The 69,312-nt window shown below is 53.8% G+C and overlaps 3 protein-coding genes across 4 annotated transcripts; 1 reads left to right on the forward strand and 2 right to left on the reverse strand.

The window, feature by feature from the left end:
- Nucleotides 1–5,036: 5,036 nt before the first annotated feature.
- Nucleotides 5,037–9,651, reverse strand: OPTC (opticin). Its single transcript, XM_058819557.1, has 6 exons — nt 9,430–9,651; nt 8,999–9,137; nt 7,333–7,491; nt 6,901–7,103; nt 5,795–5,890; nt 5,037–5,207 (listed from the first exon to the last, which is right to left on the reverse strand). The coding sequence occupies exons 1-6, from the start codon at nt 9,649–9,651 to the stop codon at nt 5,037–5,039; spliced, it is 990 nt and encodes a 329-aa protein (XP_058675540.1).
- Nucleotides 9,652–16,250: 6,599 nt separating this feature from the next.
- PRELP (proline and arginine rich end leucine rich repeat protein) lies at nt 16,251–27,564 on the reverse strand. Its single transcript, XM_058819310.1, has 3 exons — nt 27,499–27,564; nt 19,535–20,480; nt 16,251–17,959 (listed from the first exon to the last, which is right to left on the reverse strand). The coding sequence occupies exons 2-3, from the start codon at nt 20,463–20,465 to the stop codon at nt 17,781–17,783; spliced, it is 1,110 nt and encodes a 369-aa protein (XP_058675293.1). The 5' UTR covers nt 20,466–20,480; nt 27,499–27,564; the 3' UTR covers nt 16,251–17,780.
- A 25,035-nt stretch (nt 27,565–52,599) lies between these two features.
- Nucleotides 52,600–62,875, forward strand: FMOD (fibromodulin). Of its 2 annotated transcripts, XR_009275655.1 has the most exons (4): nt 52,600–52,815; nt 56,659–57,669; nt 60,209–61,248; nt 61,335–62,875. XR_009275655.1 is itself a non-coding variant. In XM_058819438.1 (3 exons), the coding sequence occupies exons 2-3, from the start codon at nt 56,673–56,675 to the stop codon at nt 60,358–60,360; spliced, it is 1,149 nt and encodes a 382-aa protein (XP_058675421.1). In that variant the 5' UTR covers nt 52,600–52,815; nt 56,659–56,672; the 3' UTR covers nt 60,361–62,875. The 2 variants fall into 2 exon arrangements, 1 of the variants encoding a protein (XP_058675421.1); XM_058819438.1 differs by having other exon boundaries at nt 60,209–62,875.
- Nucleotides 62,876–69,312: the final 6,437 nt, after the last annotated feature.

The following is a 69,312-nucleotide window of genomic DNA, read 5'->3' on the forward strand; positions in this document are numbered from 1 at the left end:
AACGCGTGGCTGCCAAAAATAGCGGCGTGGCAATGGCAGATCGCACCCCGAGGCGCTCGGGGCAGGGATCCCGGTGCCACAGAAAGGCAGGAAAACCCCGGGATGCTGCAGGAACCCCCAATCCCTCGGGAATGCGGCAGGGAGGGGGCTGAGCCCGAGAAATCGGAATTTTTTACGGATTATTTTTATACAATTCGAGGGGGAGGGGGATGTGGAAAAAAAGACAAGGGATGTGTTTGCTGCGTTTTGCTGCGGGTTTTTTTCTCCTTTATTTTTGTTTTGTTGGGTTTTTTTGGGGTTTTTTTTCTGTTGTTTTTCCAGTGGTGGAGGGGGAAATGGGGAGATGAAAAGCTCAGGCTGTTCCCCCCATCCTGTTCTCATTCCCATTGTTGAGTTTCCCTGGAGGGACCCCAGAGCTGTCCACACCTCAGGGATAATTCATGGGTGTCCCTTTCATCCCCTGCTGCCACCTAATCAATCCCAGCTCTGGGATTTTCTGGGAAAAGAAAAGGGGGAAAAGTCCAGAATTGGAGCAGCCCCGTTAATAATCAGAATAATTTGTTAATTCCGAGGGGAATTAATGACTCCAACAATGACCCCATTGGGATTGGGGCAGGAAAATGAGGTTTTGGTCATTCTGAGGGATCTTCCCAGCTTTTCCAGGGCCCAAAAGGCTGAAAAGTCCCATGGTCCTTCCCTGATTGTGGTGTCACATCCCTGAGCTGCAAAGGGACACCAGGGGACGGCTCTGTCCCCATGTGGTGGCCAAAGGACACGGGGCTGCTCCCGGTGGGGGAAAGGAGAGGAAATTTGGGTGAGGGGAAGGGAGAGGGGTTGGGAATGGGGAGCTGGGGGTGGAAAAGGGAACTCCTGGACACAGCCAGGGTCCCCAGAGGTGTCACACAGAGTCCCCCAAGGGTGTCACACACTGTGGCCCAGGGGTGTCACACAGAGGCCCCGTGTCCCCAGAGGTGTCACACAGAGCCCCCAAGGATGTCACTCGCAGTCCCCTAGGGATGTCACCCGCTGTCCCCCAGGGATGTCACACTGAGCCCCCCAAGGATGCCACACACTGTGCCCCAGGGATGTCACACAGAGTCCCCAGGGGTGTCACACCCAGTCCCTGTGTCCCCAGGGATGTCACACATTGTCTCCCAGGGGTGTCACACTCCGTCCTTCGGGGATGTCACACACTGTGCCCCAGGGATGTCACACAGATGTCACACAGAGTCCCCCGGGGGTGTCACACTGAGTCCCCCAAGGATGTCACAAGCTGCGGCCCAGGGGTGTCACACAAAGTCCCCCAAGGATGTCACATGCAGTCCCCTGGCGGTGTCACATGCAGTCCCTGCGTCCCCAGGGATGTCACACTGAGCCCCCCAAGGGTGTCACACGCAGTCCCCAGAGATGTCACACTGAGCCCACCAGAGATGTCACACGCAGTCCCTGTGTCCCCAGGGATGTCACACAGTCCCCCAGGGACGTCACCCGCTGTCCCATCTCCCCCCACCTCCCTCAGGGGCAGCGAGGAGCGGGTCCCTCTCTGCGGGGACATTTGGAGAATCCCCCAAATTCTGTCTCTGTTTGGGGGCTGGGAGCGGAGCGGGGAGGCCCGCACTGAGGAGGAGGAGGAGGAGGAGGAGGAGGAGGAGGAGGAGGAGAGCAGGGGCGGGGGCCATCTGGAGCAGCCGCAGGATGCTGAGCTGGCGGGGGCTCTGCGAGCCGGCGCTGCCAGAGCCGAGCGATCGATGTGTGACAGCGCAGCCCCGCCGAGGGAAGGTGACCTTGAGCGGCACAGCGACAAGGCAGGAGGGAGGCAGAGCCACGAATCCGCTCGGAAACGCTCCCCGGGCGGGGCAGCGGCGATGGAGGCGAGGACAGGGATGCGGAGCCCCGATGGCAGCGCCGGGAAGGGCTCTGTGCCCTCCTGGATGCTCCAGAACAGCATCCCGGTGCTCCAGCAGCGCCTGGGGACAGTCCCGAGTGGCAGGAGGGGGGGGCGGTTCGCAGCGAGGACACGAGGGCGTGATCAATAACTGCCCCAATAATCAATAATTGAGCTCCAAAACAGCCGCAGCTCGGTCTTTCCAGGGTCCCTCCTCTCTGGGGGTGACAGGGACACAAAAGCCACCCAAGACACCCGCCCTGAACCTCAGCTCTGCCCCAGCAGAGCCCCCCAGAGCCCCTCACTGCTCTCGGAAATTTGGGATTTCTGTAAATCCAGGCTCCATCCCCTCACCCTCCTGGGCATCCCAGCCCTTGCAGCTCCCCCGAGCCCTTCCCCGGATCATTCCCGGGCTGTCCCCGATCCCGGTGGGCATTCCCGGGATCCCCGAAGGCTCCAGGAGGGAGAGAGCTTCGTTCCAAGGGAAGGTCCGACATTCCCGGCGCTGCCTTTGCCCTCTAGCGGGACCAGCGTGAAGGGACCGGCAGGGAAAATGCAGTGAATTCCATCCTGCTGGAGCCCGAATGGCAGAAATCCCAACTTTTCCTAAAGAAATGAGCAGCTCTGAGAGGGATTTTCCACAGGAGAGTTGGGATTTAGGGGCGTTGGGTGGTTTTGGGGTCCCCTCAGCCGTGGGGACAGGATGGGACAGGAGGGGACAGGGGGAGGTTCCACATTTTCCAGAGCTCTGCAGGGGCAGAAATGGGGCTGGATTTGGGGAGGGAAGTGCTGGGGGCTCCATCCCATGGGATCAGCAGGATAAAGGCTGGTGGGAAGGTGTTGGAAGGGTGGGTGGGATGGATGAGGATGAGGAGGCAGCAGATCTGTAGGCTGTTGACACAACGACAGCGGCAACAAATCCTGCAATTCTGGATAAAACAACACCAAATCCCATTTTCCCAAGGATTTTGGGTCAGCAATCCATGCCTGGGCTGGGTTTTGCATGGAAAAGGGGCAAGAGGAGGTGCCCACACCGTCCCCATGGATGAGGAGCTGGATCCTCTTCCCAGGTTTTCTCCAGCCGCCTTCGGATGCCTCCACGGGCTCTGAGGATGTGGGCTGAGCTCCGTGGTTTCGGTTCAGGGCTCTGGATTCTCCAGGGATGTGTCATCCCCCTCATGGCGTTTCTTACACGTGGATAAAAATATAAGGGATGAATCCATCAGAGATGGAAAATATCCCACAGCGCTGGGCAGCTCCCGCTGGCTGCGGAAAAATGGGATGGGCTTGGGGGTTCCAGCTCCAGCCCAGGGAGATCCTGGTGGGGCTGGTGGGCTCGGGGAGCTCCAGGGCTCTCTGCAGTTCATGGATACTGTCCCAAATCTGTGGATGCCCTCCCAAATCAATGGATACCATCCCAAATCCATGGATAACATCCCAAATCCATTTATACCATTCCAAATCCAGGGATTCCCCTCCCAAATCCATGGATACTGTCCCAAATCCATGGATACCATCCCAAATACATTTATATCATTCCAAATCCATGAATACCATCCCAAATCCATGGATACCATCCCAAACCCAGGGGTACCTTCCCAAATCCATGGATACCCTCTTAAATCCATGGACACCTTCCTAAATCCATGGATACCATCCCAAATCCATTTACACCATCCCAAATCTGTTTATACCATCCCAAATCCAGGGATTCCCTCCCAAATCCATGTATACTGTCCCAAATCCATGGACGCCATCCCAAATCCATGGATACTTTCCCAAATCCATTTATATTATCCCAAACCCATGAATACCATCCCAAACTCATGGATATCATCCCAAATCCAGGGGTACCTTCCCAAATCCATGGAAACCCTCCCAAATCCAGAGATACCTTCCCAAATCCATGGACACCCTCTTAAATCCATGGATACTGTCCCAAATCCATGGATACACTCTGAAATCCATGGATGCCATCCTAAATCCATTTACATCATCCCAAATCCATGGGCACCATCCCAAATCCATGGATACTTTCCCAAATCCATTTATATTATCCCAAACCCATGAATACCATCCCAAACTCATGGATATCATCCCAAATCCAGGGGTACCTTCCCAAATCCATGGAAACCCTCCCAAATCCAGAGATACCTTCCCAAATCCATGGACACCCTCTTAAATCCATGGATACTGTCCCAAATCCATGGATACACTCTGAAATCCATGGATGCCATCCTAAATCCATTTACATCATCCCAAATCCATGGGCACCATCCCAAATCCATGGATACTTTCCCAAATCCATTTATATTATCCCAAACCCATGAATACCATCCCAAACTCATGGATATCATCCCAAATCCAGGGGTACCTTCCCAAATCCATGGAAACCCTCCCAAATCCAGAGATACCTTCCCAAATCCATGGACACCCTCTTAAATCCATGGATACTGTCCCAAATCCATGGATATACTCTGAAATCCATGGATGCCATCCTAAATCCATTTACATCATCCCAAATCTCTGGACACCATCCCAAATCGAGGGATTCCCTCCCAAATCCAGGGGTTCCCTCCTAAATCCATGGATACCATGCCAAATCCTTTTATACTATCCAAAATCCATGAACACCATCCCAAATCCATGGATACCATCCCAAATCCATCACACCTGGATGTGCCACACCCCCCTGGAGCTGCACAGGCACAGCCCAGGGGACAGGTCACACCTGAGGTGGCCAAAGTGTCACCTCTCTGGGGCAATGCAGCTCCTGGTCCCTGACCAGGACACCCTGACCAGGATCTCAGGATCTCAGGATCTCAGAACCTCAGGATCTCAGGATCTCCCTGAGCCTCTGGGAAGGAATGGAGGAAGAAACAGGACACAGTGAAATCCCATCTTTGCAAATCCAAGCAAAACTGCTGGGCTGGATGAGGGCTTTCCTCTACTCTCACTGTCAAGAACAAGCTTTGAATGCATTTCCAAATCTTTATTTCATTTTGTTTTTATTTTATATGTTTGCCCCAGCACCAAGTTCACCCTGGGGGGGAACATCTCCACTTAAATCACATTTTCCATGGAGCAGTGGGGTCTGAGTGCTCTGGGATGGGATCTGGGATCACTTTCCTGCATTTCCAGCTCTGGGGGCTCAGGAGAAGCGGCCGGTGGGCAGGCGGGGCAGGCAGGAGAAGGCGTTGGGGAAGAGGCTGAGGTTGATGGGGTTCCCGTCCAGGCGGATGTCCTCGAGCGCCCGGCGGATCTGGCCCTGCTCCTGGCTGTCACAGAACGTGTCCTCGTGCATCGTCTGGATGTTGTTGTTCTGCGGGGACAGGACACGGGCACGGCCAGGTCACAGGGAGAGGGAGAGGAGGAGGGGGACCAGGGCCAGGACCAGGACCAGGACCAGGACCAGGACCAGGACCAGGACCAGGACCAGGACCAGTAAAAAGACCAGGACCAGGATCAGGGCCAGGGCCAGGGCCATGACCAGGACCAGGACCAGAGTCAGAGCCAGGAGCAGGAGCAGGAGCAGGAGCAGGAGCAGGAGCAGGAGCAGGAGCAGGACTAGGACCAGGACCAGGAAAAGGAAAAGGACCAGGGTCAGAGCCAGGACGAGGACCAGGACCAGGATAAGGACCAGGACCAGGATAAGGACCAGGAAAAGAACTAGGAATAGGACCAGGACCAGGACAGCAAGGATGAGGAGGAGGAACAGAACCAGTCCAGGACCAGGACCAGGACTAGGAATAGGACCAGGACCAGGATCAGGACAATGAGGATAAGGAGGAAGACCAGGACAAGAACAAGGACCAGGATCAGGACAATGAATAAGAGGAGGAGGAGGAGGAGGAGGAGAACGAGGAGGAAGAGGTGGGATCTGCTGAACTCAGGCAAAGCCCATCCCACCTGGAGGTGCAGGGAGCGCAAGCTCTCGGGAAGGGGCACGGGGATAAAATCCAGCTGGTTATCGGAGAGATGGAGGAACTGCAGCTGCTTCAGGTCCTGCAGGGAGAGGACAGAGGTGAACCCCTAGAGGTGAACCCCCAAAAGATGAACCAATGAACCCCCTAGACAGGAACCCCTAGAGATGAACCCCTTAAGATGAACCCCCAAGAGATGAACCAATGAACCCTCTAGAGGTGAACCCCCTAAAGATGAACCCCCAAGAGATGAACCCAAATAGAGATGAACCAATGAACACCCAAGAGATGAACCCCAGTAAAGATGAACCCCAGAAGAGATGAACCCCTAAAGATGACCCCCCAATAGATGAACCCCTTAAGATGAACCCCTGAGAGATGAACCAATGAACCCCCAAGAGATGAACCCCAATAGACATGAGCCCCCAAGAGATGAACCAATGAACCCCCTGGAGATGAACCCCCAAGAGATGAACCCCTAGAGAGGAACCCCTACAGATGAACCACCTAAAGATGAACCCCCTAGAGATGAACCACCAATAGAGGAACCAATGAGCCACCTAGAGACGAACCCCTTAAGATGAATCCCCGAGAGATGAATCAATCAGTCACCTAGAGACGAACCCCAATAGACATGAACCCCCAAGAGATGAATCAATGAACCTCCTAAAGATGAACCCCCAAGAGATGAACCAATGAGCCACCTAGAGACGTACCCCAATAGAGATGAACCCCAATAGGGATAAAATCCCAATAGAGATGAACCCCAATAGAGATTAATCGATGAACCTCGTAAAGATGAAACCCATAAAGATGAACCTCCTAGAGATGAACCAATGAACCCCCAAGAGATGAATTCCCTAAAGATGAACCCCAGTAGAGATGAACCCCAACAGAGATGAGCCCCCAAGAGATAAACCAATGAACCGCCAAGAGATGAACCCCCTTAAGATGAACCTCTGAGAGATTCATCGATGAACCCCCATAGAGCTGACCCCTCTGGATCTGATCCCCCTGGATCTGACCTCCTTCTCCCCTCCCTCCACCCCCGTCCCCCTGTGTCTGGCAGAGCCCCCCATGTGTGGGGCGCACCCGGAAGGCCTCGGGGCGCAGCCCAGCGCTGGGGATGCGGTTGAGGCGCACGTCCAGGCGCACGAGGCCGCGGGGCAGCTCGGGCAGCGCCGTCAGGAGGTTCTCGGGCAGCAGCAGCTCCTGCAGGCTGGGCAGCCCCCGGAAGGCGTCCGCGTCCGCCCACGAGATGGAATTGCTGCTCAGGTCGATGCGCTTCAGCTTCTCTGAGGGCAGGAGGAGGACAGGGACAAAGCCAGGGTGGTTTATTCCCTGCTGCCCTGATTTTTTAAGATTTTCTAATGTTTACATTCTTGTAACCAACTTTCTCACGCCGTTTCTGTAAATAACTTATTGTTTTGCATTCTTTTATGGAGGAAAAGAAATTTGATGGACCGTTAGTTTGCCCAGTGCCATTGGAGAGGCGGGATGTTCCTGGTGGTGACCCCGACGTACCGAGGCCGCGGAAGTCGCCGGCGCGCACGGCCCCGATGCGGTTGAAGCGGGCGTACAGGTACGCGGTGTCCGGGGGCAGCGCCGGGATCTGCTCCAGCCCCGCGTCGTCGCAGTACACCGAGCTGCCCAGGCACAGGCACAGCACGCAGCTGGGCAGCCCTGGAAACAAGCAGTGACCCCATGAAATACCCCAGAGCAGCGGGAGGAGCTCATCCCGCCGTGGGGACATGGGTCTGTGACACACAGAGCCCCCTGACCCCATAAAATACCCCAGAACAGCAGGAGGAGCTCATCCCGCCATGGTGACATGGAATTGGTGACACCCAGAGCTGTCACAGCTCCCTGACCCCATGAAATACCCCAGAGCAGCGGGAGGAGCTCATCCAGCCATGGGGACATGGATCTGGGGCACATGGAGCTGTCACAGATCCCTGACGCCATAAAATACCCCAGAACAGCGGGAGGATGTGGGGACATGGACTTTGTGACACCCAGAGCTGTCACAGCCCTCTGTGACCCCATAAAATACCCCAGAACAACGCAGGGACATGCTCACACTCTGGGGACACAGAATCCACGATGCCAGAGCTATCACAGCTCCCTGACCCTATAAAATACCCCAGAATGGCGGGATCTGCCCACCTGGCTGTGGGGATATGGATCTGTGACACCCAGAGCTGTCACAGCTCCCTGACGCCATAAAATACCCCAGAACAGAGGGAGGATGTACCTGCTCTGTGGGGACACAAAGTCCATGACACCAAAACTGTCACAGCCCCCTGACCCCATAAAATACCCCTGAATAGTGGGATCTGCCCACCCTGCCCTGGGGACATGGGTCTGTGACACACAGAGCCCCCTGACACCATAAAATACCCCAGAACAGCAGGAGGAGCCCATCCAGCTGTGGGGACATGGATCTGTGGCATCCAGAGCTGTCACAGCCCCCTGACCCCATAAAATACCCCAGAACAGTGGGATCTGCCCACCCTGCCATAAGGACACAGAGCTGGTGACACCCAGAGCTGTCACAGCCCCGCATCCTCCAGGGAAGGGACAGAAACTCCAAGCAAAAAAACCCCATAAATGTATGAAGTGCCCAGGATCAAACCCCTCCTGCAGGAGGAGGGGAAATTAAAGCCCCCAAATTCAGATTTTTACACCCAAAGCTCTCCTGGTCCTTTTAAGTCTCCCACTGGAGGAAGAAGAACTCAAGAAAATTCTTTTGAATCAAGAAAAATTCTTGATCCCACCTGTCCCCAAGGGGTAAAACCAAGCCCACACCTGATCCCCCTCCTCTCCCCAAGGTTCCCAAACCCCTTCTAGGGATGGTTCAGAGCAGCTCAGCACCAATTTCCTTTCTCCTCCCACTTAATTTTTCCCAGCCTGGAGTGACAGCAAAGGAATAAAGATATTTATCCTCGCCGCAGGATTTTAATTGTCACTAATCTAATTGCCACTGTCGCGAAGCCTCTGCTCATTAAAGCCTCGCTGCTTTGCTGGAGTTCATTTTTTCCCAGCAATTTCTCTCTCTGCAGCCCTCCTGTGAGCAGACTCAACCCCAAAACCCTGTGAAGAGCTGCTGGCAGCACCTAAATTCCCTTTTTTTCCCCCCAAAACTTCACCTGTGTGACATGGGGGTGAATCCCAAGGGAGCACAACTCACCTTGTCTGGGGATGGGCGCTGAGGGCACGGGGCCAGCACTGCTTGGGGGCTGCAGATTTGGGGTTCCAGATGTGGTTTCAGCCAGCTCTGGGAGGGTTTTGGGGTCCTTGGGGCGGGGAGCCAAGGTGCCAACCTCGATCTGCAAGCAGAGAGTGCGAGTGTGGGGGATTTGTGCCCTCTGGGGAGGGTGGCATCAATCAGAGTCACTGGGTTGGGGTCGTTGATTCCCTCTTGGAAAGCTCTCCAAGCTCTCTTGGCCCAGAGGGATGAAGGAATCCTCACATCCAAGAGCTGGCAGGGGTTTGGTTTGAGTAAAAACCTTCCCCAATCCTGGGAGAGCTGCCAGGGCTCCTCCTGCAGTGCCACATCCATCCCTGGCATCAAATCCCCGTCCAAAGATGGAACCAGGGGCTGTCCTGTGTCCCCCTCACCTTGGGGACAAGGTCCCCGTAGTCATAGAGCTCCTCGTAGTTGCTCAGGTCCAGGATGTCCCCGTAGCTCTCCAAGGTCACGTCGTAGTTGTCCAAGTCCAGGTTCTCAAAGAGGCTCAGCTCAGCCTTGGGTTTCTCCTCCTTCCTCCTGTCCTTGGCTGGCCCCGCCCAAAGTGTCCCCAAGCACAGGGCGGCCACCCCCAGCCAGCCCAGGGGACACATCCTGCACCTGGCCGGGGTCACGGCACCGGGAATGTCACCAAGGGCTGGGTGGGGGGGACAGGTGGTCCCAAATCCTGGGGGGACAGACAACCCCAAACCTGGGAGGCACAGACCACCCCGGGAGGGGACAGACAGCCCAAATCCCGGGGGGACAGACAGCCGCAAATCTCGGGGTGGAGGGGACAGACAGCCCCAAATCCTGGGGGGACAGACAGCCGCAAATCTCGGGGTGGAGGGGACAGACAGCCCCAAATCCTGGGGGGACAGACAGCCCAAATTCCGGGGGGAGGGGACAGCCCCAAACCCAGAGGGGACAGACAGCCGCAAATCTCGGGGTGGAGGGGACAGACAGACCCAAAACCTGGGGGGGGACAGACAGCCCCGGGAGGGGACAGACAGCCCCAAAACCCGAGGGGACAGACAGCCCCAGCTCCATGGGGGACAGACAGCCGCAAACCTCGGGGTGGAGGGGACAGACAGCCCCAGGAGGGGACAGACAGAGGGGACATTCCGTGACCCTTTTCAGCGCATTTCACGCTCGGCTGTGCAGGAGAGGCCCCGCGGGGCTGCCGGGGCTGCCCGGCTTTCCCAGCCCCGGGAGGAAGATGGGGGGCTCGGGGGGCGATGAGGGGGCTCGGGGGGTGGTGAGGGGGTCGTGGCCCTCGTGGGGATGGGTGGAACCAGCCCCCGGCCCAACACGCCCAGCAGAGGAGGAGAACCAGCCCCAGGAGCCCCAAAACTGCTGCTCCCCCCTTCTGCTCCCACATCCAGCTCTAAATCTGCTTTTCCAACATCCTGGCGGGCCAGAGGCCACGGGGTCCGTGTGACAGCACGGGGACATCCCCCGGTGCTGGCAGCTCCACATCCAAACCCTCCAGGGCCCATTCCCAATGGAGAATTCCCTCCCGTGGGACACCCACGGCAGAGCAAGGCGAGGGTCCCGACCCCCTTCAAATCCCAAACCCCAAACCCCAAATCCCCAATCCCCAAATCCCAAATCCCCAATCCCCAATCCCCAATCCCCAAATCCCAAATCCACCACCCAGGCCGGAGTTTTTTTCACTCCATCCCGAGGACGCTGCTCCCAAATTCCTCCTGTTTTCCCCCAGATCTGCCCTTTCCCAGCGCTCTGAGATCCCTGAACCCCCCAAACCCTCCCATCCTCCAGCTGGGGGGGCTCTGGAGGTGCCAAACGAGGCCGGGATGGACGTACCCCCTGTCTGTCCTTCCTCCTCCTCCTCCTCCTCGTCTGCAGGGGCTGGGGAAGGGCTTGGGAAGGGTTTTTAAGGCACGGAGAGGAGGAGGAGGAGGAGGAGGAAGAAGGGGCAACTCGGGGGTCTGGCCGAGGTGACAAACAGGACGCGGCCAATCAAACCCGCCGTCCCCTGCTGGCTCCTTACATTGTCCCCAAGGCCACCAGCCCGGAGGTGGCTCCGCTCCAGCAGCCCGAGAGGGGCTGAGAGGGGCGGGAGTGGAGCGGTGACATCCCCAGGGTGTCCCCAGGGTGGTGGGGACAGAGCCAGGGCAGGAGCGGTGACATCCCCCGGGTGTCCCCAGGGACGGTGGGGACAGAGCCAGGGCAGGAGCGGTGACATCCCCCGGGTGTCCCCAGGGACGGTGGGGACAGAGCCAGTGCCACCCCAGGAGGTGCCACCAGAGGGGGACTCCCGGCTGTGTCCGGCCCCAAAGCACCCGGGGGACCCCAGTGATCAGCCCAGGGTTTGGGGGGGCTGCAGAGACCCCCCGGGCAGGGATGGATGGGGACACTGAGCTCACCCAGCCCTGCGCCCCTCCCGGGAGGAGAAGAACCCCAAATCTTCACTCTCTGGGGTGGTTTGGGGTTTTTGTGAGGGGGGAAGCTGGTGTGGGTACAGGGGGTCTCAGCACACCCAACATGCAGCCTCTGGGGTGGTTTTGGGGTTTTTGGGGACAAGGAGCCGCTGTGAATGCAGGGGGAGCTCAGCACCCCAAATCTTCACGCACTGAGAGGTTGTGGGGTTTTTGGGGAGGAGGAGCCAGTGTGTGTGCGGGCGGGGGCTCAGCACCTCCAATCTTCATTCTCTGGGGTGTTTTGGGGTTTTTGGGAAGGGGGAGCCAGTATGGGTGCGGGGGGGAGGGCTCAGCACCCCCAACCTTCGCTCTCTGAGGTGGTTTTGGGGTTTTTTTGGGGAGGGGGAGCCTCACTGGGGCAGGGTAGGAATTCCCTATGCCCCTCTGTGTCCCCATCCCGGGGACAGAGCTCATCTCAGGGGGCCACCACCCCCCTCCTTGGGGACGTCACCGCGGGGCTGGCGCACCCCAGGAGGGGCAGGACGAGCGCGGCAGCCCCTCCTGGGCAGCCTCGTGCCCACCCACCCACCCACGGCCGCGAAAATGTTCCCGGTGCCAGCGGCGCATCGCCCCCCACGCACCCACCCACCCTCCCGCAGCGCCCATCTGCTCGGGGGGGGGGGTGGGGGGGCGGCCGGGACACCCCCACAGCCCCCCGGGGACACCCGGAGACCCCCAGACCCCGCTGTGTCACCCCCCGGCCCCGCTCATTAGCGGCCGCTAATCTTCATTAAGCCCCTCATTAAGCGGCTCGGTGGGCACCGGGACGGGCCCGATGTGACAGATGGGGACCCAGCGCTGGGAACCGCGGCTGGGGAGCCCCAACCCCTCCAACCCCACTAATGAGGGGGTGCCAGCCCTCGCCGTGACCCCACAGGAGCTGCCAGCCCCAATCCCAATCCCCATTCCCAATCCCAATCCCAATCCCTCGGGTTTTAGGGAGCAGCTTTGGGGTGCTCAGCCCCCCCAAAACCTTCAATCCCTGGGGTGGTTTTGGGGTTTTTTGGGGAGGGGGAACTGGTGTGGGTGCGGGGGGGGCTCAGCACCCCAAACCTTCACACACGGAGAGGTTTGGGGTTTTTTGGGGAGGGAAAGCCGCTATGGGTGCAAGGGGGAGTTCAGCAACCCAAACCTTCATTTTCTGGGGTGGTTTTGGAGTTTTTTGGGGAGGGGGAACTGGTGTGGGTGCAGAGGGGGCTCAGCACCCCAAACCTTCACACACGGAGAGGTTTTGGGGTTTTCTGCGGAGGGGGAGCCAGTGTGGGTGCAGCGGGAGCACAGCACCCCAAAACTTCACTCTCTGGGGTGGTTTTGGGATTTTTTGTGGACAAGGAGCTGCTGTGAATGCAGGGGGGACTCAGCACCCCAAACCTTCAATCCCTGTCACAGTTTTGGGGTTTTTCTGCAGAGGGGGAACCGGTGTGTGTGCAGGGGGGCTCAGCACCCCAAAACTTCACTCTCTGGGATGGTTTGGGGTTTTTTAGGGAGGGGGAGCCGCTGTGGGTGCAGGGGGAGCACAGCATCCCAAGCCTTCAATCCCTGTGGCAGTTGGGGGTTTTTTTTGGGAAGGGGGAACTGGTGTGGGTGCAGAGGGGGCTCAGCACCCCAAACCTTCAATCCCTGGGACGGTTTTGGGTTTTTTAGGGGAGGGGAAGCCGCTGTGGGGCAGGGGGAGTTCAGCATCCCAAACCTTCACACACGGAGAGATTTTGGGGTTTTTTGGGGAGGGGAAGCCGCTGTGGGTGCAAGGGGGGGGGCTCAGCACTGCTCCCCTCATTGAGAAACCCTATCCCAACGCGGGGAGATGGCTCCGACATCCCCGGGGAGGGAAAACCCCGCTGGCAGAGGGGGATTCAGAGCGCGGTTATAAAACAGTGGGGTTGCAGGGAGGGGGGCGGCTGTGAGCGTGCTCTGCACAGCACAAACGCTCCCAAACCCGCTCGGCCCCCCCGGCCCTTCCCACATCCTCACACCTTCCCCCGCTGCCGCCCTCCCGCTCCCATCGGGAATCGCAGGGGAGGAGGAGGAGGAGGAGCCGCTGCTGCAGCCAACCCAGCCCAGCCCGACCCCGCTGCTGAGAGAGGGGCTGGGACCCCATGGATGGGTTCCTGCATCCCAGATTTTACAGGGAAAGGTGCGGGATGCTGGGATGGGGATCTGATCCCATAGATGTGTTCCTGCATCCCAGATTTTACAGGGAAAGGTGCGGGATGCTGGGATGGGGATCTGATCCCATAGATGTGTTCCTGCATCCTCAGATTTTACAGGGAAAGGTTCGGGATGCTGGGATGGGGATCTGATCCCATAGATGTGTTCCTGCATCCTCAGATTTTACAGGGAAAGGTTCGGGATGCTGGGATGGGGATCTGATCCCATAGATGTGTTCCTGCATCCTCAGATTTTACAGGGAAAGGTTCGGGATGCTGGGATGGGGATCTGGTCCCATAGATGTGTTCCTGCATCCCAGATTTTACAGGGAAAGGTGCAGGATGTTGGGATGGGGCTGTGGCTCCATGGATGTGGCCCAGAATCCTCAGATTTTAGAGGGAAGGATTCAGGATGCTGGGATAGGGATGTGACCCCGTGGATATGGATGTAGGATTTTGGAATGGGGATGTCACCCCATGGATGTGTCCCTGAATCCTCAGATTTTACAGGGAAGGATTCAGGATTTTGGGATGGGGATGTCACCCCACAGATGTGTTCCTGCATCCTCAGATTTTACAGGGAAAGGTGCAAGGTGTTGGGATGGGGCTGCGACCCCATGGATGTGGTCCCTGCATCCCAGATTTTACAGGGAAGGATTCAGGATGCTGGGATAGGGCTGTGACCCCATGGATGTGGCTCTTAATCCCAGATTTCACAGGGAAAGGTGCAGGATTTTGGGATGGGGCTGCGACCCCATGGATGTGTCACTGAATCCTCAGAATTTACAGGGAAAGGCACAGGATCTTGGGATGAGGCTGTGATCCCATGGATATGGATATAGGATTTTGGGATGGGGCTGTGGCCCCGTGGATGTGGCCCTGAATCCCCAAATTTTACAGGGAAGCATTCAGGATGCTGGGATCAGGCTGTGACCCCATGGATGTGGATGTAGGATTTTGGGATGGGTTTTGTAACCCAACAGATACGCCTCTTAATCCCAGATTTTACAGGGAAGGATTCAGGATTTTGGGATGGGTTTTGTAACCCCACGGACATGTTCCTGCATCCTCAGATTTTACAAGGAAAGGTGCAGGGTGTCAGGATGGGATGGTGACCCCATGCTTGGGGCCCCAAATCCCAGATTTTACAGGGAATGGTGCAGGATGCTGGGATGGGGTTGTGACCCCACAAATGTGTCCCTGAATCCTCAGATTTTACAGGGAAAGGTGCAGGATTTTGAGATGGGGTTGTGGCCCCATGGATGTATCCCTGAATCCTGAAATTTTACAGGGAATTTGGGACGGGGCTGCGGCCCCATGGATGTGGTCCCTAATCCCAGATTTTACAGGGAAGGATTCAGGGTGCTGGGATGGCGGTGTGACCCCACAGATATGTCTCTGCATCCTCAGATTTTAAAGGGAAGGATGCAGGATGTTGGGATGGGGCTGTGACCCCATGGATGTGGTCCCTAATCCCAGATTTTACAGGGAAGGATTCGGGGCGCTGGGATCAGGCTGTGACCCCATGGATGTGGATGCAGGATGCTGGGATGGCGCTGTTATCCCACAGATGTGTTCCTGCATCCCAGATTTTACAGGGAAGGATGCAGGATGCTGGGATGGGGATGTGACCCCATGGATGTGGATGTAGGATTTTGGGGTGCGGCTGTGACTCCATAGATGTATCCCTGAATCCTCAGATTTTACAGGGAAAAGTGCAGGATGCTGGGATGGGGCTGTAACCCCATGGATGTGTCCCTGCATCCTCAGATTTTAAAGGGAAAGATTTGGGGTTTGGAATCCAGGGGCATCCAGGGATTCTCTGGGAATTCCATCCCAGCCAAGAACTCCTTCCCAAATTCAGCATCACCCCAGCCAAAACCCCAAAAACCCCAAAAACCCCAAAACCATTGGGAGAGTCATCCCCAAGCAAGGAAATTTTGGATGGAGCAGCACCCGAGGAAGGCGAGGATGGATCAGGGAGAGGCTCAGGGTCCCTTGTGAATGATTTTATTTCCACTGCTGCAGGGAGTGGGAGTGCAAACCCCATAAAGTCACCGGGTTGGGAGGTGCGGGTGCCGTTGGGAGTATCTGTACATTCTACCAGTCTATATACACATCAGATATAAATATACATAAATCCAGGGGGGCTCCGTCCGGGTTTAGGGCTCAAACCTGTCCCCACCCAACTGCAGGGAGAGCTGCAAAGGAGATTTTACCCTCCTTAATTAGCAGGAGGTTTTAATTAATGGGAAAAGGGGAGCACCCCTGTGCCAGCTGCAGGGAGGAGGACACGGTGCCCGTCCGTGGCCGTCCTGGGAAGGGTCAGTTCTGCAGGCTGGGCACAAAAGGAGCTTTCTTTGGTTTATTTAATGCTCATTGCAGTTGGGTTTTGATTTTTTTTTTTTCCCTCTCTCTAATGCTCGGCCTTTAAATCCAAATCCTGAGACTCAGGAAGAAAAGAAGAGAATAATCCCCCCTAAACCCGGAGACCCAATAAATGCAGGTACAGCTATAGGGGGGGAAGAGATACATGTGGGGATGGGGAAGAGCAGGGATAAAAATAGCCCTTCCAAAGGATGATTCTTCCCTTTTCTTCTCCCTTCCTTTTATTTCTCATTAAAAAAAAAAAAAAATAAAAAAAATAAAAAACAAGGCAAAGCCCAGCCATGTGTGATTGGCTCTGGAGAGAAACTGAGCTGTGGATGTGGCCCTGGAGCCTCAGATCTCAGAGGGAAGGGGGCAGGATTTTGGGATGGGGATGTGACCCCACAGATCTGATTTTACAGGGAATGATGCAGGATTTGGGATGGGGCTGTGACCCCATGGATGTGGATGCAGGATTTTGGGATGGGGCTGTGACCCCTTTTATGTGGCCCTGTATCCCTCCAGTTAAGAGGGAAGGATTCAGGATTTTGGGATGGGCTGTGAAGAATTCAGGATTTTGGGAAGGAGCTGTGATCCCATGGATGTGGTCCTTGATCCCAGATTTTAGAGGGAAGGATTCAGGAGGCTGGGGTGGGGCTGTGGCCCCATGGATGTGGTTCTACATCCAAAGATTTTAGAGGGAAGGATTCAGGATTTTGGGATGGGGCTGTGATCCCACAGATGTGTCCTGGCATCCTCAGATTTTGCAGGGAATGATGCAGGATGCTGGGATGGGGCTGTTGGTCCCACAGATGTGGCCCTTGATCCGAGATTTTACAGGGAAGGATTCAGGATTTTGGGATGGGGCTGTGACCCCATTTATGTGGTCCTGTATCCCTCCAGCTTAGATAGAAGGATTCAGGATTTTAAGATGGGACTGTGATCCCATGGATGCGGTCCTTGATCCCAGATTTTAGAGGGAAGGATGCGGGACACTGGAATGGGGCTACGGCCCCAGGGGTGTGGTTCTACATCCAAAGATTTTACAGGGAAAGATGCAGGATTTTGAGATGGGGCTGTGAAGAATTCAGGATCTTGGGATGGGGCTGTGATCTCATGGATGTGGTCCTTGGTCCCAGATTTTACAGGGAAGAAATCAGGATTTTGGGATGGAGCTGTGTCCCCATGGGTCGGTTCTAGGATGGGGATTTGAAGCCGGGCAGGGTCTGCTCCTGCCCAGGGGGTGTGGGAAGGTGTTCCCCCCACACAGGGGCAGGATCCCCTCCCTGCTCCATCCCTGCACATGCACAGCTCCAGACGGGATTTAGATCCTCCTCCTCTGGAGAAACGTGGAGCCAAAGCTCTCCAGAAGGGCGACAGGAGTGTCCCCATCCCCTGCGATGGCCTGATTGTCCATCCTCCCTGACTTCTACACATCCCACCACCCTCAGCTCCTGTTCATCCCATCCCAGCTCCAAAACCCACCGGGAATGTTTCTTGGTGCTGGACACACCCCGAGCCCAGCGCTCCATCCGGACCGACCCCAAAACCTGCGGGGCACCAAGGGAGAGACGGAACCGGGGACAAGGGCCGGGGGACAAAGGACAGCGAGCTGTGACACGGCAGAGCGCGGTCCCCAAGGAGCCACCGCTGTCCCCGCAGGGCAGGAAGAGGGGAAAACGAGGAGAGGGATGGAGGCGAGGAGAGAGCAGGGGGAGAGAGGGAGGAGAGAGGGTCCCACGTGTCTGAAATGTCCGAGCAAAGCCTGGGAGAGGCGGGGCGGGGCTAAAACACCACGGACTGCAGCAGGCGGAAACACAGCATCAGGTCCAGAGGGATGGGCGGCTTCAGCAGGTTCCCGTCCAGCCGCAGGTAGCGCAGCCGGGGCACGCTGTCCAGGTCCGAGGGAGAGAAATCCTGGATGGACACCAGCGAGGTGGGGCAGATCTGGGTGCCGTTGATTTCTGCGGGGACAGGGGACACACAGGGGTGAGGGACGGGGAAAAGGGAATGTGGAGAGGAGAAGTAGGGTTCAGGTCAGGGAAAGGAGAATGTGGAGAAGAGGAAGAGAGGGATGAGGGTTAGGAAAGGGGGAATGTGGAGAGGAGGAGCAGTAGGTTAGGGAAAGGGGAATGTGAACAGGAGAACGAGCAGGACATGGGTTGGGGAAAAGGGAATGTGGACCGGAGGAACAGAGGGATCCAGATTAGGGAAAAGGGAACGTGGAGAGGAGGAGCAGTGGAATGACGGTTTGGGAAACGGGAATGTGGAGAGGAGGAGCAGGAATATGGAGAGGAGGAACAGAGAGATGCGAGTTAGGAAAAGAGGAATATGGACAGGAGGAAGAGCAGGATGAGGGTTAGGGAAAGGGGAATGTGGGCAGGGGGAGCAGCAGGATGTGAGTTAGGGAAAAGAGAATGTGGAGAAGTGGAAGAGTGGGATACAGGTTTGGGAAAAGGGAATGTGGATAGGAAGAAGAGCGGGATGAAGGTTAGGGAAAAGGGAATGTGGACAGGGGGAGCAGTAGGATGCACGTTAGGAAAAAGGGAATGTGGAGAGGAGGAGCAGTGGGATGTGAGTTAGGGAAAAGGGAATGTGGAGAAGAGGAAGAGCAGGATGTGGGTTTGGGGAAAAGGAACGTGGAGACGATGAGTAGTGGGATGTGGGTTTGGGAAAAGGGAAATGTGGAGAGGAGGAACAGAGAAAAGGGAATGCGGACAGGAGGAAGAGTGAAATGTGGGTTAGGGAAAAGGAAATGTGGACAGGAGGAGCAGGAATGTGGAGAGGAGGAAGAGCATGATTCAGGTTAGGGAAAAAGGATTGTGGTGAAGAAGAAGAGCAAGATGCAGGTTTGGGAAAAGGGAATATGGAGAAGAGGAGGAGCAGGATGAGAGTTAGGGAAAAGGGGAATGTGGAGAGGAGGAAGAGCGGGATATGGGTTTGGGAAAAAGGAATGTGGGCGGGGATTTTTGAACCCCCCTGCTGTTGAACCTCAAATTTGGGTTGTTTTGCCACCAAAAAGGACAATCCCAGGCTGCTCAAAGCCCCAGCGAGAGGGAAAATCTGCCTTTTGATGAGGAGCGAAGTAGGTCACGTTCCTCGGGAGCGCAGCTCGGGATGCGGCGGCATTCCGGAGAAAAAAGGGATCACCCCGCCCCCGGAACCTCTGCCGTGGAATTGCAGCTGGATTTCCCTGGGATGGTGTGGGGCAGCCCTGGCTGCTCTGCCTCCATGGGATGTTCCCTCACCATCCCAAGCCGTGTGTTTGGCATCTCTCCCTAAAACATCTGCCCAAGCATTCCTTGTTAAATATCCCGATTTTTTTTCCAGGAAAAGAGCCTTTCCAAGGGCAGGTGGCTCCAAAGAAGACGGCTGGAAAAAGTCCTGCAGCACCACAGGGGATTCACTCTGCTCCTCCCCTTCCACCCAGATCCTCCCTCCACCCCACCTCATCCCACCCCTTTGAAGGCATCACATCCCACCAGGTGAGAAATGACCTTTCCAAGGTTTTTCTTCCCAAAAAACCCCGTGAGACTCACTCTCGATGGAGTTGTTGTTCAGGTAGAGGTGCTCCAGCTTGGGGCTGATGAAGGGCACGTTGGTGAGCTTGTTGTGGGCCAGGTGCAGCACCAGCAGGTTGGTGAGGTTGAAGGAATTTTTGGGCAGCCCCTTGTCCGAGATCTGGTTGTAGTTGAGCCGGATGAAAGCCAGGTTGGGAAACTCCTTGAAATAATCGCTGGGGATGTCCTCGATGTTGTTCCTGTCCAGGAAGAGCTGGTGGATGGCGCTGGGCACGCCAGGGGGCATCTTCCTCAGGATGTTGTGGGCCAGGTTGAGCTGCATGAGGTTCTTGAGCCCCTTGAAGGTGTTCTTGTTGAAGACGCCGTCGCTCAGCTTGTTGTGGTGCAGGTCCAGCAGCACCAGGTTCTCCAGCTTGTTGAAGGCCCCAGGAGGGATCTTGGAGATCTGATTCCTGCTGAGCCTCAGCTGCTCCAGGTTGGGCGGCAGGAAGGCGGGCACCTCCTTCAGCTGGTTCCTCTCCATGTAGAGGAAGACGAGGTTCTCCAGCTTCTCCAGCACCTTCCTGTCCACCTTGCGGATGCGGTTGTTGTCCAGGTTGACCCACTTGAGGCCGGTGGCGTTGCGGAAGGACTCCTCGGGCAGGTCGGCGATGAAGTTGTTCTGCAGGTACAGGTAGTGGATGCGCGCGGGGATGACGGGCACCGTGCGCAGGTTGCGGCTGTCGCAGTACAGCGCCGACGGGAAGTCGGGCGGGCAGTAGCACTCCCGCGGGCAGTCGGGGAACACGGACGGGGGGCCCGGAGGGAGGGGAGGGGGCAGCTCTGTGGGCTCCACGGGCTCCTCGAAGGGCAAGGGAGGCCGGGTGGGCCGGCGGGGCGGTTTGCGGCGCTGCCCGCTCGCCACCAGCGCCAGCGCCAGCGGGAGGAGGAACGCAAGGGTCGCCCTCATGGTCCGGGTGTTTTCCTGCAGGGACACGAGGAGGAGGGTTGGGTGTCGGGGAAGATGAAAGAGGAAAGCCCTATAAATATGATTGTCTGGCAAAAGATTTTGAGAATACAGAAACTATAAGTGAGATTGAAATGAAAGCAAACTTTGAGATCCCTCAGTTACTGAACAACTGGAAAACAATGGTGTGGCCACTGCAGGTGATCCCCTTTTGATGGGACAACACCCTCTGCTTGCAGACAGGCCCAAGGGTCAGAGCAGACCCTGCAGCTTGGCAGAAGGGCCCAAAGAGGAGTTTTTAGGGTTTAAAATGTAACACAGTGTGGTAATGTAGTGATTCTTATAGGCTGTATGTAAATGATGTAGGATTTGTATCTTGGACTAGATTGGTTAGTGAGAATCAGAATATTCAACACAGAAGATGATTGATTGTATTGTAATGGGAAATTTGCTGTCTTGTCTCTTAGCTCTTATCTCAAAGCTCTTGCCTTTTACACCTTACCCCTTTTACTCTCTTACCCTCTCATCCTCTGTACCCCTCTCTTCTCTCGGGCCTGCTCCAGCTGCGTTTGGCAGCTCCCAGCAGGGCCCTGCACTTGGCCCTTTGCAATAAACCCCAAGTGCCACGACCTGGCTGCAGAGATCTCTCCTCTCCATCCATCCCAACCGTCCTACCCCCGTCAATCCTACAGCTGGGTGTTGCAGACATCTTTTATGAAAATCCTTTCCATTATCCATGGAATTCCTCTCCCTGCCTCACCGTTATCCATGGGGAATGTTGCTGTTGTTGTTTAGTTTTGTTTTTAATTCGGGTTTTTATTTCATGTTCTCATCCCGCTCCGCCCGGGCCCCTCCCCAGAGGTCACTTCCATCCTCTCTTCCCAAAGGACGGATCAGCCCTTCAGACTCCTTCATGGATTTGGCTTCATTTGGCACTCAGGACAGCAAATCCATGATTCCAGAGGAAATTGGCTCTGGAAAAGCACCGGAAAGGAAAAGGAAAAGGAAAAGGAAAAGGAAAAGGAAAAGGAAAAGGAAAAGGAAAAGGAAAAGGAAAGGAAAAAGGAAGGGAAAAAGAAAAGGAAAAGGGAAAGGGAAAGGGAAAGGAAAAGGAAAAGGAAAAGGAAAAGGAAAAAGGAAAAGGAAAAGGAAAAGGAAAAGGAAAAGGAAAAGGAAAAGGAAAAGGAAAAGGAAAAGGAAAAGAAAGGAAAAGGAAAAGGAAAGGAAAAAGGAAGGGAAAAAGAAAAGGAAAAGGAAAAGGGAAAGGGAAAGGGAAAGGAAAAGGAAAAGGAAAAGGAAAAGGAAAAGGAAAAGGAAAAGGAAAAGGAAAAGGAAAAGGAAAAGGAAAAGGAAAAGGAAAAGGAAAAGGAAAAGGAAAAGAGGAAGGCCTTTGGAGGTGCTGGAGGTGCTGGTGCCAATTCTGGGGGGAAATCCAGCACTTCCAGCACAGCTGAGTGGGGTTCCCAGCCTATCGTCCCTTTCCAGCCCATTTCCAGCTCTCCTCACACCTGGAACCCACAATTTCCATCACCTCTGAAGGGAGAAAATCCCCCACCCAACCTGGGAACCGCAGGGACCCCCTGGCCCACCCCCTTCCAGAGCCGCCCCTGCCAGCCCCAGCTCCCTTTGCAGCCACCCCACGCCTTCCTGGGGCTCCAAGGAATTGACTTTCTCCAGGAAAAGTTCCTGTTTTGGCCCCTCCTGCCGGCCCAGCCTGTTCCTGCCCATCTGGCTCCGGTTAACCCCGCACGCCTCCCGGGCCGGCTGCTTTCCATCAGGGCTCTGGCATCTCACTGGGAAAGGAAGGGAGGAGCAGGGAAGGAGCCAGCAGAGCCCAGAGCTGCCGGGTCCTGAGCCCAGCAGAGCTGCAGCAGGTCCTGCTCGGGGATGGACGTGATCCTGTCCCTGCATTCTGGGTTCGGCGACAGGAAAATGGGAAAATCCACGACAGGGAAAGGCTGTTTGTGCAGTGACCTTCCCATTCTGGCAGAATCCTGCTCCTTCCCCAGACACAACCACAATGGATGGCGCTCACAAAGCTTTCCATGGCATTCCAGAGCTTTCCATGGGCTCCCAGAGCTTTCCATGGGCTTCTAAAGCTTTCCATGGGGTCCCAGAGCTTTCCATGGGCTCCCAGAGCTTTCCATGGGCTCCCAGAGCTTTCCACGGGGTTTTTCCTCTGCTCCAGAACCTGGATTTTAAACCCCACAAACACCCGAGGGAGAGCTGAGGTCAGAGCTTGGCCCAGTGCAGAGGGGAGGGAGCAGCTGGGAGGTGACATTCCAGCTGGGAGGTGACCATTCCAGCTGGGAGCTGACCATTCCAGCTGGGAGGTGACATTCCAGCTGGGAGCTGACCATTCCAGCTGGGAGGTGACCATTCCAGCTGGGAGGTGACAATCTTCCATCCAGGACACGCTATTCCAAGCTGTGATCCAGGTGGTGGATCCACTCAGGCCACCCAGCAATGTCCCAGCAGGGTTGGGGGGACAGGGCAGCGCTGTCACCCCACTGACCCTGCCCTGTCCCCTCACACACGAGGGTTTGACATCCCAGATGTTCGTGGACTCGGCACAGAGCAGGAACAGCCACCCCAGCCAGGAGTTCTGGCTGGAGAGTGACAAAATCCTGCGGAATTCTGTCGGCACAGACGGGCAGTGGTGGGAGGGTGACGCCACCCCTTTTATCCACCCTGAGGGGACTGTCCCAGCCCTGTGGCACTGCCACCACCCTTTCCCTGGCGTGCCTGTCCCCATCCTGCCTGGGGAAAGCAAGACCCACATTTTTTTTTCTAACAAACTGCAGGAAAGCAGCGACATTCCCAAAAAAAACCAGGGATGCAACGAGCCCGAGGCTACCAACACGTCACAATTGCTGCAAGATTCCAAGCCAGCTCTCCCAGGAAAAGCTGGAAGCGTGTTCTCCACCCTGTTGGGTTTACTGGCATGAATTCCAGGAGCAGAATTCCCAAATCCCACCCCCTGATCCCGCCAGAGCCCCAGCACAGCCTGTGGGACAGCTCCATTCCAGCTGCCCACAAGGAATCCGCGCCACTGGAACAAAGTTAAGTCATGGAGCAACGCAGGAATTCAGGAAACCGACGGCCTGGCGTGGAAAAAAGGCTCAATTCATGGACAAAACCAGCCCTGACACCTCCTCGCTCCGCACGGCCAAGGCACCCAACAGATCCCGGGGTTTTTCCCAGAAGGAGGCAGCTGCTTCCTCAGCCGTTCTGCTTACAATGGACAAAAAAAAAAAATTTTAAAAAATCCTTGCAACAGCTGGAAATTCCAGCCCCGAATGCCACTGGGGTTTGCTCTGCGCATATTTTCTCTTCCCTGCATCCCAGTAACCCCCAGCTCCAGCGGCGCTGGCTGCCAGCCCCGGCATGGGATGGGATGGACGCCAAGGGCAGGGAGAAGCCGCCAGCCCGGGGCGAGAGGGAGCCGTGCAAGGGTCACCGAGGGGGATTTGTCACGGCAAAGTCCCCTCGATGTCCCTCGGGTACCTCAGCAGCGGTGAGGGGACAGCGAGCAGCTGGATCCTGGTGTTTGTGCGAGATCCCGCTCCCCGCAGAGGGATAAAGGGAATTTAAACTCTGGGAGAGGCAGGAAAAGCCTGCATGGCTGAGCAGGGCCCCTTTCCAGAACGTTCCCGCAATTCCCATCAGCCCTGGTGGGGGAAAAGCCCCTCTCCAGCCTGGGAGCGGGAATGTCGGAGCAGAACAAGCAGAACAAGATAAAAATAAACCACAAGGACCGGGCAAAGCTCCTTCCTTGGCTTCCCTCGCGTCCAGCCCCGCTCGTGTCTCTGCGAGAGCCCGACCCAGCTCGGAGCTCGTCATCCAACGCCTCTGCAGCGCCGGGAATCGTGGAAAAAGGGCGAGGGCAGCCAGGCTGTCACCCGGGCGTCGCCGGGGTCCCTTGGGAAGCGCAGCCCTGATGCAACAACCCCCTGGGTCTCGCCCTTTCCCAGCCCTTTCCCGGACAGCAGCGGAGCCGGGGCTGGGTCCTGCTGCATTCCTACTGGGATGGAGCTGTGTCCGTGCAGGCATCGGTGACACCAGCCAGGACACTCCGTCCTGTCCCTTTCCCGCTGGGATGGCACTGTGTCCATGCAGGGATGGGTGACACCCACCAGGACACAGCCAGGACATGGTGACAACAGCGCGGAGCTCCTGCCAGGAGGGTCCCTAGATCCCCAAAAGCTCATCCCGTTCTCTGCTCCTGGATCCCCACAGCCCCCAGGATCGTCCCCAAAGGCTCATCCTGTCCTTTATTCCTGGATCCCCAGAGTCCCCGGGATCCTTCCCAAAGGCTCATCCCATCTTTTATTCCTGGGTCCCCAAAGTCTCCAGGATCCTTCCCAAAGGTTCATCCCTTCCCCTGATCCTGGGTCCCCAAATCCCTGGGATCCTCTCCAAAAGCTCATCCCATCCTTTGCTCCCAGTTCCCCACAGTCCCCAGGATCTTCCCCAAAAGTTCATCCCGTCCTTTATTCCCAGGTCCCCAAATCCCCAGGATCCTTCCTAAAGGCTCATCCCATCCCCAGCTCCTGAGTCCCCACAGACCCCGGGATCCTTCCCAAAGGCCCATCCTGCCCTTTTTACCCGGGTCCCCAGAGTTCTTGGGATCCTTCCCAAAGCTCATCCTGTCCCCTGCTCCTGGGTCCCCACAGTCCTCAGGATCCTCTCCAAAGGCTCATCTTGTCCTTTACTCTCGGATCCCCACACCCCCGGGATCTTTCCCAAAGATTCATCCCGTCCTCCTCTCCCTCCTCCCGTAGGAGGGCAGCCCTGGCCGGGATCACCTTCCCGCTGCTCCCTGGGTCTCAGCAATTCCTCCCTCCCTCCCTCCCTGCGTGTCCCGGCCCTTCCCGGCTCAGATCCCGGCTGCCACAAGCCCTGGGAATGGCTGCACAGGGACAAAAGGGGATCCCGGCTGCCACGAGCACTGGGAATGGCTGCAAGGGGACAAAAGCGGATCCCGGTGCCACACGCACTGGGAATGGCTGCAAGGGGACAAAAGCGGATGCCACAAGCCCTGGGAATGGCTGCAAGGGGACAAAAGCGGATGCCACAAGCCCTGGGAATGGCTGCAAGGGGACAAAAGGGGATCCCGCTGCCACACGCACTGGGAATGGCTGCAAGGGGACAAAAGGGGATCCCGGTGCCACACGCACTGGGAATGGCTGCAAGGGGACAAAAGGGGATCCCGCTGCCACACGCACTGGGAATGGCTGCAAGGGGACAAAAGCGGATCCCGGCTGCCAAAGCGCCGCCGGCCCAGACCCCCCACACGCCCCGCTCGCCCCCCCCAGCAGCCGCCTCGCCTCGTTCCGCTTCTCCCTCAGGCTGGGAAGCGGCTCCGACGCCTCATTCCCTCCTCCAAGGGCAGGGGAAACCTCCCACGGCTGCGCTTTGATCTCTGGAAGCGCTGATCCCTCATTGCCCGGGGAGCAGGGACTCGATTCCCGCATTCTGGCTGAGCCAGGAAACGGCGCTGGGATGCCCTGGGTGCCACACGAGGTACGGTTGGGATTGTGGGATCCCAGAATCCCATGGTCCCAGGATCCCAAGGATTGCAGGATCCCAGAATCCCAAGGATTGCAGAATCCTAGGACTGCTGTATCCCAGGATCCCAGGATTTCAAAAAACCCAAACCCCAAAATCCCAGGATCCTAGAATCCCATGATCCCAGAATCCCATGATCATAGGATCCCAGGATTTCAAGATCACAGGATCCCAGAATCCCATGACCCCAGATCCCATGATCGCAGGATCGAAAGATCCCAGAATCCCAGGATTGCAACATCTCAGGATCGCAGAATCCCAGAATCCCAAAATCCCAGGATCCCAGAATCCCATGATCACAGGGTCCCAGGACTGTAGAAACCCAAAATCCCGAAATCCTAGGATTCTAGAATCCCATAATCCCAGAATTGCAACATCCCAGAATCCCAGGATTGCAAGATCCTAAAATCCCAGAATCCCATGATCACAGGATCCCAGGATTGAAGGATCCCAGGATCGCAGGATCCCAGGACCTCCAGGAAGTTTCCAAGCCCTCACACGCCGCGCACCAAGGAGATAAATTCCCATGTTTTGCTTTGGAGCTGCTTTTCCCCAAACCTCTCCAGCCGGCGGGCAAGGGCAGGTCTGGGATCAGCCTCTTCCAAGTAACAAAACTCCTTTTCCTTCCAACAAAACTCCTTTTTTTTTTTTGTTTTTCCCAGGATTTCGGCGAACATCGTTTTGTTTCCCGCTCGTTCCTCCTGGCGGAGCGGGGACAAAGAACCCCGGGACCCCCGCGGGGAGGGGGCTGCGCTCCCCCGCCCACCTGGAGCTGAGCTCCGGGCAGGAAAAGTGGGATTACATTCCCTGGGAATGCTCGGTGCGATCCAGGCAGGAAAGAAAGGCTTTACCACCAACATTTTGGGCAGAAAACAGCCCGTTGGAGCTGTGGGGCTGCTCGCTCCCGCCCTGCTCCCGTCCGAAATTCCCTGTTCCCCCTCCATGGGAGCAGCCCCCCAAACCCAGGACGGGGTGCCCCGATGTCCCCGGAGGCTCCTGGTGGCATTCCTGGCTCCGGAGGGGTCTCTCCTCCCCTCAGCCTCTCCCTTTCCTCGCTTGTTTTCCCTCCTGCTTCCAGGGCAGGGATTGTGCAGCCCTCCCGTTCCCCCAGTTTGGCTGCAGAGCCGAACGTGCTGGGGTTTGGGGTGTGGGGGACGCACAAAGGGCACCTCATGTCCCCCCAAAAGCGCCTGGCAGTGGCCACAGCGCTGTCACACCCCCCGGGCCCCCAAATCCTCCCCTCGTCCACCCCAGAAACTCCTGGAAGCGGAGCAGAGAGAGAACAAAGACTCCAGAGCGCCGCAGGACAGAGGAACCAAGAGGAGAGGGGGGAAAGAGGAAGAGGAGCAGATGTTTTTGGGGATGGGAGGAAGGCCGGAGAGGGCAGAGCATCGTGGAGCGCTGGCTGGGAGGCTCAGGCAAGGTGAGGAGAGCCTGGAGGGGGAAGCACCTGCCCAGAGCTTACCTGTGCGCACCTCTCCCTCCTCCTGCCTCCTATTAATCCCCAAGACAAGTTTCTCTCTGGCTTCTCTCTCCCTCCTCCTCCTCCTCCTCCTCCACCACCTCCTCCTCCTCCTCCTCCTCTTCCTCCTCCTCCTCTGCGCTCCGCGCGGGCGAGCCCGGCCGGGCGCGGGGGTTTTGTGGTTGGGAGTGCGGGGGGCGGAGGGCTGGGAGGGAGGGCTGGGAAGGCTGGGAGGGAGCACTGGGAGCACTGGGGGCACTGGGAGGGCTGGGAAGGCTGGGAGGGAGCACTGGGAGCACTGGGAGCACTGGGAGCACTGGGAAGGAGCACTGGGAGCACTGGGAGGGAGCACTGGGAGCACTGGGAGCACTGGGAGCACTGGGAGCACTGGGAGCACTGGGAGCACTGGGAGGGAGCGCTGGGAGCACTGGGAGCACTGGGAGCACTGGGAGCACTGGGACGGCTGCGAGCGAGGCACGCTGACAACAATCCCGTCTTTCTCTGGCAGCCGAGAGCGGCGGGCTCGGCGCACGGCAACAATTCCTCCTCCTCCTCCTCTTCCTCCTCCTCCTCCTCCTCCTGCTGCTGCTGCTGCTGCTGGCGCGGAGGCAGCTCCTTGTTTCAAAACAAAGCTAATTAATCACGGAACAAGCCCTGCCCTCGCCTCCGGCTCCGCTCTCCCAGGAGCGGGCTGGAGTTTGTGCACAGGGTGGCTGTGCCCCGTCGCCTTCCCACATCCGTCCCTGTCCCAGAATTGCTGGGATTTGGGACCCAGAGGGACACAGGAGCCCCCCAGACCAAGGAATTGCCCTCCCACATCCATCCTTGTCCCAGAATCGCCGGGATGTGGGATCCAGGGGGGCACAGCAGCCCTGGGAATCGCCTTCCCACATCCATCCCTATTCCAGAATCTCTGGGATGTGAGATTTAGGGGGCAGAGCAGCCCCCCAGCCCCAGGAATTGCTATCCCACATCCATCCTTATCCCAGAATCCCTGGGATTTGGGATCCAGAGGGGCACGGGAGACCCCCAGATCAAGGAATCGCCATTCCACATCCATTCCTGTCCCAGAATTGCTGGGATTTGGGATCCAAGGGGGCACAGGAGCTCCCCAGACCCAGGAATTGCCATCCCACATCCATCCCCACCCCAGAATGCCCAGAATCTGGGATCCAGGGGGGCACAGCAGCCCCTCAGACCAAGGAATCCCCATCCCACATCCATCCCGATCCCAGAACCCCCAGGATTTGGGATCCAGGAGGGCACAGCCGTGCTGGGAATCGCCCTCCCACATCCATCCCTATTCCAGAACCTCTGGAATGTGGGATCCAGGGGGGAACAGCAGCCCCCCAGCCCTGGGAATTGCTATTTCACATCCATCTCTGTCCCAGAATCGCACGGATTTGGGGTCTGGAGGGGGGGCACAGCAGCCCTCCAGCCCCAGAAATTGCCATCCCACATCCATCCCTATTCCAGAATCCCCGGGATTTGGGATCCAGGGGGGCACAGCAGCCCTGGGAATCGCCCTCCCACATCCATCCCTATTCCAGAATCTTTGGGATGTGAGATTTGGGGGAGCAGAGCAGGCCCCCAGATCAAGGAATCACCTTCTCACATCCATCCCTAACCCAGAATTGCTGGGATTTGGGATCCATGGGGGCAGAGCAGCCCCCCAGCCCCCGGTATCGCATTCCCACATCCATCCTTGTCCCAGAATCCCCAGGATTTGGGATCCAGGGGAGCACAGCAGTGCTGGGAATCGCCCTCTCACATCCATCCCTATTCCAGAATCCCCGGAATTTGGGATCTAGGGGGGCACAGGAACCCCCCAGACCAAAGAATCGCCTTCCCACATCCATTCCTGTCCCAGAATCGCCAGCATCTGGGATCCATGGGGGCAGAGCAGCCCCCCAGACCCATTCATCCCTATTCCAGAATCTTTGGGATGTGAGATTTGGAGGGGCACAGCAAACCCCCATACCAAGGAATCGCCCTCCCACATCCATCCTGATCCCAGAATCCCCGGGATTTGGGGCTCAGGGGGGCACAGCAGCCCTGGGAATCATCCTCCCATATCCATCCCTGTCCCAGAGTCCTTGGGATGTGAGATTTAGGGGGGCACAGGAGCCCTGGGGATCGCCCTCCCACATCCATCCCTATTCCAGAATCTTTGGGATGTGAGATTTGGAGGGGCACAGCAAACCCCCATACCAAGGAATCGCCCTCCCACATCCATCCCTCTCCCAGAATCCCCGGGATTTGGGGTTCAGGGGGGCACAGCAGCCCCCCAGACCAAGGAATCACCTTCTCACATCCATCCCTATCCCAGAATTGCTGGGATTTGGGATCCATGGGGGCAGAGCAGCCCCCCAGACCAAGGAATCCCCATCCCACATCCGTCCTTGTCCCAGAATCCCTGGGATTTGGGATCCACAGGAGCCCCCAGCCCTGGAAATTGCCATCCCACATCCATTCCTATCCCAGAATCTTTGGCATTTGGGATCCAGGGGGGCACAGCAGTGCTGGGAATCGCCCTCTCACAACCACCCCTATTCCAGAATCCCCGGAATTTGGGATATGAGGGGGAGGGGGCACAGGAACCCCCCAGCCTTGGGAATCGCCCTCCCACATCCCTAGTGATTCCAGAATCTCTGGGATTTGGGGTCTGGGGTCTCCTCCCTCCCTCCCTCCCTCCCCACCATCCCCCTCTCTCCAGCCCCGTGAAACCCGAGCTGCTCTGGCTCCTCGAAATCCCAATCCCGGCCGTGCCGGGGGCTGGCAGCCACCCAGGAGGGGCTGCTCCTGCCCTGGCAGCCGAATCCGGAGCTTTTCCCAAAATCCCCCCTCTCTGCACCGCCCCTTGTGCCTTAAACGTGTTTATTTATTTTATTTTTGGGGCTTTTCTTTTTACCCCCAAAGCCGAGGATTGCTCTTTGCTGAGGGGTGGAGCAGGACGATCCCAAACCTGAAATGCAGCAGGTAGATGGGGAGGGAGCCAGGAAAAAGCACCGAGAGGACCCACAGAGGAATTCCAGGCTGTTCAAACAAAAACTCGGGATGGAGGCTCGAGTTTGCCAGCTGGAAAAGCGCCAGGATCAATAGGGAAAGGAGATGCTGTTTGAAAGGAGATGCTGCTGGAATTTGATGCCAATTCCTTTCAAAACCGGTCCCAAAATCTATGGGGACTTGTTCCATGGGGGTTTCTTTGTTTTGGTTTGGTTTGGTTTGGTTTTTTTGGGGTTTATTTTTGGGATTTTTAGTTGTGTTTTTTTCGGCTGTGGGTTTATTTCTTTTGAGAGGGGGGGTGCTTTGAGGGTTTTTTTTGGTTTTTTTTGTCGTTGTTGTTTGGTTGGTTTGGGGGTTTTGGTTTTTTTTGTTTTTGTTTTTTGGGTTTTTGGGGGTTTTTTTGGAGTTTTTTTTTTGTTTGTTTGTTTTGGTTGGGGTTTTTTTGGGGTTTTTTGGGGTTTTTTGGGTTTTGGGTTTTTTTTGGTTTTTGGGGATTTTTTGTTTGTTTTGGTTTTGTTTTTTAAATTTTTTTTTTTCTTTTTTCCCTGCTCGTTCACAGCTGCCCAGCCACGCACGGAAACGGAGAAATTGAGGCACCAAAGCGGCACCTCCTGGCACCAAAGCGATGCCAGCCGTGCCAAGGTGCCACATCCCAGACCTGCACCCTGCCCTGCCCGACCTCCGGAGCCTCTCCCACCCCGGGAAAGCTCCAAATTGGGGAGGCACCGACCCCTCCCCACCGCTCTGGGGGTGACAGCGAGCGCTGCTCTCATCTCGGCCCGGGGAATTTGTTTGTTGAATTTTCTCCCTGCAGGAATTCTCTCCCCGGCCGCGGCCAAGTTTCGGATCCACCTTCAAAGGCGCCCTTTGACATTTTTCAGCCCTCGGACGTGGCTCCGGGCATCGTTTTTTTTCCGTGGCTGGAGTAAAATCCAGCCGTGCTCTCGCAGGGAAAGGTGGGGCTGTGTGTCCCCAGCCTTGGCCTTGATGTGGATTTTCAGCCATGCCGGTGGTTGTTCTGCTTTTTCCTGGTTTGTCCCACATGGGTTTGGAGCCAAACCCCTCATGGGTCTGGCAGAGGTGGGAGAGGGGATGTGCAGAGCTTGGGAATGACAGGGGACAGGGCCAGGACAGCGGGAATGGCTGAGGGGACCAAGGAGAGCACGAGGGACAGAGGTGGGAATGGGGGGACACGGAGGAATTTGGGTCCCAGTGTGTCCCACCAGGAGTGGGGAGGTTGGAGCACTGTGACCATTCCCTGGTCATTTCAGCCATTCCTTGGTCACTCTGGACATTTCATGGTCACTCTGGATGTTCCATGGTCATTCTGGATGTCCCATGGTCACTGTGGACATGTTCTGGTCACTGTGACCATTCCTTGGTAATTTCAGCCATTCCTTGGTCACTCTGGACATTTCAGGGTCACTCTGGATGTTCCATGATCACTCTGGATGTCCCATGGTCGCTGTGGACATGTTCTGGTCACTGTGACCATTCTCTGGTCACTCCAGCCATTCCTTGGTCACTCTGGACATTCTATGGTCACTCTGACCATTCCCTGGTCATTCTGGCCATTCCTTGGTCACTCTGGACATGTTCTGGTCACTCTGGATGTCCCATGGTCACTGTGGACATGTTCTGGTCACTGTGACAATTCCCTGGTCACTCCAACCGTTCCATGGTCACTCTGGACATTCCAAGGTCACTCCAGCCATTTCTGGTCATTCCAGCCATTCCATGGTCACTCTGGTCATGTTCTGCTCACTCTGGACATTCCATGATCACTCTGGACATTCCATGATCACTCTGGATGTCCCATGGTCACTGTGGACATGTTCTGGTCACTGTGACCATTCCTTGGTAATTTCAGCCATTCCTTGGTCACTCTGGCCACATTCTGGTCACTCTGGACATTCTCTGGTCATTTCAGCCATTCCTTGGTCACTCTGTATGTTCTATGGTCACTCTGGACATGTTCTGGTCACTCTGGATATTCTCTGGTCATTTCAGCCATTTCCTTGTCACTTTGGACATGTTCTGGTCACTCTGGACATTCCATGGTTACTCTGGATGTCCCATGGTCACTGTGGACATGTTCTGGTCACTCTGACCATTCCCTGGTCACTCCAGCCATTCCATGGTCCCTCTGGACATTCCTTGGTCACTCTGGCCCTGTTCTGGTCACTGTGACCATTCTCTGGTCATTCCAGCCATTCCTTGGTGACTCTGGACACTCCATGGTCATTCTGGCCATGTTCTGGTCACTCTGGACATTCCATGATCACTCTGGATGTTCCATGGTCACTCTGGACACTCCATGGTCACTCTGGCCATGTTCTGGTCACTCTGGCCATGTTCTGGTCACTCTGGACATTCCAAGGTCACTCCAGCCATTCCCTGGTCATTCTGGCCGTGTTTTGGTCACTCTGGACATTTCATGGTCATTTGGCAGCAAAAATCTCCAAGCCCATGGGAAGGGAAGGGAAGGGAAGGGAAGGGAAGGGAAGGGAAGGGAAGGGAAGGGAAGGGAAGGGAAGGGAAGGGAAGGGAAGGGAAGGGAAGGGAAGGGAAGGGAAGGGAAGGGAAGGGAAGGGAAGGGAAGGGAAGGGAAGGGAAGGGAAGGGAAGGGAAGGGAAGGGAAGGGAAGGGAAGGGAAGGGAAGGGAAGGGAAGGGAAGGGAAGGGAAGGGAAGGGAAGGGAAGGGAAGGGAAGGGAAGGGAAGGGAAGGGAAGGGAAGGGAAGGGAAGGGAAGGGAAGGGAAGGGAAGGGAAGGGAAGGGAAGGGAAGGGAAGGGAAGGGAAGGGAAGGGAAGGGAAGGGAAGGGAAGGGAAGGGAAGGGAAGGGAAGGGCGGTGCCAGGCTGGAAAATCGCGCTCAGCCTCCCCCGGGAGCGGCTCCTGCCCGGCCCCTCCGGCTGCCCCCGCACGCCAGAGCCGCATCCAGAGGGGCCGGGACGGCGTCACCGGGAGCCCGGGAGAAAGGCTTGGCTCCGGGAAAAAACGCGCTGGAGTCGGGAATGAGCGAAGGGGAAAAGAATTCCGGGATGTAACGAGCGGATCGCGCCTCACGTGGCGGCTTTGGGGCCGCGGGGAGCTGAGATGGGGAGGGGGCACCGATCCCTGCCCTAAACCAGCCGGGAATGGCCTGGGGAAGGGGCTGCAGCAAAGCTGGCCCGGCCCCAAAGCGCTCCAGAGGAGATGGGATTTGGGAATTTCGGTGGCGCTTTGGTTATCCCGGCACAGGGATCCACAGGGAGGGAGGGAGGAAGAGGAGGAGGAGGAATTCCGAGCATATTCCAGGCATCCCAAACACCCATCCCTGCTTTCCTGGTGCCCCCATGCATCCCTGAGCATCCCTGAGCCTGGAATGGGATCCTTGAGCCTGGAATGGGATCCTTGAGCCTGGAAAAGGATTCCCACTTTTTATTCCCAGCTTTTATTCCCAGGTTTTATCCCCAGGTTTTATCCCCAGGTTTTATCCTCAGTTTTTATTCCCAGTTTCTATTCCCAGGTTTTATCCCCAGTTTCTATTCCCAGTTTTTATCCCCAGTTTTTATTCCCAGTTTCCATCCCCAGGTTTTATTCCTACTTTTTATTCCCACTTTTTATTCCCAGATTTTATTCCCATCTTTTATTCCCAGTTTTTATTCTCAGTTTTTATTCCCAGGTTTTATTCCCAGTTTCCATCCCCAGTTTTTATTCCCAGGTTCCTACGAGGCACCGGGGCAGCCACAACGACTTCGCTGCCTTTAATCAAATCCCTTCATCAGTTTGTTTAATTAGCAGGGGAGCTCCGGGAGCGCTCCCAGGAGGAATTTGCGGCAGAGCCATTAAGGCCCAATTAATCCAAATTTTATCTTCAGGAGTTCATTTAAACCTTCCCCGTTTCCACCTTTAAACCTTCCCTGCTGACCCCACGCCAGGGGAAGCTTCCCTGGGAGTGCCCAGAGGGTTTGGGGAGCTCCAGGGACCCCCTTGGAGCATCCCAGAACCCCCAGGTCTGCAGGGAATTCCAGGGAATTCCAGGGAATTCCCACATCTGATCCTGCAGGGACTGGGGAGGGACGTGCTGAACCCCACTGGGGTTTGTGGGGCACAGGAAAAGGGTCAGGAGAGGAGAGGAAAGGCTCCTCATCCCAAAAAAACCCAAATTAATTGGGATTTGCCCGGCAGGGAGCAGATTCCAGCCTCCAGATTCCGCCTGTTGAATTCCATGATTTTTACCCACATTTCCCACCTCTTTGCAGAGAGCAGGGTCAGCTCGGGGGGCTCCTGCCAGCTCCAGGTTTGGGCAGAGCTCAGCCCAAAACAGCCCCAGGGGCCGCCAAAATCTTTGGAAAATCTGGGATTGGAGCTTTTTTTCCCAAAAAAGGGCTCCTCTCTCAGTTCTGTGGCTGTTCCAGGGTTCCTTCCAGATGGATTTGCTTCTCGTTTTCCCAGCTCCTGGACCTTTTGTGCTTCCTGCGGATTTGTGTAACCCCGCTGTCCTCTCTGGAATTTGCAGATCCATCCTCGGAGGGTTTTGTGTTATTTCCTCCCTCGTTCCCCAAGCCCAGTAAACAGCTGCTCCTGCAGGCCACCCCCAGACCTGCACTTTCCATCTTCGTGGGTTTTCAGAGCCCTGAAAAATCCTCACATGGAGAATTCCACAGCAAACCCCATTTTATTATTTTATTATTTTATTTTTTATTATTTTATAACCAATTATTATAATTATTTTATCATTTACTAGGAGCTAGTATTTAAATTCCATTTTATGCATCCATTATCTTTGTCTTGACTTTATTTTTTTGTCAAATAATTAAACCATATATCCCCACGTTATCCAAATCACTCGTCATCAATACACTTTCAATTAACGTTTCTCTATATTTCCTAATATCAAAAACAACAATCAAGCACCCCCAAACAGACATAGAATTAACCCCAGAAATAGCTCCCCCAAAAAAACCAAACAAAAATAGAAATAATGATGATAAATCATCGACCAATCCCCCACCAAATTTTATGTTCTTGGAGCTTACGGAAAGCATGAGACTGAAGATGCCCTCGGATTTCACATGGAGCCATTCCCCGCAGACTCAGGTGTCCCCAAATCCCCAAAAATTCTCCAATCTTCGGTGAAGACCTTCCCTGGGTCATCACCACTTCACCCAGGCTTGGAATTTGGCCGGAATTTTTGGTTGGAGGTGGAAATTTCCATCCCAAAATGGAAATTTTTGGGGCAGCTCAGGGTGTTTGGTCTCTCCCATGGATTTCCCTCAGGTTCTGCTCATCCCACCCCTGGGAATTCCGGGCTCAGGGGTGTGAGGTGCCTTTCCTTGGGTGTCCCCAGCCTCAGCCATGTCCCCTTTCCCAAATCCCTGCATCCCTGAGCCTCATCCCTTGGGAATTCGCTCTGGTGGCCCTCAGGCTCCAAGGAAAGCTGGCAAGGTGTCAAAGCCACCTGCACCTGCCTCGTTTTCCCTGTCTTTTTGCCTTCCCAAGGAAAATACCCAATTCTGGGGATAAACACCCAATATTCTGAGGATAAACACCCAGTTCTGGGGATGGACACTCTGTTCCAGGCATGAACTCCTGGTTTTGGGGATAAACATGCAGTTCTGGGGATAAACACCCTGTTCTGGGGATAAACACCCTGTTCTGGGGATGAACACCCTGTTCAGGGGATAAAAACCCTGTTCTAGGGAACAGCTCCTGGTTTTGGGGATGAACACCCAGTTTCTGGGGATAAACACTCAGTTCTGGGGATAAATACCCAGTTTTGGGGGTAAAGACCCTGTTCTAGGGACGTACTCCTGGTTCTGGGGATGCACACCAAGTTTCTGGGGATAAACATCAAATTCTGGGGATGAACACCCAGATCTGGAGATGAACTCCCAGTTCTGAGGGTGAACACCCTGTTCTGGGGACAAACACCTGGTTTTGGGGATGAACACACAATTTCTGGGGATAAACACCCAATTCTGGGGGTGAACACCCAATTCTGGGGGTGAACACCCTGTTCTAGAGATGAACTCCCAATTTGGGGGATAAACACATGGTTCTGGGGGTGAAGACTTGGCTCCTGGGGGTAAACACCCAGTTCTAGGGATTAACTCCTGGTTTCTGGGGATAAACACCCAATTCTGGGGGTGAACACCCAGTTCTGGGGATAAACACCTGGTTCTGGGGATAAATACCCTGTTCCAGGGTGAACATCCTGTTCTGGGGGTGAACACCCGGTTCTGGGGGTGAACACACACAGTTTCTGGGGATAAACATCCAATTCTGGGCATGAGCACCCTGTTCTAGGGATGAATTCTTGGCTTTGGGGATAAACACCCTGTTCTGAGGATGCAGACCCAGTTTTGGGGATAAACACCCTGTTCTGAGGATGCAGACCCAGTTTTGGGGATAAACACCCTGTTCTGAGGATGCAGACCCAGTTTTGGGGATAAACACCCTGTTCTGAGGATGCAGACCCAGTTTTGGGGATAAACACCCTGTTCTGAGGATGCAGACCCAGTTTTGGGGATAAACACCCTGTTCTGAGGATGCAGACCCAGTTTTGGGGATAAACACCCGGTTCCCAGGACAGCAGCAGGGCCCGGCTCCCATCCAGCCTGTCCGGAGCCGCTGCTGCCCCGACACCTCCTCCTCCCTCCTCCCTCCCTCCTCCTCCTCCCTCCCTGCCCCGTGACGCTCCAGCGAGAGGAATCTGGAGCGCTCCCAGAGCCGCGGCTCGGCTGTTCCCAAATGTCAGGTGGAGGTGGAGGCGCAGGAAGTGTTTTCATCCCCGAGGCATCCACAGCTCCGCTTCCAGACTCTCCCAGGACCGATCCCTCCTGCCCGGGGACGCTGCCGAGCGGTGGAAGGGATGGAGCAGCTGCAAAAGCACCGCTGGTTCCTGCTCCTTAAAAATCCACCCGAGCTGGCCCGGAACAGGGAAAGTTCTGGAAGGGAAGGGGAGGCACCCACAGCCTGGATGGGTGGAAAATGGATGGAAATCATCCATCTCTTTCTGTGTCCAGAGGGGTTGGGAGAGGGAAGGACGGGGCAGAAGGCAGCAGGTGCCCCCCGGGTGTGCTCCAGCCCTGGGGCTTTGCTGGGCCTGGAGGAATCCGTGTTTTTGTGGGAGGAAATGAGGCAGCGCTGCTTTAATAGGAAATCAAAACACAGGGAAGGAACACAGAGCGGGACACGGGCCTGGAAAAAAGCGGAGCCGTCCAGAGCTGTCTCGCCAGCAGCCCCGACACTGCCAGGGGTGCAGGGCCACACTGCCCTCGGCTGTGCCCTGATCCCACAGGAATATCCTATAGGGATGATCTGGCTGTGCCCTCATCCCACAGGAATATCCCACAGGAATATCCCACAGCAATATCCCACAGGAATATCCCATAGGGATGATCAGCCGTGCCCTGATCCCACAGGAATATCCCAAAGATCTCCATAGGGATTCACCCCTGTGGGGTGGCAGGGGATGCTGGGGAGATGGATGGATGATGGATGGATGGATGATGGATGGATGGATGGATGGATGGATGGATGGATGGATGGATGATGGATGGATGGATGGATGGATGGATGGATGGATGATGGATGGATGGATGGATGGATGGATGGATGGATGGATGATGGATGGATGATGGATGGATGGATGGATGGATGGATGGATGGATGATGGATGGATGATGGATGGATGGATGGATGGATGGATGGATGGATGGATGGATGGATGGATGATGGATGGATGGATGGATCCATGGATGGATGGATGGATGGATGATGGATGGAATCCATGAATGGATGGATCCATGGATGGATCCATGGACAGATCCATGGATGGATCACGGATGGATGGGTGGATGGAATCCATGGATGGATGATGGATGGATCCATGGATGGATGGAATCCATGGATGGATCCATGGATGGATGGGTGGATGGAATCCATGGATGGATGGATGGACAGACGGGTGACCACATCAGCAGACCCATCTCCAAGGACAACCCCTGATGCTCACCACAACTGCCCTGATATTTCCAAGAAGGAACAATTCCACACATGCCTTGGAGCTCTTGAAAACTCCCCCAGGATTCCATGGTTTCCTGCAGGATTGGGAATGAGCGTGGACACGGCCCAGCAGGGAAAGCTGGGGCAGGAATCAAACTCCTCCCGGAGCTGTGGAAGCCAGAGCTGGAGTGAGAGACACAATCAAGGGAGGTTTCCATGATCCAGCCCTGTCCTGGCTGTCCCTGGAGCAGCACCCCGGGCTCCAGCCATGCAGGAGGAGATGAGACCTGGAATCTCGGCCCGGAATTCCCTAAAAACCTGAGCTTTGTTATCTCTGTACCCATCCCCGCATTCCTGCATCCACCCGGGAGCTCCAGCAGCTCTGAGAGTGGAGAAATCCTTTGAAGGTTCTCCTCAGAGGAGACCTGCTGGGATCTCTGGAGCTGTGGAGCTTCTGAACAACCTCGCTCTGAAGCGTTTAACTGGGAGGGCTGGGAAGGAGCGAGGAGGGAAGGGAGGGAAAGGCTGGATGAGAGCTGGGAGCTCAGGGATTTGGGATTTTGGGTTGTCCCAGTGATGCTCCAGCACTGCAAACCCGCCGGGATCGTGTTTGGGAAACGCTGGGAGAAGGGAAGGCAGGAGGAGAAACCTTCGGAAGGAGATTCCAGACCATTCCCGCAGCCGCTTTCCCGACAAAAAGCTCCTTCAGCCACGGCCAAGGGCAACACTCGCGCCTCGGGAGCTGCAGGAAACGCGGAGATTTTCCAGCACATTCCCTGCCCCGCTCGGGCGGGGGGAGAGGCAGCGACCGGGGCGGATTGAGACTGGGAAAAGTTTTAAAGCTTTCCCTGGATCAGCGGGATCAGCCCCAAAATCCACCCCACATCCCATCCTGCAACCCCGGAGGTGTTTCCGAGCGAAATCATCCTGGGATCCTTTCCCCCACCCCAAAATCCCACGGGATATCCTTGCTGGGAAATGGGGGACACAACTGGGGGTCCTCACCCTGGTGTGCGCTGCTCCCCAAATCCTGCAGAGCTGGGATTGGGGTGCCCGGGGGTCCCCTCGCACCCATGGGTGACGGGGGGGTCCCCCATGCACGGCCACGTCGCTGTGAAGCCGCTTCCCGGCCCAGGGGGGTGTAATTAATACCAGACCTCGTTTAGGCTGCTCGCTAATTAACCCCGCGCCTCTGCGGCTTTCCCTTTCCATTTCCTCATGGATTTGGGGGGTAGAGCTGAGGAAAATTCTGGAAACACTCCAGAAAGTGAATGGAGCCCCCCTGGGATAATCCCTGGCACCATCCAGGGGTGAAAAACACTTTTGTGGAGTCCAAAACTATGGAAAAACCATTCCCACCCCTCCCGGGCGGGAGGAGGACCCGAAATCCTGCCAGGATTTTTGGGGGTGATTCCCAATCTGACACCTGGGGGTGTCCCACACCAGCAGGGCAGGAATTTAATGTCTCCATCCCCGTTAAACACCCCTGGATGGAGACATTTACCCAGATCTGCCCTTATTGAGCAGCCACAGATGGAAAAGGTCGGGAAAAATCAAAAATCCGCTGTAATTTCCCAGAGGGAAAGCTCGGGGAGGGGATCCTGAGGGGCTTTCCTCAGGCAGCTCCACAGCAAAGGGGAATTTTTCCTCCTTTTAAAGCACCCGGAGAGGGGAAAATAATAGAATGGAATGGAATGGAATGGAATGGAATGGAATGGAATGAAATAAATAAAATAAAATAAAATAAAATAAAATAAAATAAAATAAAATATAAAAAAAATTTTAAAAAATAAAAAATTAAAAAAATAAAATAAAATAAAATAGTAAAATAAAATAAGAAAATGAAATAAAAAAATAAAATAAAATAAAATAAAATAAAATAAAATAAAATAAAATAAAATAAAATAAAATAAAATAAAATAAAATAAAATAAAATAAAATAAAATAAAATAATATCTCCAGAACATCTCTGGAATCATCCCCATCCATCCCCATCCCTCCTCAGCCCTCGGGGGCGTTCCGTGAGAGGATTAAATTAATTAAATCCTGCAGCCGGCGCAGGGCTGGGTGTGATGGTGAATTATTCATCCCTCCAATAACGCGGCTGATTTATTAATGAAAAGGTCAGAGCGCCGCTGGAAGAGGAGAATTGTTGGGAAAAGCGCTTTGGGATTGGGAGGATTCGGGACGGGCTGCGAGGAACAGCCCAGCTCGTCCCCATCAGCGCGGAGCCGCACGTTCCCGGCTGGAAAATTGGGAATATCGGAGCCTGGAGAGAGAAAAAGGGGGAGGAGAAAGAGGAGAAAGAGGAGAAAGAGGAGAAAGAGGAGAAAGAGGAGAAAGAGGAGAAAGAGGAGAAAGAGGAGAAAGAGGAGAAAGAGGAGAAAGAGGAGAAAGAGGAGAAAGAGGAGCGGCCTCCGCTGCCGCCTCCCGGCAGGAGAACCTGGGGAGCCGAGCAGACCCAGAGCTTCCACATCAGCAGAGAAGCGATCCCGATCCCGATCCCTCCCCGAGGCGGGGAGCTCCCGAACTCCCTCGGGAATTTTGGGGATCCCGGGATCAGGAGCGCTTTTCCCTGTGGTTGTTCCTGGGGGTTGGCAGCGCTGAGCGCCCTGGCCACGATTTGGGCACCCCCTTCCCCCTGCTCGGCTTTCCAGGAGGAGAAAAGCGGCCAGGGTGGGAATTTTGGGAACATTTTCAGGCTTTTCACACCTCGGGGTTGTCACGGGGCTGTGACAGAGGAGGGGCAGCGAAGGGAGAGCTCAGGGAATCCCAAATCCAGGTTCAGCCCTTTCCATGTTACCGGGATGGCAAAAGGAGCGCTCAGAGCATCCCAAATCCTTCCCTCGGTCCCTGAATAACAAAGGGAGCGCTCAGAGCATCCCAAATCCTTCCCTCGGTCCCTGAATAACAAAGGGAGCGCTCAGAGCATCCCAAATCCTTCCCTCGGTCTCTGAATAACAAAGGGAGCGCTCAGAGCATCCCAAATCCGGGTTCAGCCCTTCCCTCATTCCCTGGACACCAAAGGGAACATTCAGGGAATCCCAAATCCAGGTTCGGCCCTTCCCGAATTCCTGGGACAGCAAAGGGAGCGCTCAGAGCATCCCAAATCCTTCCCTCATTCCCTGAATAACAAAGGGAGCGTTCAGGGCATCCCAAATCCAGGATCAGTCCTTCCTTCATTCCCTGGGTAGTGAAGGGAAGGTTCAGGGCATCCCAAATCCAGATTCAGCCCTTTTCACGTTACTGGGATGGCAAAGGGAGCATCCCAAATCCAGGTTCAGCCCTTCCCACCTTCCTGGGACAGAAAGAAGGCACTCAGGGAATCCCAAATCCAGGTTCTGCCCTTCCCTCGTTCCCAGGACAGCAAAAGGAGCTCTCAGAGCATCCCAAATCCAGACCCATGGCCCGGATTCAGCCCTTCCCTCATTCTATGGGATGCAAAGGGAGCTCTCAGAGCATCCCAAATCCAGATCCATGGCTCGAGTTCAGCCCTTCCCGCATTCCCGGCGCAGCTGGGGCCGCGTGTCTGGCTCCGAGGTTTCCCTCCGGCTCTGGAGGGAGAGATAAACCCGAGCCCGGCAGCCAGGAGAGGCTCCCGGCCACAACGAGTTCCACTGAGCAATTCCAGAGGGAGGGATGGACGGGGGGAAAGGGGGGAGACACCCCCGGGGGGCTCTGGGGGCCGGGATGGAGCCGAGGAGCAAACCCCGAGCAGGTGGAGGGGTCGAGGCGGCGTTGCTGAGGCTGTTTTTGGGGAGAAAAGGGATTTTCCAGATGTTTCTGCCGGGTTGGGGTTTGCTGTGGATTCCTGCGTGATCCCTCGTTTATGGGGGAGCTGAGCCCCCAAATCGGCTTCTCGCAGCCCCCGAGGGCAGCAGGAGGCGGCGGTGACTGCTCGGGGACACCTGGGAGCTGTCCCTGCTCTGATCAGGCGCACACAAACCCTCCCAAATCCCCTCCCGGAGCTGCGGATGCTCTGCCGGGAGCACCGGGGGTTGTTTTTCCCCCCTCCGGGAGATTTCCGATCATCGCATCCCGGGGCTGTCGGGAAGGAGCCGCTTTGATCATCGCTGATTATTGCTGGGGGCTGACAGCCCCGCCCGGGCTCTGCGGCACCCACGGACCCCGATCCAGCCTCTCCCAGCTCCCCGGGACTGAGGGAATGATCCCAAATATCCCAGCTCCCATCCCCAGCCTCGAGCGGCACCCACGGACCCCGATCCAGCCTCTCCCCAAATCCCCGGGAATGAGGGAATGGTCCCACAAATTCCAATATCCACCCCCAGCCCAGCTGTGGCTGCCACAGACCCTGATCCAGCCCTCCCCAAATCCCCGGGAATGAGGGAATGATCCCAAATATCCCAGCTCCCATCCCCAGCCTGGAGCGGCACCCACGGACCCCGATCCAGCCCTCCCCAAATCCCCGGAGCTCAGGGAATGATCCCATGGGGCCCAGGGAATGATCCCACACATCCCAGAGCTGCTCCAGCCTCTCCCAGCTCCACAGGGTTGAGGGAATGATCCCAAATATCCCAATATCCACCCCAAACCCAGCTGTGGCTGCCCACAGACCCCAAATCCAGCCTCTCCCAGATCTATGGGGCCCAGGGAATGATCCCAAATATCCCAGAGCTGCTCCAGGTTCTCCCAGCTCTGTGGGGCTGAGGGAATGATCCCAAATATCCCAGTGCCCAACCCCAGTTCCCATGGACTCCCTGAAGTCCATCCCAGCTCCACAGGGTGCAGGGAATGATCCCAAATATCCCAAAACCCATCCCCAGATCAGCTGTGGCTGTTGTGGACCCTGCTCCAGCCTCTCCCAGCTCTGTGGGGCCCAGGGAATGATCCCAAATATCCCAGAGCTGCTCCAGCCTCTCCCAGACTTATGGGGCCAAGGGAATGATCCCAAATATCTCAGAGCTCACCCCTGGCCCGGCTGTGGCTGCCCACAGACCCCAAATCCAGCCCCTCCCAGATCTATAGGGTCCCGGGAATGAGGGAATGATCCCAAATATCCCAGACCTGCCCCAGCCTCTTCCAGCTCCCTGAGGCCCAGGGAATGAGGGAATGATCCCACAAATCCCAATATCCACCCCAAACCCAGCTGTGGCTGCCCACAGACCTCAAATCCAGGCTCTATGGTGCCTGGGCAATGAGGGAATGATCCCAGGGGGCTCAGGGAATGACCCCAAATATCCCAGAGCTGCTCCAGCCTCTCCCAGCTCCGTGGGGTTGAGAGAATGAGGGAATGATCCCAAATATCCCAACTCCCATCCTCAGCCTGCTCGTGGCTGCCCATGGACCCCCTGAAGCCCATCCCAGCTCCACGGGGTGCAGGGAATGATCCCAAATATCCCAAAATTCATCCCCAGGTCAGCTCTGGCTGTCGTGGACCCTGCTCCAGCCTCTCCCAGTTCTATGGGACTGAGGGAATGATCCCAAATATCCCAGAGCTGCTCCAGCCTCTCCCAGCTTTATGGGGCCAAGGGAATGATCCCAAATATCTCAGAGCTCACCCCTGGCCCGGCTGTGGCTGCCCACAGACCCCAAATCCAGCCCCTCCCAGCTCTGTGGGGCCCAGGGAATGAGGGAATGATCCCACAAATCCCAATATCCACCCCAAACCCAGCTGTGGCTGCCCACAGACCCCAAATCCAGCCTCTCCCAGCTCTGTGGGGCCCAGGGAATGATCCCAAATATCCCAATACCCATCCCAAGCTCAGCTCTGACTGCCCATGGACCCCAATGCAGCCCCTCCCAGCTCTGTGGGGCCCAGGGAATGAGGGAATGATCCCATGGGGCTGCTGGGAACGATCCCCCAAATCCCATCTGCCACCCTCCAAAGGGGGCAAAGGGGAGCACGGAGTGACCCCAAACGCCAGGGCACACATCCCCCTCGCGCCACCTCCCCCAAATGCTCCTTTTGTCCCCAAAATCACTGCCAGGACCCCGCAGTCCCCCCCCGAGCCTCGGTTCATCTGCACAGCAGCAGCGCCGCCCACGCCCCGCTCCTGCCTCCTGTTTATCTCCGAGCACTTTGGTTTATTTTTTTTTTTTCCAATTTATTTTTTTTTTCAATTTATTTTTTTTCCAATTTTTTTTTTTTTTTTCCACATGCTCTGCTTTTCTCCCTGAGGAGTTTGGCAGCTCGGGAAGAGCTGGAGCAGGGCAGGGAGGGCAGAGGTGCCGGGGCAGGGCTCCAGGATTGGAAATTTTGGGAAATTTTGGGGATTTTTTGGGATGCCAGGTGGCAGGAGCAGGCAGGAACGCTGATGGCTTTCCCAGGCAGCTGATGTTGCTTTTTTCCCTTTTTTTTTTTTTTTTTTTTTTTTGCTTTTTTTGGATTTTTTTGGTTCATATTCGGGATGCTTTGCAGACAAAAACAACATTTTAGGGAGGGCAGCTCGGGGCCGTGACCTTCCCGAGCCAGGGGGACCCTGAGGGCTCCAGGACGGGCAGCTCAGCATTAATTAATTTCTACATGGAATTAATTAGCTTCTATATGGAATTGTTTCATCCTACATGGAATTAATCCATCCTACATGGATTTATGTTTGCCCTGTACGGATTTACATTTGCCCTGCGGGGATTTTTTTCTGTCTTACTTGGATTTATTTCTCTTATAGGGATTTTATTTGTCTTATTTGGATTTATTTCTCTTATATATAGGGATTTTATTTGTCCTACGGGGATTTTATTTGTCTGATATGGATTTATTTTTCCTAGATGGATTTATTTGTTCTTCAGGGATTTCATTTGTCCTATAGGGATTTATGTTTGTTCTATAGAGATTTTATTTTTCCTATAGGGATTTTATTTTTCCTATAGGGATTTCTGTTTGTTCTATAGGGATTTTAATTGTCCTATAGGGATTTATGCTTTTTTTTAACAGCGATTTTATTTGTCCTATAGGGATTTTATTTGTCTGATATGGATTTATTTTTCCTAGATGGATTTAATTGTTCTAGAGGGATTCTATTTGTCCCATAGGGATTTATGTTTGTTCTATAGGGATTTATGTCTCCTATAGGGATTTTATTTGTCTTATAGGGATTTATTTCTCCTATAAGGAGTTAATTTGCCTTGTATGAGTTTATATTTCTCCTATAGCGATTTATATTTGCCCTATAGGGATTTTATTTATCCTACAGGGATTTTATTTCTCCTGTAGGGATTTATTTGTCCTACAGGGATTTAAAAGCAAAACACTGCAGGCCTTGGAAAACAGGGATTGGGGGTCCAAGAATGGGAACACCCCACGCATCCTCCCAGCTCTGTGGGGCTGAGGGAATGATCCCAAATACCCCAGAGATGCTCCAGCGTGTCCCAACTCTATGGAATTCTATTTGGGAATGATCCCAAATATCCCAGATCTGCTCCAGCCCCTCCCAGTTCTATGGGAATTCCATTTGGGAATGACCCCAAATATCCCAGAACTGCTCTCCCAGCTCTGTGGGGCTGAGGGAGCGATCCCAAATACCCCAGAGCTGTGGGGCCGAGGGAGTGATCCCAAATACCCCAGAGATGCTCCAGCGTGTCCCAACTCTATGGAATTATATTTGGGAATGATCCCAAATATCCCAGAGCTCCTCCAGTGTGTCCCAACTCTATGGAATTCTATTTGGGAATGATCCCAGATATCCCAGATCTGCTCCAGCCCCTCTCAGCTTTATGGGGCTGAAGGAATGACCCCAAATATCCCAGAGCTGTTCCAGCCCCTCCCAGTTCTATGGGAATTCTATTTGGGAATGACCCCAAATATCCCAGAGCTGCTGTCCCAGCTCTGTGGGGCTGAGGGAGCGATCCCAAATATCCCGGAGGTTCTCCAGCCTCTCCCAGCCCTATGGGGCTGAAGGAATAACCCCAAATATCCCGGAGCTGCTCTCCCAGCTCTGTGGGGCCGAGGGAATGATCCCAAATACCCCAGAGCTGTGAGGCTGAGGGAGTGATCCCAAATATCCCCAGAGCTTCTCCACCCTCTCCCAGCTTTATGGGAATTCCATTTGGGAATGACCCCAAATATCCCGGATCTGCTCCAGCCCGTCCCAGCTTTACGGGGCTGAAGGAATAATCCCAAATATCCCCAGAGCTTCTCCACCCTCTCCCAGCTCTATGGGAATTCCTTTTGGGAATGACCCCAAATATCCCGGAGCTGTTCCAGCCCATCCCAGCTCTATGGGGCCGAAGGAATGACCCCAAACACCCCAGAGCTGCTGATCCCAGCGGATCCCCGGCCAGCCCAGCCCTCCCAGATGCGTTTGGCCGCGTGTCCGTGGAGGTGTCAGAGCAGGCCAGGGACAGGAGGGAACGTCGGGATGAGGAAACGCTTCAGAGTTTCCAGCCCTGCTCCGAATGAATCCTTTAACCTTTTCCAAACCCTTTTTTTTTTTTTTTTCCAGTGGCTGAGAGGAGCTCGGAGCCTCCTGGTCTGGAGGGAATCAGGGAATTTGGGATTTGGGGATTTGGGATTTAGGGATTTTGGAATTTGGGATTTAGGGAATTTGGGATTTGGGGATTTGGGATTTAGGGATTTTGGAATTTGGGAATTTGGGATTTAGGGGATTTGGGATTTAGGGAATTTGGGAATTCAGCACTTGGGGTTTGTAGGGAAGGGGATGGAGACCACAGGCCAGAGGGGACCCAGGGACACTTAAGGGGGGCTGGGGTTCGGGATGGGGTGAAAGGATTCAATGGGAATGGGAATTTGGGATGGGCTGTGAGGATTTTCTGTGGGGCTGGGAATCTGGGATGAGCGGTAAGGGCATTCTGTGGGTCTGGGAGTTTGGGATGGACTGGAGGACATTCCATGGGGCTGGGAATCCAGGATGGGCTGCAAGGACATTCCGTGGGGCTGGGAGTTTGGGATTGGCTGTAAGGATTCTGTGGGGCTGGGAGTTTGGGATGGGCTACAAGGACATTCTGTGGGGCTGGGAGTTTGGGATGGGCTACAAGGACATTCTGTGGGGCTGGGAGTTTGGGATGGGGTGAAAGGATTTTCTGTGGGGCTGGGAGTTTGGGATTGGCTGTAAGGATTCTGTGGGGCTGGGGGTTTGGGATGGGCTACAAAGACATTCTGTGGGGCTGGGAGTTTGGGATTTGTGTAAGGATTCCATGGGGCGGGGGGTTTGGGATGGGCTGCAGGGACATTTTATAGGGCTGGGAGTTTGGGATGGGGTGAAAGGATTTTCTGTGGGGCTGGGGGTTTGGGATGGGCTGAAAGGAAAGAATTCCATGGGCTGGGAATCCAGATGGGCTACAAGGATTCCATGGGGTTGGGGGTCTGGGACGGGGTGAAAGGACCTTCCCTGGGGCTGGGAGTTTGGGATGGGCTGTGAGGATTTTCTATAGGGCTGGGAATTTGGGATGGGGCGAAAGGATATTCTATAGGGCCGGAGGTTTGGGATGGGCTGCAAGGCCATTCCATGGGGCTGGGAACTGTCAGGACCGAGCCCATCCCCACAACAACCCACAGACCCAGAGACACCAGGCAGGAACCGTGCGAGATTCCAAGCCTGGAACTGGGGCAGGATGGGGGAAAAGGCCGCCCCAGCACTCCCCAACACTGCCCAACATCTCCCAGCCTTTCCCAGCCCCAGGAAGGGACAATGCAGGATTTGGGATTCGCCGCCTCTCCCTCGGCTCTCCCCACGCCGGGCCAGCTGTGGAGCAGCTCCCATGGAACTCTGGCGGTTCCAGGAGCTCCGGGAGCCTCCAGCAGGGCCGGCTCAGCCCCGCTCAGAGTTTCCAGCCGCTCGCTCGGCTGTTGCTCCGTCTCCGGGTGACCGAGTCCCTCCAGATTCCCTCAAATCTCGGTCCAAGAATGTTGTTTGGGCTGAAGAATGCGCGGCTGGGAAGGGAAAAGGGAAAAGGGAGGCTCGGGGTGAGCGGGGAGGTCGAGGCAGGGCTGGATCAGCTCTCCCTGCTGACCTGACCTTCCCTGCAGTTGGTGGGCAGATGTGGGGCCTCCACCCCAGAGGGATCCCCGAATCCTTCAGGGCTCCTTTTCTGGAGCCTCTCAGGGTTCCCTTTCCTGGAGACCCTCAAGATTCCCTTTCCTGGAGTCCCTCAGGGTTCCCTTTCCTGGAGACCCTCAAGATTCCCTTTCCTGGAGTCCCTCAGGGTTCCCTTTTCTGGAATTCCTCAGGATTCCCTTTCCTGGGGTCCCTCAGGGTTCCCTTTCCTGGAGTTCCTCAGGGTTCCCTTTCCTGGAATTCCTCAGGATTCCCTTTCCTGGAGACCCTCAGGATTCCCTTTCCCCCTTTCCTGGTGCCCCTCAGAATTCCCTTCCCTGGAGTTCCTCAGGATTCCTTTCCATGAGTCCCTCAGGGTTCCTTTTCCTGGAGCCCCTCAGGATTCCCTTTCCTGGAATCCCTCAGAGTTTCCCTTTCCTGGAATCCCTCAGGGTTCCCTTTCCTGGGGTCCCGCAGGGTTCCCTCAGGTCCAGGGTGGTGGGAATCCATCGGGACCTTCCCTGGGCACAGGGAATTAATTCCAGAGGGCACACAGAGAGCAGAGCTCTGCTGCCAGGGAGTGCCTGGAGCAGCGGGAGGAAGAGGAGGGAAAGGAGGAAGATGAAGAAAATGAGGGTCCCCTGCATGGATGGAGCAATGAGAGGTACCTGGAGAGAGGAGGGAAAGGAAGAAGATGAAGAAGAGGAAGAGGAAGAAGAGAAGGAAGAGGAGGAAAATGAGGAAAAGGAGAAAGAGAAGGAGGAGAAGGAAGATGAGGAAGAGGAGGAAGAGAAGGAAGAAAAGGAAGAGAAGGGTTCCCTGTATGGATGAAGCAATAAAAGGTATCTGGAGAGAGGAAGAAGAGGAAGAGGAGGAAGAAGAGGAAGAGGAGGAGGAGCAGGAAGATGAAGAAAATGAGGGTTCCCTACATGGATGAAGCAATCCAGAGGTAGCTGGAGAGAGGAAGAAGAAAAAGAGAAGGAAAATGAGTAAGAGAAGGAAGAGGAGGAAGACAAGGAAGAAGAGGAAGAGGAGGAAGAGGAGGAAGAGGAGGAAGAGGAGGAAGAGGAGGAAGAGGAAGAAGAGGAGGAAGAGGAGGAAGAGGAGGAAGAGGAGGAAGAGGAGGAAGATTCCTGCTCCAGCTGCCACCACACCGCTCAGAGGGGATCAAACCCCTCCCCACCTCCCTTCCCTGGGGTTTTCCTCCCTTTCCCTGCCCTCTTTTCCCACTTTCCCCACATCCTCCCTGCCTGCAGACGGGCTGTGCTTTCCAGGCACATTTCCCATCCCAAACATTCGGGATTTCTGGCCGAGTCCCCGCTGTACAGCGTGTCCCTCCAAGCCCGGCCACCGAACCGCGCTCACATCGCTGCTGCCGCTCCTCCTCCTCCTCAGGATCCCCGCAGGGCTCCTCCGCCCCGGGAGGATGTTTGGGCTGGGAATTTCCTATGGAAAACAAGGAGGAACGGAGCCCGGGGGGGAGCTGGCACCTGCTGAGCGCTGCTAAATGATTCCAGGCTGCCGGGAGGATTCGGGAGCTCCGGGCTCCTTCCCTTCCCTTCCCTTCCCTTCCCTTCCCTTCCCTTCCCTTCCCTTCCCTTCCCTTCCCTTCCCTTCCCTTCCCTTCCCTTCCCTTCCCTTCCCTTCCCTTCCCTTCCCTTCCCTTCCCTTCCCTTCCCTTCCCTTCCCTTCCCTTCCCTTCCCTTCCCTTCCCTTCCCTTCCCTTCCCTTCCCTTCCCTTCCCTTCCCTTCCCTTCCCCCAGGGGATGGATGAAACCCCCAGTCCTGGTGGATGGATGAGACCCCCAAATCCCAGGGGAGGGATGAAATCCCAAATACCCAGAAGAATGGATGAGACTCGAAATCCCAGAGGATGGGTGAGATCCCCAATCCTGAGCGATGGATGAGATCCTGGTGGGAGGGATGAGATCCCCAAATCTTGGGGGATGGATGAGACCCCAAATCTCCAGGGAATGGATGAGATCCTGAATCCCTGAGGGATGGATGAGATCCCAAATCCTGGGGATGGATGAGACCTCAAATCCCAGGGATGGATGAGACCTCAAATCCCAGGGATGGATGAGATCCCAAATTCCAGGGGATGGAATGAAACCCCAAATCTCTGGAGGATGAATGAGGCCCCAAAACCCAGGGGAGGGATGAAATTCCATATACCCAGAAGAATGGATGCGACTCGAAATCCTGGGAGATGGACGAGATCCCAAATCCTGGGGGGGTGAATGAGACCCCAAATCCCTGGGGGATGGATGAAATCCTCAATCCCGGTGGATGGATGAGACCCCAAATCCTAGGGGACGGATGAGATCCCAAATCCTGGGGGATCGATGAAATCCCAAATCCTGCTGGGAAGGATGAGACCCCCAAATCCTGGGGATGGATGAGATTCCAAAATCCCAGGGATGGATGAGATCCCAAATCCTGGGGGATTGATGAGATCCCAAATCCCCAGGGGATGGATGAAACCTCCAACCTCAGGGGTGGATGAGACATCAAATCCCAGGGATGGATGAGACCCCAAATCCCTGGGGATGGATTAAATCCCAAATCCCAGAGAATGGATCAGATCCCCAAATCCTGATGGGACTGATGAGATCCCAGATCCTGAGGGATAGATGAGACCCCAAATCCTGGGTGGTGGATGAGACCCCAAATCCCAGGGGATGGATGAGACCCCCAAATCCTGGGAATGGATGAGATCCCAAATCCTGGTGGGATGGATGAGACTCCAAATCCTGATGGGATAAATGAGATCCCAAATCCCAGGAAAGGATGAGACCCCAAATCCCATGAGGATGACTGAGATCCCAAATCCTGATGGGATGGATGAGACCCCCCAATCCCACATGGATTTTTCCCAGCCTGCAGAAACGCCAGCTTGGCAACCCCAGGCTGCCAAATCCGAAGACAAATCCCCGCTGTCACAGCGGCCCCTTTGCTGGGGAATTTATTTACTTTGGATGCCGCTGCCTTATCGTCCGTGGAAATGTTTATCCCAAATATTTAACGGCAGCACTGCACAAACTGAGCCTTCCTGGGGAGCACTCGGAGCAGGGCCCACATCCCCCTCCTGGAAGTGTAAAAAATTCAGGGAAAACTCCCTTTTTTCCCCCCAACATCCCCAAAACCTGACATTCCCTAATCTGACATTCCCTAACCTGACATTCCCCTCCTGGTCATGTAAAAATTCAGGAAAAATTCCTCATTTTTCCCCAACATTCCCTAACCTGACATTCCCCTCCTGGCCAGGAAAAAATTCAGGGAAAAAAATTCCTCGTTTTTCCCTCCAGCACCCCCAAAACCTGACATTCCCTAACCTGACATTCCCCTCCTGGAAGTGTAAAAAATTCAGGAAAAATTCCTCATTTTTCTCCAACATCCCCAAAACCTGACATTCCCTAACCTGACATTCCCTAACCTGATATTCCTTAACCTGACATTCCCCTCCTGATCGTGTAAAACATTCAGGAAAAATTTTTTGGTTTTCCCCCTAGCACCCCCAAAACCTGACATTCCCTAACCTGACATTCCCCTCCTGGAAGTGTAAAAATTCAGGGAAAATTCCTCATTTTTCCCCCCACATCCCCAAAACCTGACATTCCCTAACCTGACATTCCCCTCCTGGTCAGGTAAAAATTCCTCATTTTCCCCCCCACATCCCCAAAACCTGACATTCCCTAACCTGACATTCCCCTCCTGGAAGTGTAAAAATTCAGGGAAAATTCCTCATTTTTCCCCCCACATCCCCAAAACCTGACATTCCCTAACCTGACATTCCCTAACCTGACATTCCCCTCCTGGTCATGTTAAAAATTCAGGAAAAATTCCTCATTTTTCCCCCACCATCCCCAAAACCTGACATTCCCTAACCTGGCCAGAGGCCTCCTCGCAGCTCCCTGATGAGAAACGCAGGAGAGCCCTGACAAACAACATCCCAATCCCGCTAAGTCGTTGAGCAGAGGGAGCCTGGAAAGTGCCAACACTCCTGAGAGAAAAGGCTGGGGAGAGAGAGAGAGAAAGAGGAGGGAGAGGAGGGAGAGGGAGGAAAGAAATCGCAGGTTATTTATAACGCCAGGCAGCACCAGGGGCTCGCCAGTCTCTCCTGCAAAGCTGCGGCGGGGAGGTCACTCCCTGAAAAATCCCAAAAAAAAAAAAAAAAAATTTAAAAAAATTTTTTTAAAAATAAAAATAAATCCCGGAATCCCCGCCGAGCCCCGGCCGTGCCAGCGCAAGATTCGGGATCCGGGGCGGGCACGGGCGCTGCGGCTCGGGAGCCTCCCCCCCTCCGATGCTGCCGGTGCCACGGCACAGCCCGCAGCAGCCTTTGCACAGGAGGAGAGCGGCAGCTCGGTGAGTCCGGCCCGGCCTTTTGCAGGCAGCTTTTTTGGGTTTTTTTTTATTGTTTATTTGGTTGTTTTTTTTTTTTTATGTTGGAAGGCTGGTTTCTATCGCTGTGCCCCGGCTGCGCGTGGGGTGGCACAGCTGGAGGGATGGGGATGTTGGAGAGGCGCTTCCCCTCCTGCCCGCTGCTGCTGGTGCCCATCTCCCTTCCCACCCACTTCTCCCGGTGCCCATCTCCCTTCCCACCCACTTCTCCCGGTGCCCACCTCTCCTGCTGCCCGATTCTCCTGCTGCTCCTCTCTCCTGCCCACTTCTCCTGATGCCATCTCCCTTCCCACTCACTTTTCGTGCTGCTCCCCTCTCCTGCCCACTTCTCATGATGCCCATCTCTCTTCCCACCCATTTTCCACATGCCCATCTCCCCTCCTGCCCACTTCTCCTCATGCCCATCTCTCCTGCCCACTTCTCCTCATGCCCATCTCCCCCTTTGCCCACTTTCCCTGATGTTCGTCTCCTTTCCCTCTTTTCCTGCTGCTCCTCTCCCATCCCGTCCATCTCCCCATCCCATCTGCCCTCCTGCCCCTCTGCCACCTCCATGCCCACTTCTCTGGGATCTGGACACCTTCCCTGATGTCCATCCAGGCTGGGTAGAGCCCCCCATCCCATCCCATCCCATCCCATCCCATCCCATCCCATCCCATCCCATCCCATCCCATCCCATCCCATCCCATCCCATCCCATGTTCCATCACCCCACGGATGCCCCCAAACCCTTGGCACGAGGAGTGGACCCCGGTGCAGCCCCTGGCACAGGACGGGGACACCGGGAGGGGACGGGAACATCAGGACCAGGTCCCACCCCAAACCTGGGGGTGAAGCCCCAGGGAGGGGAGAGAACCCCACAATCAACGGGGGGACAGCGGGGGACGCTGGGGACAGAATTTGGGGTCACCAGAGAGGTGAAGGGGGGCACTGGGAAAGGGGGGTTGACACCAGGTATGGGGATTTCCCCCCAGAGATGGGATTTTGCCCCCATGTATAGGGTTTTGCCCCCAGAGATGGGGATTTTGCCCCCATGTATAGGGTTTTGCCCCCAGAGATGGGATTTTGCCTCCAGGGATGGGGTTTTGCCCCCAGAGATGGGATTTTGCCTCCAGGGATGGGGTTTTGTCCCCAGTTGTGGGAGTTTTGCCCCTGGGATGGGGTTTTGTCCCCAGTTGTGGGAGTTTTGCCCCTGGGATGGGTTTTTTTCCTCCAGGGATGGGGGTTTACCCCCCGGGAATGGGGTTTTAGCCCCCATGTCTAGGGTTTTGCCCCTGGGATGGGGGTTTTGCCCTCAGATATGGGGATTTCCCCCCAGAGATGGGATTTTTGCCCCCCAGAAATGGGGGTTTTGCCCCCAGATAAAGGGTTTTGCTTCCAGGAATGGGGTTTTAGCCCCCATGTATAGGGTTTTGCCCCCAGGGATGGGGGTTTTGCCCTCAGATATGGGGATTTCCCCCCAAGATGGGATTTTTGCCCCCCAGAAATGGGGGTTTTGCCCCCAGAAATGGGGTTTTTGCCCCCAGATAAAGGGTTTTACTTCCAGGAATGGGGTTTTTGCCCCCATGTATAGGGTTTGGCCCCCAGGGATGGGGGTTTTCCTCCAAGGATGGGGTTTTGCCCCAAAAGGGCCCCCAAGAAGGGGCTGCCAAGAGGGTGGAGGAGCTGCAGGCTCTGGTATGAGAGCAGGCACAGAGCCCTGGAGCAGCAGCAGGAGGAGGAGGAGGAGGAACAGGAACTCCTCTGGCCCTGCCAAGCTCCCCGTGGCACTCAGCACCCCCGGATCCCGTCCCGAGCAGGAGCAGGGAAAAAGGACAAACCCCAACCTGGATCCCCCCATCCCTCTCTGTTCCCGTGCCAGGCTGGCAGGGCAGGGCACTCTGTGCCCTCTGGGAGTGCCAGCCCGGGTGTCCCCTCCCTGCTGCAGCCTGGGGACACGGCCAGGGGCCACCAGGTGACCTCAGGGCCACCCCTGGCACGGCAGAAAGGGGACATTGGTCCTTGCTGGTCCCTGCTGTCCATGATGTCCCTGCTGTCCCTTGCTGGTTCCTACTGGTCCCTGCTGTCCTCTGATGTCCCTGGTGGTCCCTACTGGTTCTTACTGGTCCCTGCTGATCCCTACTGGTTCTTACTGGTCCCTGCTGGTTCCTGATGTCCCTACTGGTTTCTACTGGTCCCTGCTCACCTTGCTTGTCCCTACTGGTCTCTGTTGGTCCCTACTGGTCCCGGATGATCCCTGCTGTCCCCTGATGTCCCTACTGGTCCCTGCTGGTTTCTACTGGTCCTTGCTGGTCCCTGTTAGTCCCTACTGGTCCCTTCTGTCCCCTGACGTCCCTGCTGGTTCCTAATGGTTCTTACTGGTCCCTACTGGTTCTTACTGGTCCCTGATGTCCCTACAGGTTTCTGGTGGTCCCTGCTGATCCCTACTGGTCTCTGCTATCCCTGCTGGTCCCTGCTGTCCCTACTGGTCCCTACTGGTCCCTGTTAGTCCTTACTGGTCCCTGCTGGTCCCTGCAGTCCGTGCCGGAGCAGAGCTGGCAGTGACACCCTCCCAGCCACGTCGGATCCTCTCCCGCTCCCAGCAGCCAAATTCCTGGAGGGATTTCAAACTGCCTGGCTGCAGGAACAGCCCGTGCGCTCATTCATCCCGGGATGAGGAGCCTGGATGGCTCCAGGGCTGGAATCCTCCCGCTCCCAGCCCCACCTGGCCACGGCAGGAGGAGGCCAAGGGGATCAGGGACGGCTTTGCCTCATTCCCTGATCTCCTCTGGATCATTTCCAGGTGTTGTCCCCTCTCCCTGGTCACACCGAGGGCGCTGCCCCTTTTCGTGCCTGGGGAAATGGGAGCTTGGAAGAGGTTTCAGCTCCAAAACCAGGCAGGATTTGTTTACCAGGATCTGCATCCCGCGTTTCTGTGGGGGAAGGGAGAGCTGGATGAAACCCACAGCGATTCCTGTCACCAGCGAGCGAGCGGAGCATAAATAGCTCCTTCAAAAGATGCCTCCAGCTCCTTCAAAAGGCTCCCCAGGCTCCCGGAATCGCCCTGATCTGGCAGATTCCGCTCTCAGGCAGAGAATTCAAATCCCTTCTCCAAGGGGATCCAAATTCCTTCTGCTCCCTCCCACGCGGAGCCAAGCCGGGGCACCTCGTGTGACCCCAGAAAAATCCACGCGTCCCCAGGCTCTGTTCTCTGCCCAGGAACTGGGATGGAATGAGCCAGAAATCAGGATCTCACCAGCACATCTCCTCTGGGGTGGAGATTCCTCCCAAATCTCCACTGGGATGGAAATTCCTCCCAAATCCGCACTGGGAGGGAGTTTTCTTCTCAAATCTCCACTGGTTTCCCCCAAATCTCCACTGAGGACTAAGGCTCCTCTCAAATTTCCACTGGGATGGAGATTCTGCCCCAGTTTCCACTGGGAAGAAGGTTTTCCCCAAATCTCCACGGGTTCCTCCCAGATTTCCACTGGAATGAAGGTTCCTCCCAAATCTCTGCTGGTTTTTCCCAAATCTCCACCAGTTCCTCCCAGATTTCCACTGGGATGTAGGTTCCTCCCTAAATTTCCACTGGGAGGGAGGTTCTCCCCAGATTTCCACTGGAAGGGAGGTTTTCCCCAAATCTCCACCAGTTCCTCCCAAATCTCCACCAGGGCCACAATTTTCTCCAAGGTGAAAAGTGTGAAGATCACACAACTCCACCCAGGAGAAATATCCACAGCCAGGGATTTTTGGGCAGGATTCCTTCATTTCCTGCTCCTCCAGCCCTGCCTTCCTCCCCACCTCACCCTCCCTCGCCTTTGTCCCCTCTCAGGTCCCTCCATCGCCATGCCTCGGCCCACCACCCTCATCCTCATCCTGGCCGGGCTCTGCGCGTCCTCGCTGGGCCAGTACAACGAGGAGGAGGACCTGGCGTGGCTCCAGTACTACCTGCGGCAGTCCCGCGCCTCCTCCTACAACTACGTGCCCTACTACGAGGAGGAGAGCCCCGCGTACGCCTACTCCTACCCCAGCGCCACCGACACAGAGCCGGAGCCCGAGCCCGAGCCGCAGCAGGCGGCGCCCTGGCGGTGTCCCCAAGAGTGTGACTGTCCCCCCAACTTCTCGTCGGCCATGTACTGCGACACGCGCAACCTGCGCTACCTGCCCTTCGTGCCGTCGCGGATGAAGTACGTCTATTTCCAGAACAACCTCGTCACCTCCATCCAGGAGGGCGCCTTCGACAACGCCACCGAGCTGGAGTGGCTGGCGCTGCACAACAACCAGATCAGCAGCGACAAGATGGGCAAGAAGGTTTTCGGGAAGCTGCAGAGGTTGGAGAGGCTCTACATGAACAACAACAACCTGACCCGGCTGCCCAGCCCGCTGCCGCGCTCGCTGCGCGAGCTCCACCTCTCCTACAACCAGATCTCCAAGGTGCCTCCCAACGCTCTGGAGGGGCTGGAGAACCTCACGGCGCTCTACCTCAGCCACAACTTCATCTTCGAGATGGGCGCGTCCCTCAAGGGGCTCAAGTCGCTGATCCTGGCCGACCTGAGCTACAACAACCTCAGGAAGGTCCCCGACGGGCTGCCGGCCTCGCTGGAGCAGCTCTACATGGAGTACAACTACATCAATGCCATCCCCGACGACTATTTCCAGGTGTCCCCCAGGCTGCTCTACGTGAGGATGTCCCACAACAGCCTGACCAACCAAGGGCTCTCCAGCAACACCTTCAACAGCAGCAGCATCCTGGAGCTGGACCTCTCCTACAACCGGCTGCAGAAGATCCCGCGGGTCAACACCAACCTGGAGAACCTCTACCTGCAGGGGAACCAGATCGACGGTGAGCAGGGGTGGGGAACGGGGTGGGGAACCCACAGGAACCATCTGGTGTGGTGGGAAACCCAGAGGAACAGGTATGGGAACGGGAATGAAGATGGGGATTGGAATGGGGAATGGGAATAGGGTGGGGATGGAAATGGGGACAGGAATGGGAACGGGAACAGGTACAGGTATAGGAACGGGAATGGAGATGGGGATGGGAATTGGATAGGGACAGGAATGGGGGACGGGAACAGGAACAGGAATGGAGATGGGGATGGGAATTGGATAGGGACAGGAATGGTGGACGGGAACAGGAACAGGAATGGAGATGGGGATGGGAATTGGATAGGGACAGGAATGGGGATGGGAAGGTGCCAGTGCCGCCATCAGCTGTTGCAGGGAAAACACAGAACCCCGCAGCGGGGAGCTGCCAGCAGCACAGACACGGGAACAGATTCCCAAATGTTTGCTTTCCAAAGCGGAGCTGCCGCCGTCTGCCCACAAACGCCGCGGAGCCACCGCCGGCTCCTCCTCCTCCTCCTCCTCTGCGGGTCCCGCTGACCTTCACAGCCCCCCAAAATCGGGGATTTGCGGCTCCATCCCCTTTGGAGCATCCGGAGCGCGGTCCTGCCCCTCCGGCCCACCGAGGGTCCCTCTATGGGTGCAGCCCCCAAATCCCAGCGCTCCCCCCCTGCATCCCGCTGCCTTTTCCTGGAGCTCTGCTGCCCTCTAGGCTCAAATCCTGCACGGAAAAAAAAAATCCCAAAAAAATGTATTTTGGAGTTTGTTCCATCTCCCCCTTCCTGATGTGCTGGGCTGGGCTGGAATTTCCCTGCCTGGCGCTGGCAGCGGAGGAGCAGAGGGGATGGCTGGGATGGGGACAGGGACATCCCAAATCTCCACTGGGATGGGAGGTTCCTCCCAGATCTCCTCTGGTTTTTCCCAAATGTCCACCAAGAAAGGAGATTCCTCCCAAATCCCCATTGGGAGGGAGTTTTCTTCCAAATCTCCACTGGTTTCTCCCAAATCTCCACTCAGGACTAAGGTTCCTCCCTGAATTTCCACTGGGAAGGAGGTTTTTCCCAAATTTCCACTGTTCCCTCCCAAATCTCCACCAGGGATGGAGGTTCCTCCCTAAATTTCCACTGGGAAGGAGATTTTTCCCAAATCTCCACTGGTTTCTCCCAAATCTCCACCATGTATGGAGGTTCCTCCCAAATCCCCATTGGGACGGAGTTTTCTTCCAAATCTCCACTGGTTTCTCCCAGATCTCCACTGAGGACTAAGCTCACATTTTTTCCCCCCTGCCTGCCTCAACACAAAGGAGCTTGCAGAGGTGGATCCCTCAGAACAGAGAATTTCCCACTGAAAATCCATTTTTGGGGAAAATTGTGGGGGATTTGGCTCCACAGAGGAGGCTGAGGTAGAACAGGCCAGACAGAGCTAAAGAATAAAGCAGGGATTTATTAAAAGGATCTCCTCAATGGATCCGCCTTGGGCAGCACAAGAGCCCAGCCAGGGCTGCACCCAAGGTGAACCAAAATGGTCACAAAGTGAACCCAAGATGGACCCAAAATGAACCAAAGATAAACCCAAATGGTCACAAAATGAGCCCAAAATGGCCACAAAATGAATCCAAGATGGACCCAAAATGGTCACAAAATAAACCCAAGATGAGCCAAAATGGCCACAAAATGAACCCAAAATGGTCACAAAGTGAACCCAAGATGAGCCAAAATGGTTACAAAATGTACCCAAGATGGTCACAAAATGATCACAAAATGGACCCAAAATGGCCACAAAATGTACTCAAGATGAGCCAAAATGGTCACAAAATGAACTCTATATGAGGCAAACTGGTCACAATGTGAACCCAAGATGGACCCAAAATGGTCACAAAATGAGCCCAAAATGACCCAAATGGTCACAAAATGAACCCAACATGAACCAAAACGGTCACAAAATAAACCCAAGATGAGCCAAAATGGCCACAAAATGAACCCAACATGAACCCAAAAATGGTCAAAAAATGAACCCAAGGTGAACCCAAATAGTCACAAAATGAACCCAAGGTGAACCCAAATGGTCACAAAATGAACCCAAGATGGACTCAAAATGGTCATTAAATGAAGCCAAGATGGACTCAAAATGGTCATTAAATGAAACCAAGATGGACCCAAAATGGTCACAAAATGAACCCAAAATGGTCACAAAATGCACAACCACTCATGGGGTCTGTGACTTTCATAAGTTCTGCTGCATATCAAATATTGGAGTTAATTGTCTAATTACCTTAAGGTTATGAAGTCCTATCCTTCTTGTTTTTCTCTCTTCATTCCATTGTTGTTTCTGCTCTTGGGGTGAAATTTGGACCATTTCTCCTTGGTCCCCACTAGAGCAGGAACTGTTTTCTCTCTATGCACAGAGCTCACCACCCCCTAACACCACCCCCAAACCCACCCCAAACCCTAAACCACCACAAAACCCCAAAAAAACACCAAAAAAAACCCCCCAAAACCCCAAACCACGAGGCCTCACCACCTCCTCTCCCCCCACAGAGTTCTCCATCAGCAGCTTCTGCTCCGTGGTGGACGTGGTGAACTACTCGCGGCTGCAGGTGCTGCGGCTGGACGGCAACGCCATCAAACGCAACGCGGTGCCCCCGGACGCGCCGCTGTGCCTGCGCCGCGCCACCGTCATCGAGATCTGAGCCCCCCCAGGACTGGTGTCCCCCACAGGTTCCCATGGGGATCCCCTCGTTCCTGCTTCCCCGCCCGACTCGCAGCGCCGTCGCCGGTTTTCCCGGAATTGTCCCTTTTTGCACTCAGATCCCGGCTCTGATCCCGCCACAGGCGTCCCACGAAGGGGACATGGGCAGCTCCTGTCCCAGGGTGGGGTGGGACATGGCAGGGGTGGGGATCATCCTGCTTTGGACAGGGGGAAATCCCAAACTCGATCCCAAATTCGGGTCTGAATTCCCTGGGAGGAGCATCCTTACAGGAGGTTCAGATCCTTTTTCCATGGGGAAATCCCAATGCCAAATCTGGATCTGAACCCCCTAAAAGGAGCATCCTTCCATGGGGATCAGACCCAGAAGGAACATCCTTCCAGGAGGATCAGACCCTTTTTCCATGGGCAAATCTCAATCCCAACCCCAAATTCGGGTCTGAATTCCCTGGGAGGAGCTTCCTTACAGGAGGTTCAGATTCTTTTTTCCATGGGGAAATCCCAAACCCAAATCCAGGTCTGAACCCCCTGGGAGGAGCATCCTTCCATGGGGATCAGACCCTTGTTCCATGGGGAAATCCCAATGCCAAATCTGGATCTGAACCCCCTGGGAGGAGCATCCTTCCATGGGGATCAGACCCTTGTTCCATGGGGAAATCCCAAACTCGATCCCAAATTTGGGTCTGAACTGCCTGGGAGGAGTTTCCTTCCATGGGGATCAGACCCTTTTTCCATGGGGAAATCTTTCCATGGGGATCAGACCCAGAAGGAACATCCTTCCAAGGGGATCAGACCCTTTTTCCATGGGCAAATCCCAATCCCGACCCCAAATTCGGGTCTGAACCCCCTGGGAGGAGCTTCCTTACAGGAGGTTCAGATTCCTTTTTCCATGGGCAAATCCCAATCCCGACCCCAAATTCGGGTCTGAACCCCCTGGGAGGAGCTTCCTTACAGGAGGTTCAGATTCTTTTTTCCATGGGGAAATCCCAAACCCAAATCCAGGTCTGAACCCCCTAAAAGGAGCATCCTTCCATGGGGATCAGACCCTTGTTTCATGGGGAAATCCCAAACTCGATCCCAAATTTGGGTCTGAATTCCCTGGGAGGAGTTTACTTTCATGGGGTTCAGACCCTTTTTCCATGGGGATCAGACCCAGAAGGAACATCCTTCCAGGAGGATCAGACCCTTTTTCTGGGGGGAAATCCCAATCCCAAATCCAGGTCTGAACTCCCTAAAAGGAGCATCCTTCCATGGGGATCAGACCCTTTTTCCACGGGGAAATCCCAATCCCAAATCCTGGTCTGAACCCCCTTAAAGGAGCTTCCTTACAGGGGGTTCAGACCCTTTTTCCATAGGGAAACCCCAATCCCAATCCCAAATCCAGGTCTGATTTGGGAGGAGCATCCTTCCAGGAGGATCAGACCCTTGGTTCCATGGGGAAATCCTGTGGGGAAATCCCATGGGGACCAGATCCTTTTTCCATGGGGAAATCCCAATCCCAAATCCAGGTCTGAACCCCCTAAAAGGAGCATCCTTCCATGGGGATCAGACCCTTTTTCCATGGGGAAATCCCAATCCCAAATCTGGATCTGAACCCACCGAAAGGAGCTGCCTTACAGGGGCATCAGACCCTTCTTCCATGGGGAAATCCCATGCGGAAATCCCAGGGGAATCAGACCCTTTTTCCATGGGGAAATCCCAATCCCAAATCCGGATCTGAACCCCCTGGAAGGAACATCTTTCCATGGGGATCAGACACCTTTTCCATGGGGAAATCCTTCCAGGGGAATCAGACCCTTTTTCCACGGGGAAATCCCAATCCCAACCCCAAATCTGAATCTGAACCCCCTAAAAGGAGCATCCTTCCATGGGGATCAAACCCTTGTTCCATGAGGAAATCCCATGGGGAAATCCCGTGGGGAATCAGACCCTTTTTCCATGGGGAAATCCCAATCCCAAATCCGGGTCTGAGCCCCCTGGGATGAGCACCCAAGGGCTTGGGATCTGCAGGAGTGAAGGGTTAAAGCTCTCCAGGCTGGAGGAGCAAATCCATCCCTTCCCTTTCCTTTTCCCCCCCTTTTCCATCAATCTGCTCCAGAATTAACGGGGAGAAACCCTAAAAGAGAGAAACCCACCTTGGGATCAGAGGGAAACCCCTGAGGAACAGAGGGATCCCAAATCTTCCTCCCAAACCCCTGGATCAGGGCAGGGTGGGGAAAATCCTGGAGTTGTCACCCCCTGAGCTCAGACATCCCAATGAAAACCCCAAAACCAATCACAGAGCCACGTTGGAATTCCCTAAAAATCCCAAATCCCCCAAAATTCCCCAACTCGGCCCCTCAGGTGGCTGAGTTTGAGGACTGAAGGGGCAGCTGAGCTTTTGGGGGCTCACCCCGACCCTCTGCGTCGTTCCTGCATGCGAAGATCATTTTTAAAAAAAACCCCCAAAAAAATCCCGTAATTTCACCAGCATGAACTGTAAACCCCAAAGCCATCAATAAAACCTTTGCAGTGCCTGCACCAAGCGCTTCTCCTCCTGTCCGGGATGGATTTCCAGCCGGAATCCAGGCTGGAATTGTTGGTCCGGGTATGGCACGGAGCTTTCACCGGGAAAAGGGAAAAATTTTCATGGAAAAGGGGAAAATCTCCATGGAAAAGGCTCAGCGGGAGTGGGGAAGGACGGAGGCAACACCGGGGTTTTTTAGGGTTTTTTTTTTCTGGACCCTCCTGGCTTTGGTTGTGGGGATTTTTAACAGCTGGGCTGGGGGACGGTTGGAAAAGTGGATGGAAAAATAAGGGGAACGTGAATGGAAAAATAAGGGAAAAATGAATGGGAAAATGGATGGGAAAATAAGGGGGAAATGAATGGGAAAATAGGGGGAAAATAAGGGAAACATGGATGGGAAAATAAGGGAAACATGGAGGGAAAAATAAGGGGGAAATTAAGGGGGAAATTAAGGGGGAAAATTAAGGGGGAAAATAAGGGGGAAAATAAGGGAAACATGGAGGGAAAAATAAGGGGGAAATTAAGGGGGAAATTAAGGGGGAAATTAAGGGGGAAATTAAGGGGGAAAATAAGGGGGAAAATAAGGGGAAACATGGATGGGAAAAAGTGAGGGAAAAACTGAGGCAAACATGAATGGGAAAAGGGATGGAAAAATAAGGGGAAAATGGATGGGAAAATGAATGGAAAAATAAGGGGAAAATGGATGGGAAAAAGAATGGAAAAATAAGGGGAAAATGGATGGGGAAAATGGAAGGGTAAAAACTGAGGGAAAAATAAGGGGAAATGAATGGAAAAATAAGGGAAAAATAAGGGAAACATGGATGGAAAAATAAGGGGAACATGGATGGAAAAATGGAGGGAAAAACGGAGGGAGACATGGATGGGAAAAGGGATGGAAAAATAAGGGAAAATTAATGGAAAAATAAGGAGAAAATGGATGGGAAAAAAAAGGGAAAAATGAATGGGAAAATGAATGGGAAAATAAGGGAAACAAATGGAAAAATAAGGGAAAAATGGATGGGAAAATTGGTGGAAAAAGAAGGGGAAAATGGATGGGAAAATGAATGGAAAAATAAGGGGAAAATAAGGAGAAAATGGATGGGAAAATAAGGGGAAAAAAGGAATTTTTACAGAATTTCACACAGAGGGAAGCAGAACGTGCCGTGTCCCAGGCTGGGAGCAGCTGGAGGAGGAGGAGGAGGAGGAGGAGGAGGAGGAGGAGGAGGAAGGGCTGCACACCCAGGGCCTCTCTGAGTCATTCCCAGCTTTAATTCCTGGTTTTGGCACCTCGGTTGCAGTCACACCGTGACCAAGGAGCTTTTGGTGCTGGGTGAGACGGGAAATTCACCCCACGGAATTCCCAGCGTGGGGTTTAGGCTGAAATCCCAAATCCTGAATTTCCCCCGAGCTCCCAGGAACGAGGCAGAGATTTTTGGGTTGAGATTTCTGCGTTTTTATTAAAGTAACAAAAAGCATCGGGGCTGGAAATTGGGGGGGATAAAATGTGCTGGACATCAGGGATCCTCACAGGATTCCGAGCGTTTGCACCAAAAAAGGAGGAAAACAAAAAAAAAAACCCCAAAAAAAACCAAACAAAAAAAAAACCCCCAAACCAAATAAACAACAACAACAAAAAAAAAAAAAGCCCCAAAAACCCTAAAAAAACAAAAAAAAAGAACCCAAAAAAATCAACAAAAACCCCAAATTAATTCCCTGGAAAAAAAACCAAACAAAAACTAAAAAACCCTAGCAACAAAAACGAAACAAAATAAAATCCCATCATAAACAAAAAAAAAAAAAAACAACCAACAAAAAAACCCCAAAGAAACCCAAAACAAACAAAAACCCCAAAAGAACCCCAAAAACAAAAACCCCAAAACAAACGTACACAAAAAAACAAAGAAAAACAAACAAAAAATAAAATACCCTAGCAACAAAAAAAACAACAAAACAAAATTTAAAAACTCTCAAAAAACAAAACAAAAAAATCCCCAAAAAGTAAAACAAAAAAACCCAAAGAACACAAAAAAAAAAGGCCCAAAACAGTGCCCAAATCAAAACAAAAAAAACCCAAAACAACAAAAACCCCAAAACCCCCACAAAAACACAAAAAAAACCCAAACAAAAAATAAAATACCCTAGCAACAAAAAACCCAAAATAAAACAAAACCCCCTCAAAAAACAAAAAAATCCCAAAAAACCCCAAAGAACCACAAAAACCCCAAAACAGCCCCTCAAAACCAATAACAAAAAAACCTAAAAAAATGCAAAAAATAAAACCCCCTAGCAACAAAAAACAAAACAAATCCCCCCTCAAAAAAACTAACAAAAAAAGACCCAAAAAACCAGAAAAAAACAGCCCCAAAACCAACAAAAACCCCAGAACAACGCCCCCAAAAATACAAAAAATACCCAAAAAAACCTCAAAAAAAAAAGAAAAAAACCCAAAACCCTAGCAACAAAAAAACAACAGAAAAAAAACCCCAAAACAAACAGAAAAACCCCAAGAACACAAAATAAAACCAAATTAAAAACCCACAAAAAAGAAAAACTAAACAAAAAATCCCCAACAAAATAACCCAAAGAAACAAGAAGCAGATCCCGTTCAACAGTCCAGCTCGATTAAAAATTAAAATATAATTATAATAATAATAATAATTAATGACAGCAACCAATCCCCTCAAAGACATTTTCTCACAATCCACACCAGGAGAGCTGAGCTTGAAGTGGTTTCTACCCAAATCTGGTTGGTTTTGAAGCTTATTTTAAATTAAAAAATTAAAAAAAAAACACCTTGGAGATGAGACTGGTTTAGGGTTCCTTTGGTGGGGAAATCCTGGAAATTTTCTGGAAAATAAATTTCTCCCATGGAAAATTTCTCTGGGGAGAGGGAGGGAAAAAAAAAACAAATTTGGATGCTGCATTTTTATTAAAGTAACACAAAACTCAAAGTGAGGAATCCCCCTGAAAATTAAAGCATTGGGATGTGTTTAATTGGGAAATAATTTGGGTTTTTTTCTGTTTTTGGGTTAAAATCAAAGCACTGGGATGTGTTTAATTGGGAAATAATTTGGGTTTTTTTTGGTTTTTGGGTTAAAATTAAAGCACTGGGATGTGTTTTACTGGGAAATAATTTGGGTTTTTTTGGTTTTTGGGTTAAAATCAAAGCACTGGGATGTGTTTTGCTGGAAAATAATTTGGTTTTTTTTGGGTTAAAATCAAAGCACTGGGATGTGTTTTGCTGGAAAATAATTTGGGGTTTTTTTGGTTTTTTGGTTAAAATCAAAGCATTGGGATGTGTTTCACTGGGAAATAATTTGGTTTTTGGGTTAAAATTACAGCATTGGGATGTGTTTAATTGGGAAATAATTTGGGGTTTTTTTGGTTTTTGGGTTAAAATCAAAGCACTGGGATGTGTTTTGCTGGAAAATAATTTGGGGTTTTTTTTGGTTTTTGGGTTAAAATTAAAGCATTGGGATGTGTTTTGCTGGAAAATAATTTGGGTTTTTTTGGTTTTTTGGTTAAAATTACAGCACTGAGATGTGTTTTGCTGGAAAATAATTTGGGGTTTTTTTTGGTTTTTGGGTTAAAATCAAAGCACTGGGATGTGTTTTGCTGGAAAATAATTTGGTTTTTGGGTTAAAATTAAAGCACTGGGATGTGTTTGATTGGGAAATAATTTGGGTTTTTTTGATTTTTTGGTTAAAATTACAGCATTGGGATGTGTTTTCTGGAAAATAATTTGGTTTTTGGGTTAAAATTAAGGCATTGGGATGTGTTTTACTGGGAAATAATTTGGTTTTTTTGATTTTTGGGTTAAAATCAAAGCACTGGGATGTGTTTTGCTGGAAAATAATTTGGGTTTTTTTGGGTTTTGGGTTAAAATTAAAGCATTGGGATGTGTTTAATTGGGAAATAATTGCGGGTTTTTTTGGTTTTTGGGTTAAAATCAAAGCACTGGGATGTGTTTTACTGGGAAATAATTTGGTTTTTTTGATTTTTTGGCTGTGGGTGAGGCCACCTATTGCACAAGTGAAAATTCCCCTCAGAGCTTCCTTCCTGCCCTGCTGACGTGGAAATTCCAGTGAAGAGGGAAGTGATGCAAGCACAGAGCGCTGGCAAGTACAAACAAACTGATCTTTAAATGAAAATATATCAATGTTTGAGAATTGACGTTGATTTTTTCAGTTCTGGACTCGAAAAAGGAAATCAAATCTGAATTTTAGAAAGGGGAGAAATGCAACGATGGGAACGCTGCAAGCCCAGAGTGCTCTGATCGCCTCAAGCACAAACAAAACTGATTTTTCCATAGAAAAACATAAAAATATTTGAGAATTTAGGTTGATTTTTTCAGTCCTGAACTTGCAAAAAATTCTGAATTTTACAAGGGGAAGAAATTCCAGTGAAGAGGGAATGACAGAAATGGGAGAGAAGTGATGCAACTCCAAACCCTGCTCTGATCTCCTCAGGCACAAAGAACCTGATATTTCCATTAAAAAAATATAAATATTTGAGAATTTAAGCTGATTTTTCAGTTTTGGACTTGCAAAAAACCCCAAAAATCTGAATTTTAGAAGGGGGAGAAATTCCAGTGAAGAAGGAACGGTGCAGCTCAAGACTCTGCTGCGATCTCAAGCACAAACCACCTGACATATCCGTAAAAAAATATAAATATTTGAGAATCCGGGCTGATTTCAACCTGGAATTTAAATGAAAATATAAACATTTGAGAATTGAGGCTCATTTTCCAATTTTGGACTTGCAAAAACCCCAAAAATCTGAATTTTAGAAGGCAGAAAATCCAGTGAAGAGGGAATGATGCAACTCCAAACCCTGCTCTGATCTCCTCAGGCACAAACAACCTGATATTTCCACCAAAAAATATATATAAATATTTGAGAATTGAGGTTGATTTTCCAATTTTGGACTTGCAAAAAAACCCCAAAAATCTGAATTTTAGAAGGGGGAGAAATTCCAGTGAAGAAGGAACGGTGCAGCTCCAGACTCTGCTGCGATCTCAAGCACAAACCACCTGACATATCCATAAAAAAATATAAATATTTGAGAATCCGGGCTGATTTCAACCTGGCATTTAAATAAAAATATAAACATTTGAGAATTGAGGCTCATTTTCCAATTTTGGACTTGCAAAAAACCCCAAAAATCTGAATTTTAGAATGGAGGAGAGAAGTGATGCAACTCCAAACTCTGATCTCAGGCACAAACAACATTGGGATTTAAAGGTGAAATCCTAAAAACAAAACCTTTCAAGGTGTTTGTAGTGCTCATTGCCAGCATCAAATGGGGTATAGGGACTTTAGGTACCAATAAAAATATATTATAAAATAAATAAAATAATATAATGCAAATAAATTTGGGATTTAAAGGTGAAATCCTAAAGAAAAAAACCCTTTAAAGGTGTTTGCAATGCTCATTCCCAGCATCAAATGGGGTTTAGGGCATTTAGGTGCAACTAAATTTGGGATTTAAAGGTGAAATCCTAAATAAAATCCATTTAAAGGTTCTCAGTGGTGTTTGTAGCTCCTTCTCAAAAATCAAGGAGAGATTTAGGATCTTTAGGTGCCGCTAAATTTGGGGTTTAAAGGGTTTTCTTTAGGAATTCACATTCAAGGGTTTCTCACAGGTGTTTGTAGCTCCTTCCCAAAATCAAGGTGGGGTTTTTGGCCTTTAGCTGCCGATAAATTTGGGGGTTTCAAGGCCAAATCCCCAAAACCCACCCGGGCAGAGCCTCCCTGAATGCAAAGGGAAACGCAGAGAGCAGAAATTTTAAATCGTGCAAAGTTTTGTACCAAAGAGAGGGGACCCAAATCCCTTTCCCAAAACACCCACAGAGAGCAGGGAGAGCCCCCCAAAAACGCAGATTTGGGGAGAAAAGGCACCAAAAAGGGGGTGACACACACACCAAGCCCTGCAGGACGAGGAGGGGAGGGACACAAGGACACAGAGGGGACACAGAGGGGACACCAGGGCAGAAAATCCACAGGTCCAGGGTGGTGGCAGCTGCAGGAATGAATGTCCCCTCAGTGCCACCAGGGTCACCGTGGGGACACTGCCAGGTGTCTCTGCCCTGCTCCAGGTGCCAGGTGAGCCCTTCCAGGGGTTGGGACGGGACATCCAGGAGGGACATCCCAATGTCCCCAGGGTCACCCAACAGGGCAGGGCTGCAGCACATCCAGGAGGGTGACCCCAATGTCCCCAATGTCCCCAGCCCTGAGTGACACCAAATCCAGGCCCCAAATCTCCACCTGGAGATGCAGCAGCAACAGCAAAGGCGACAACAGGTTGGTGACAAGGTGACCAGACTGGCTTCACCCCCTCATTGCCCATTCCAAGGTGGGCAAAGCCAGCCCCAAAACCATCATCCGACATTAAATCAGGCAGATCTCAGCTTCATAACAACAACAAAAA

This window comes from Ammospiza caudacuta, chromosome 24 (assembly GCF_027887145.1).
Source record: "Ammospiza caudacuta isolate bAmmCau1 chromosome 24, bAmmCau1.pri, whole genome shotgun sequence".
NCBI lineage: Eukaryota > Metazoa > Chordata > Aves > Passeriformes > Passerellidae > Ammospiza > Ammospiza caudacuta.

Excerpts from the sequence above, each read along its gene's own strand:
- OPTC (XM_058819557.1), bottom strand. The coding sequence starts at position 9,651 with ATGTGTCCCCTGGGCTGGCTGGGGGTGGCCGCCCTGTGCTTGGGGACA. Across the intron at positions 5,891-6,900 it reads TGCGCCCCGAGGCCTTCCGG|GACCTGAAGCAGCTGCAGTT; the intron begins GTGCGCCCCACA and ends CTCTCCCTGCAG. Across the intron at positions 5,208-5,794 it reads TGCGCTCCCTGCACCTCCAG|AACAACAACATCCAGACGAT; the intron begins GTGGGATGGGCT and ends CTGTCCCCGCAG.
- PRELP (XM_058819310.1), bottom strand. The coding sequence starts at position 20,465 with ATGAGGGCGACCCTTGCGTTCCTCCTCCCGCTGGCGCTGGCGCTGGTG. Across the intron at positions 17,960-19,534 it reads GAACAACAACTCCATCGAGA|AAATCAACGGCACCCAGATC; the intron begins GTGAGTCTCACG and ends CTGTCCCCGCAG.
- FMOD (XM_058819438.1), top strand. The coding sequence starts at position 56,673 with ATGCCTCGGCCCACCACCCTCATCCTCATCCTGGCCGGGCTCTGCGCG. Across the intron at positions 57,670-60,208 it reads GCAGGGGAACCAGATCGACG|AGTTCTCCATCAGCAGCTTC; the intron begins GTGAGCAGGGGT and ends CTCCCCCCACAG.